The sequence below is a fragment of the Hyperoodon ampullatus genome (genome assembly GCF_949752795.1).
Source record: "Hyperoodon ampullatus genome assembly, chromosome: 1".
Lineage (NCBI taxonomy): Eukaryota > Metazoa > Chordata > Mammalia > Artiodactyla > Ziphiidae > Hyperoodon > Hyperoodon ampullatus.
In genome coordinates this window covers 82418394-82490482 of record NC_136914.1, presented here as the reverse complement: position 1 = coordinate 82490482, position 72089 = coordinate 82418394, and the positions used below count along the sequence as shown (strand labels likewise).

General features: G+C 40.5%; 1 protein-coding gene across 5 annotated transcripts; it reads right to left on the bottom strand.

The window, feature by feature from the left end:
• Nucleotides 1-11719: 11719 nt before the first annotated feature.
• Nucleotides 11720-67724, bottom strand: FAM114A1 (family with sequence similarity 114 member A1; the record flags this gene model as incomplete). 5 transcript variants are annotated; one of them, XM_079701679.1, is made up of 13 exons in its annotated part: nt 11720-12225; nt 13429-13482; nt 17959-18031; nt 20791-20930; nt 21780-21941; nt 24189-24280; nt 29495-29618; nt 35982-36134; nt 40911-41045; nt 43879-43985; nt 44105-44218; nt 57027-57114; nt 67377-67724. In XM_079701679.1, the coding sequence occupies 13 exons, from the start codon at nt 67722-67724 to the stop codon at nt 12124-12126; spliced, it is 1692 nt and encodes a 563-aa protein (XP_079557805.1). The 5 variants fall into 5 exon arrangements, with proteins under 5 accessions (XP_079557805.1, XP_079557806.1, XP_079557807.1 ...); XM_079701680.1 differs by having other exon boundaries at nt 43879-43982; XM_079701681.1 differs by having other exon boundaries at nt 43879-43979.
• Nucleotides 67725-72089: the final 4365 nt, after the last annotated feature.

The window sequence follows — 72089 nt, the reverse complement described above, 5'->3', positions numbered from 1 at the left end:
TATATCTACTATGAAATGTAAAATAGATAGCTACTGGGAAGCACCCACATAGCACAGGGAGATCAGCTCAGTGCTTTGTGACCACCTAGAGGGGTGGGATAGGGAGGGTGGGAGGGAGACGTAAGACGGAGGAGATATGTGTATATGTGTATATGTATATCTGATTCACTTTGTTATAAAGCAGAAACTAACAAAACATTGTAAGGCAATTACACTCCAATAAAGATGTTTAAAAAAAAAGTGCTTAATGATTACATCATAGTGAGATTTCTTTTTCTTACATGATTCTTTATTCAGAGCGAAAAATTCAATAGAAAAAAAGGTACTTTAAAAATTGTCTATTTTATTCCAGCTATCTAAATAACAGACTAATACTAGATGAAAAGTTTATTATTCAGTAGTAGTTGTTGCTTTTTTATCATAATAATTAGATCAATGTGAGCAAAAAGGATCTCTTTCAATGCATGTTTTACTGACAGAAATGTCATCAGAGACAGAATTCACACAGGCTGTATTCCTGAGAAACCGCTGGCTTGCATGGGATGGGTAGGGGTGGAGGAGCAGTAGGGAGGAGAGAGGAAGAGGAGGTGGGAGGCTTCCTGCCTCCCTTGAGAACTGGTTGTATGAGCCCTGGGCATGTAGGCCTCCCCTCCCCGGGGACCCAGGTTGGCCTACCTGTGCCCCCAACAAGCTAGTGTCTGAGCATCAGTAACGAATACTGGTATCTGGTATAGAAATTACCCAATAAGTGTTTGTGGACTTAATGAATGGAGTGCTATGGGAGCCCAGACAAGGGGAACCTAAATCAAGGAGAAAGAAGTGAAGGAAAACTTCCTGGAGGAGGGGACAAAATCTGAGATTGAAAGGAGAAGTTGGCCAGGGTGTGAAGAACACATACGAAGGCACTTGGGCAGTTGTGTACAGAAAAGGGGGGCCTAAATGAAGATCTATGTGTCTAACACACACACACACATACACACACACACACACGTGTGAGCTCCTGTCATGCAGGAGACAGAAGCATGCTCTCTTTTAAATAGTAATAACCATGCTATTCTCTTTCAAGGACATTGCAGTAATTAATGGGAGAGGGATGGGCTTTGTTAAACTTGATAATGTCAGGATTCTGCAGGGGAAAACTGACAATACTGTGATCTATTGTGATATTCTTCACACTCTATAATTTGAGCTTGTAACTGCTTAAACAATTAAAGATTAAGCAGGCAGGCCTTAAATGCTACTGCACAACTGAAAGAATGATTTATTACTCACAAGGTTATTGGAAGAGAGGGAAGTCAGATTGCATTCAGAGGAACACCACTGGAGGTGGCTGTTAATTGAGGCTCCAGATCTAGGCTTCCTTGTTCAACCTGGAGAGAAGCTGCACCTTCAGTCCGCCTTTTGGAGAGTTTCAATGCACAATAATAAACTGAAAGGTTTGGAAATTCACCATAGTTAAAAAAAAAAAAAGGTTTATTAATGGTTAACGCTCTTCTCAGGAAAATTCTTTTTTCCTTCCCAACTATCCCTGAGTACCAGTTTTTGAATCATTGCAGTAAGAGAAGATTGAGACACTGGAAGAAATTTCATCCCTCTTTTGGGGTTATATTATAGCCAGATTTTAAAAAATCCAGTCTAATATAAATTCCTTTAAAGCATAATTTGTGCTAATGATGCTATGCTGATTTTAGGAATGCCCATTTGCTGTTTTTCAAGTGCCTACAACTCAAAGTAATCAACATCCCAAAGCAGCATATTTGGGGATGGCATGTCCTGAACTCCTACAGTTATATACTGCAGTGGCATATGCTGCTACCCTTCAGTATCTATTACACCAGTTCACAGGAATGATGAGAAGAAAGGGAGACAAGACTGAGGCAATGGGATTGAGGAAGATATACAAAGAAGTAACTGATAGCATTTGGAAACTGATTGGGTGTTGAGGGTGAAGAAAAGCAAGAGCCCAGGGTGACAGCTAGGCTTCTGGTAGAAGTAACACTGTGCATCCAACTAAGAGAATGTAGGAGGAGGGGGAAAGGTGAGGAATTCAATTCAGACATGTTCAGATTAAATTTACTAGGACACCCAAATATTGATGTACAGGTGTCTGGTAGGAAGCTGACTCTATGGCTAGAATCCAGGAGTGATATCAGGGCTCCAGGTAGAAATTTGGGTGTCATTAACATATAGGTGGGTGGTTGTAGAAACCATGGATATACTTAGTGGATTTTTTTGCCCAAACAGATTTATATAATTTTGGATAAGAGAACTGCAAAGTCAGTTTCAGTTTGAATTTCAAATTGAACCCTATTTTAATTACTAGAGGGTACAACAGTTGCAATAAATGTTACGTACTGACTGGATGAATATATGGATGAATGGATAATTGAATGAATGAAGGGTAGAGCTTCATGAAAATCAATAGATGTTTTCCTCTTCTACTTTATCTCATGATTTGTTTCAGTTTTAGCTCTGGAAAGAAGAAAAATATGACTATCTCAAAGAAGAAAGAAGGCCACAGTGGATGGGTTGTTTGGATGCAATACATGGAAGACTGTATTCCTGCTCTTAAAAGCCAATGAGCCTTTCATTTTTATGCCAACTAATTTCAGACCATTGATGTATATTACTCCCATTAGGTATTGAAGCCCTAGCAGTGACTGATCGACTGCTGCCTTTGCAGCAAATCCAGATGGAGATGACCAGTCAAGCGACAGACTTGTTACTGTTCAGTAAGCAAACATGTTATTTTGCACACGACTTTCTTTGAGTAAATGTGAGTCTTCACTCTATATTCCTTGCCAGAGATCAACTGGTTTTAAAAGAAAGATATGTAGGATGGATACCAGGCATTGGATTGTGATACCCATATCTTATATAAATGACCATACTATGGTCCCAGGGGGCTGTAGAATAGTCCAAGACTCCTTAATAATCAATCACATTGCCGTCAAGACAATAGACAGGGCAGGTTGGAAACAAGTCTTCCATTACCACTGGTGGATGACTTTTACCTTTCCATGGAAAGGTAGTTCTGACTCTTCATGAATCATCGAGAAAATACTTAAAATGCATGGTTCTGGCCCCAAATGGTCAAAATGTTTTCACACCTCACTACAGGCACCAAATGGTTTGGGCAATGCCAAGAAAATCCATTTTATAGTTCAGGAAGGTCATTAGGACTCAAATTCATTATCTGCTGAGACTTTTCTTTGTTTTCCATTCATTACTCTCCTTTGAGTGAAATGGAGCTATAGGAACAGAGCACAGACCTCAGTTCACTCACCCCGACACATTATTCATGTCTACAATTTCGCCATAAATTTGGAGAGGGAGAGACAGAAATTGCAAATGCAGGGATTTAAATCCCCTTGTGCTACATTTGTCAAGATGAACAGATTGTAAACTTCCTCTTGCAAATATGATATGCATTTGGGCATCAAACTAATAATTGTGAACCACAGACTCATTCATTTGTGTGGTGTTTCCCTCCAGAAGTTTCTGAAATTGCTTTTGTAGTCATTACATAGACGTAGAATTGTTCAGATTTAGTAGGAAGATTAGAGAGACTATCCAGCTAAAGAAGTTGGCCTTTTCCAATGATATAGAAAGGACAAATTTTTCTGTTTACATCATCACAGTCTTTACAAACTATGCATTTGGAATACTTGGTTTGGGGCTTTTTTGAGGAAAGGAAGGAGAGATTTGTATAGTCCTCAAAATTGTCTTAGAACTTTATAGGAACATTGATGACAAAGAAATCCAAATCATTTAGATGCTCTCACTCACACTTCTGGCCCTTCTGTTGAAAAATAACCTGTGTATTTTACACTTTAACTCTCTGGCAGGGCCCTATCCTCTCGTCTCCCTCATCAGAAGCTATGCTCTTTTGCTTCTTTTTTTTTTTTTTTTTTTTTGCGGTCCACGGGCCTCTCACTGTTGTGGCTTTTCCCGTTGCGGAGCACAGGCTCCGGACGCGCAGGCTCAGCGGCCATGGCTCACGGGCCCAGCCGCTCCGCGGCACGTGGGATCCTCCCGGACCGGGGCACGAACCCGCGTCCCCTGCATCGGCAGGCGGACTCTCAACCACTGCGCCACCAGGGAAGCCCTCTTTTGCTTCTTGTTTTGATTTTAAATTTTTCATTATATGTCATCCATTAATATATTTTCATTATAAAAATATTTAAATATTACGAACAACACTGGAGTTTCCTTTGATTACTATGTCAAATTCTGATGTTCTCCCCACCCTATTGCAACCTTTTCCACCCCTAATCACAAGCATTGTTAACAGTTTTGTGTGTATCTTTCCAGATCTTCTTCTAGGAATGTGTGTGTGTGTGTGTGTAGTATATTTTTGTGTGTGCACATGTTATTTGAGATAAAATATACTAGAAGTACCATACTGTAGCTTTCTATTTTCACTCAGTGATACATTTTGGAGCTCCATTAGTACAGAGATCTCTTCCACCTTGTTATGGACTGAATGTCTGTATCCTCCCCAAATTCATGTGTTGAAGCCTAATCCCCAATGTGATGGTATTTGGAGGCAGGGCCTTGAGGAAGTAATTAGGTCATAAGTGTGGAGCCCTCATGAATGAGATTAGTGCGCTTATAAGAAGAGACATAAGAGAGCTTGCTTCCTCTCTCTCTTCACTCTCTGCTGTGTAAGAATGCAATGAGAAGACAGCCATCTGCAAACCAAGAAGTGGGCTCTCACCAGACACTGGATCTGCCAGCACCTAGATCTTAGACTTCCCAGCCTTCAGAACTGGAGAAATAAATGTTTATTGTTTAAGCCACCTAGTCTATGGTATATTTATTACAGCAGCCCAAACAGATCAGGACACATTCTTTCCATTCTTTTTAACTGTTGCATAATATTTCACAGTATTGGTATACCATAGTTACTTATTAAGGTGGTTCTAATTTCTCACTATAGTCTACCCTGGCCTGATGAAGAGTCTTGAAAAATCCCTTACAGAGTGAATTCTTCTAAGTAAAAAATGTAAATTCTTCACTTTAATGGAAAAAATGTTTATGTACTTCTAAGCCCCCAAATCATGCCCATTTACATTACAACACCAAATACCATTAAAATGGACACAAGGACTTCTATAGTTAACATTAACTCGATCAGATATTCTCCATCATTAATTACTCCATAATATGGCTGTTTCCATTCTCTTATTCAGTGTTTACAGATTGCACCTTTAAGACTTTGATGTATTTGTTCATTCAACAAATCATTACTGAGCCCCTACCATGAGCCAAACACTGGTTTGCATGCAAGGAATATGTTAACAGACAAAAAAAATCCCTGTCTTATGGAAATTACATCCCAATGCAAGAGATAAATAATAGACAAGAAATATGTAAAGATGGTAGATAGTGATATACCCTAAGGAGAAAAAAACAAAGCAGGGAACCCTGCTGGGAGGGTTGCAATCTGACCTGGAGGTACCTCACCAAGAAGGTGTGCTTTTGAATAAAGACATAGAAGAAGTGAGGGAGGGATGTGTGAAGCTGTCTGGAAGAAAATTATCCTATGTATCCCTGACTAAGATGCCCTCTAGGACCAAATAATTCTTTTTGACAGAAATGACCAGTCTTTTTGCCCTGCAGTGCATCATTGGTTTCTTGTCCTTTATCACATTTCCTAGCAGCGGATTTTTTCCCAAAGATAGTAGACTAGAGCTTTCTTGGAGAAGTGTTAAGAGGCAATCACAGTTTTCAGTGAGAAATGGACCACTCAGCATGAGATTTATAACATGAGGGAGAATGGGACACACAGGCTACCCACTTACTCTTGGTATCAGAAACATCAGCAGGAAAAATGTGGTTAGCCTTCTGACAGGGAGATTTGTGGAGCAATTTGTCTCTGCCTGAGGCCACAGGGTAGAGAGAGGAGAGCCTAGGTATTAGCTGGAAGAAAAGAACTCAACCTAAGGGAAAATGAGCAACTTTTCCTTTTCATGACCAGGTATCTCCTTGTCTGTGGGCTCTGACTAGCATTTTATACACTGCCTGTATATAAATCCTATCTCTTCCGAGTATCAGTTGGATAACCTCAGGCAGATTATTTAATCCCTCTGTGCTTCGCTTTTCATCTGTAAAATGAGTATGATAATAGTCGCTATCTCATAAGTTGACATTGGGAATTAAATTGAGATCATGGAGATAAAGTGTCTGGGACATAGTAAGTACTTAGTGAATAAGTTCATCATCACCATCACCACCACCATCATCTCTATCACTACCACCACCATAATTTCTTGGGCTTACCAGGGAACAGCACCAAGTTCAGGGACAAGCAGGCATTACTGAGTACATCCTTAAAACACTTGTCTGTATCTGACAGCACCTGGTACTGAAGATTCAGCAGAGAGGCTGCTTATGCCTAAAGTCAGTAATCTTCAAGGCAAGGGAAGCATAAAACAACCCCAAGCTTCAGGCAAATAGTAGAGGGTTAAGGATTTTCAGGAAGGGTGGTGATATGAAAATGGGCTTCCTTGGCACCAGTGAAGGGGGAGGGAAAGGAGGAAATGGAGCCATTTTAGGACAAAGGCACCTGGGAGACAGGCTGCTGTGCTGAAGTTGACCAGGTAGCTGCTTGATGTAAATGTCTGTGAAGCGGTGAAGAGGCCTGCGGTGAGAACCATCCAGGGGCTCAATAACCTTGCATGGCTTCATTCTGTGTCTCTTTGGCCCCAGTGTGTCCTCAGTTGTGTGGAAACAACCAAAGCTGACGACCAAATCTTTCAGCTACAAATCCACCTCACGGCATAAAGAGAACTAAACACGTAAGTGTTCAGGTGTCTCTAAAATAACATGTTACTTTTCTCTTTTGTTGGGAAGCTCTGCACCATAGTTTACAATGCTAGCTGGTCAGGACAAACTGACATGGATTTGAATCCTGGCTCTGTTTTACTAGTTGTGTAAGATTGGATGAGTTACATAATTCCTTGGGTCTAAATGTTCTCATTTAGACAGTGGAAATTGTAATAATATCTACCCAATAGGGTACTTATGGAGATTAAATGGGATAATGCATATAAAACACTCAGCACAGTGCCCAGCAAACAGTAAATACATGTAATGATCATTATAGAAATCTTTTGGCTGGACTGTTTTCTGGTGAGGTAAATGGGGAAAGGAGAGTATAAATGTAGAGAAAGAGAAAGGATAGAAGAGGAGACATGAAAAAGAGAGGCAGGATGTGAATAGCTGATCCTGGAAGAGAGGCACTTAAGGACTGTCAAAAAAGTCCTGAGAGAGAAAAAGGATAAAGATGGCAGGGACTCGAGGCAGAGAATTAGCTTTGCTTTTTTGACAAGGTTTCATCCATCTGGTCTTGGCTTCAATGCTTGCTTTTTCCTCCAAATGCAGCTCTAGAAAGCTAGTGGTGAAACCCAGGGCAAGGAGACAGACCATTTCTGAATTACCCTAAACTTCTGTTCTCAGGGAAGGCATATATGAAATGTACATATTAGTCTTTTGCAGTACGGAATTTCTTTGAGACTAATAGAAGAGACAGGCCTGTCAAGTGAGTCAGCAGTGACCAAAGGCAAACATAATCCTTTTGCTTTTTGGCTGACAGCTCATTCAGAGAAAAATATTCTCTGATTCAGACAAAAGTAAATGTAGCTTCAATTCCAACACAAAATTCTTACCCTCCATAATCAGCTTCTATTCCCAGTCTATGATGACAAGAGACACTAGAAATATCAGAAACACCATTGATTTCTTACTGTTGGGTTGTAATAAGTTAATCATTGCTAAAGGTAAAATGCCCAAACGATAGAATAACTCAGATTATTTTCAGGATCTAAGCGTGTACACACACACAAAGAATTTAGATTTGTTTAATAGCAGATATTGTAGTGGAGCATCTATTTATAGGTAAATATACAGAAAATGAACACAAACCTGAATAAGTTATGAGATATCTAGAAAAATACAACAAATGGTTAACCCCATGATTTTTTTTTTTAATGTGAAGAATGGCTGGTCTGAATCCACTCCTAGATTAGATTTTTGAATTCTAATCAACTACAAAATCAAGGCAGAATTGCAGTTCTGAACTGAATTTTCATTATGATCTCTTCTGATGTGCCTTTACAAACACAATAATTTAAGAAACCAAGTTGGAAGCCTGGATCTGAATATCAGAATGTAGGGCACACTTAAGAGGAAGACCAAAGGATAATTTTTACATTACAAAATTTACCTTGACCTTGAAGAATAACTGCTTTTATAAAATTAAATACGGATTGAAGTCATGTGTTATGATCCATCCCATCTGTTCAGCATACATACATACAGTTTTTTTTTTTTTTTAGGAAAAAAGAGAAATATGCTTATTTCACATTTTTGCTGAATTACTTCGTAAGACGTTATATCCTGGACCTCTGAGATGGCTGTGACTGGAATCTGCCTGCTTTCGTTTCTAGCTTAAGTGCAGCCTGGCTGGCCTGTGCAGAAGGTAATTTCCCAGATATGCAAGCACCTCAGGGCAGCTGACTTCTACAAAGCACTGGAGACACTCTCATTTCTCCGTTGGGACTTCTACCATGTAAATCGCACTTTCCTTTGCCTTCCCAAGGCTGGTGCTTCTTCGCCTCTGAGTTCTGCAGCTGAGGTCCATGGTTCCTTAGTGGGTGCAGCTGAAGCAGCTCATTCCTGGCACTGCCCCAGTGAGCCACACTGTTCATTTAAACATGGGCTTGATGTACAGCCCAGTGTGAGACCCACAGAAAAGAGAGGCTTCTGTCCTCGGTGGGATAGAATATTTAAGCTTAGGCCTTTGCTTTAAGATTTGGGATTATGCCCTTCAGAGCTGTATGTATCAATACCCCAAAGCAATTTTTTCTTGGATGCATTTTGCTTTGAATTTGAAATATGCTTTTGATGCTTTTTATTTAATAAGGCACAGGCACAGGACTACATTCATTATTTAGACTAGAACATCTTTTGCACTTGATGTAAGGAAAAAATAAAAAACTGGCATGCATGTTCAGGGTAATTGCATAGAGTGAAATGAACCCAATTTATGTAAAGGATTATTGAAGGAATACAAAACTTCCAAAGTAAGCCTGCTAAATCATTCATTCAGTAACGGACTGACATGTGCCCAGATCTGGATCCTGTGCTTTGCTAGCTTTTAAAGCAAAGCAAAGAAGCAGTTATTTAAAAGTGATGGTGGGGGGCTTCCCTGGTGGTGCAGTGGTTGAGAGTCCGCCTGCTGATGCAGGAGACATGGGTTCGTGCCCCGGTTCGGGAAGATCCCACATGTCGCGGAGCAGCTGGGCCTGTGAGCCATGGCCGCTGAGCCTGCGCATCCGGAGCCTGTGCTCCGCAACGGGAGAGGCCACAACAGTGAGAGGCCCGCGTACCGCAAAAAAAAAAAAAAAAAAAGTGATGGTTGGGGCTTCCCTGGTGGCGTAGTGGTTAAGACTCCACCTGCCAAGGCAGGGGACACAGGTTCGAGCCCTGGCCCGGGAGGATCCCACATGCCGCGGAGAAGCTAGACCTGTGCACCACAACTACTGAGCCTGTGCTCTAGAGCTCGTGGGCCACAGCTGCTGAGCCCGTGTGCCACAACTACTGAAGCCCTTGCGCCTGGAGCCCGTGCTCCGCAGCAAAAGAGGCCGTTGCAATGAGAAGCCTGTGCACCACAACGAAGAGTGGCCCCCTCTCACCGCAACCAGAGAAAGCCCGCGCACAGCAACGAAGACCCAACGCAGCCAAAAATAAAAAAAATAATAAAATAAAAGTGACGGTGAAAAACAGTATTGAAAGAGAGCAATCCTGGAGAGTGGATATATTTTAAGTGATGATTCTCTCTTAAATAATGTAATTCACAGACCATGGAGCTACTAGGCCCCAGGAATCATCCCGCGGCCTATGTTTCCATTTGGCAACCCTCGACATTCTATCATTAAAAGATATATAAATGCAACGTAAATAATGTCAACCACTTTTAAACAAATAATTATCTCTCTTGTTCTTTCGCAGATTTCTATTTCATTTTATGATTAAAAATTTTGCTATGCACTAAATGGGTGCAGTTAGGCTTAAAGTCTAATTTTGGGAATCTAGCCCCTTTGAAACTATTGGTTTCTTTTACATTTCCAGTTAACGTCTATAAATCCATCTGATGCTAAAACATCTGATGTGAAGAAATTGTAAATCTAAACCCTTTCTTCTGCTCTATACACAAAAAGTCTAAAATTTATGATGAGGCAAATGGAACACTTTCATGAGTTAATTGTTCTCTAGACTGAATAGCAGAAACATTTCAGGCAATCAAAAAGCAAGTAGGGGAACTTCCCTGGTGGCTCAGTGGTTAAGAATCTGCCTGCCAATGCAGGGGACACGGATTCGATCCCTGGTCTGGGAAGATCCCACATGCCGCAGATCAACTAAGCCTGTGTGCCACAACTACCGAAGCCCGCATACTCTAGGGCCCGCAAGCCACAACTACCGAGCCCGTGTGCCACAACTACTGAAGCCTGCATGCCTAGAGCCCACACTCCGCAACAAGAGAAGCCACCACAATGAGAAGCCCGCGAACCACAATGAAGAGTAGCCCCCGCTCGCCACAACTAGAGAAAGCCCGCGCACAGGAACAAAGACCCAAAGCAGCCAAAAAAAAAAAAAAAAAAAAACCAAGTAGGAAAACCCAGCTTTAATTGATTCCTCAGAGAATTTTTTTTCCAGATTATAAATTCTTATATTTTCCATTTCGTTGTTTCAGGAGATACACAAATGAAATGCAGAATATTGGAAAATAAAATGCTGAGAAGTAGGATGATATGAAAATATCCCTACTTTGCCTGTATGGAACTCTATCAGGGGAATAAAACCAAAAGTGAATGAGGGATTTTTTCACCCTGGCAAAAGTATAGGCTTCATTTGGCCTGGAGAGAGCCACTGTGCAAGACGCCTTGTGACAGTACCTGGAGGGACGTCAGTGGGGCTCCCAGATAGGAACATTGTACAGGACCCCTCCCCAGAGTGACCATCTGGGGCTCGGGGGGAGAAATGCCCATTGACAAGGCCTCTCCTGGCCGCAGGGTCTTCTGTGCAGCCTCCTGGATTGTGACCATTTAGTCATCCACACATCAGCATTTTCTGTCTTTAGAAGCAATCATTACATTTGCCATTGGCGAGTGTGATCTGTGTATTCATGGAACAGCTTGACTCAACTGTAGTAGATTTAAAAATGCAGTCCTGGGGGTCTACTCTGTTGTAATTCCCTTAATTTTCTATCTGAATACTTACAAGCTTTATGATTGTGCTATTATGTACTTATGGTCACAAGGATTCAATTTTAAACAAAATATTCTTTAGTATCCCTTTTCATATGTATTTTCATCCCATATGTAAAGTTTGGGATAAAAAAGTACAATCAGTTGAAGGGTAGAACATTTAAAAAAACACTAATTTACCTTGTTCTTCAAATTTTTTAAGGTTTAGAAAAGTTATTAGTATTTTAAAGCATTTTAAGAATTATTATAAATCCTCTCTCAGAATATCTGTCTCTACTGGGGTGAGATCATGTTCCTCTACTGTGAGCACACAGTAGGAGCTCAATAAATGCTTGTTCTGAGAATTCATGACTATAAACAGATACTTACGTTCCTCTTTCACCATAATAGGTAATATCTATGAGTAGTGTTATCTCTGAAGGTGGCATTAATATAACAAAACTAAGTTTAGGATAAGAATTAATTTTAAGTCATACTATAAAAATGGGAAATTTAAAAGTGGAAATTTAAAGTCTAGGGTCTGCCCATGAATTTCCAAATACAACATGCTTGACCAGGAAAATAGAAATGAATATTTTGAGTGAACTCCAGATAAAGGAAATTATTAATACAAAGCCATGTAAATTTAAATTAACATAAAGGAAACATAATTACTTGTAAAAACAACCGTATACATTAAGAGAAATGATATTGTCTTTGAACTTGCATTCTCAATCTGTCTGTGCAAAATTGCTTGTAGTGTCTCCAAACAGGCATCTGTGGTCAGATGCGTCGAAAACATTCCATGAAATGGTATATATCAGAGCAACAGGGCCTGCTGTTTCCTTTAACTAGATGGAGTCTGGCCAGGTCATGGCTGTGCTTTGGAACGACTGGTCTGGATGTGTGAAACCTGCAGGACAGGCAGCAGCAGCTGGAAGGCATCCTGTATGTATGTGGTGCTATTGCAGCCCTATGAAGGGAGAAAATTGTGGTTGGAGGGTTATTGTCAGAGTTCCAGCTTGACAATTCCTCCCATTTGATAATGTTCCTTCTCCTCATATCCCACACTATTTTAGAATATTTTTCTTTTAATGTTGGTGCTTAAAAAAGATGTAAACACATTTCTTTGGAAGTTTCTATTCTGCCTCTGACTGCCTGGGTTTCCTCTTAGCTGTGTCCTCCAGAACATGCCTCTATGGTTCCTTGTCTCTTCTTGTCAACTTCATCCCCCTCTGTGACTGTGTCTTAAACAGTAACATTTGTTGTCACCACATTGTTATTCTTGTACCTTGGTAGTTTCCCTTAACGATAAGACCCAATTCCTAAACGCATTGCTATAAATACATAGGTAGCCCTCCCTGACTTTTGTAATTTCCAAATTTTGCATTTGACAGGTACTTCAGACAGCAAGAAACTACTGTATATGCATTGCCCATGTTCAAACTCAACTTGTCAACACCTTGTGGCTTCAGTGGGGTGCCCTGGGGCTACAGATGTGCCAGTTCCTTAGAGTTGGTCCCTAATAGGTTTTCCCCCACTAATCACAGGTGGAACACAGTGCCTCTGAGTCAAGAATGAGGCCTCCTGGGCTTCTTTTCTTCGATTTTACATCATTACTTCTGGCAAAGCCACAGCTGTACAGGGCAGCTGCATGTCCATGTTACAATGTCCTGATCGGTGGGCAGGCCACGGAGTGAGTGGTCACAGAGGATCTTGCCTCTGGTCACTGAACGGGCAGATGCTAAACATTCTACTTGTCATTTTTGCCAGTCTGGAGCTTAGACCCAGCTAAACTCAAGGTTATGTAAATGGAGGGAAGTGCCCATTTTTATGAAAATCACCACTGAGCAAGAACCCCTCATTGCAGCCAATTATCACAGTGTTGAATCTGGTGTCAAACTTGGCAGCAGAAATGTGCTTCTGTCGGGGGAAACAGCGACAGAAATAACATGCGAGCTTAGCATTTCTCTTTATAATCAGAATTCTTGAAAATGAGGTACTGCTGCTTCACCCGAGGGTTTACAGCTGGTTTAACTACACAAATGTACTCAAAAAAGACTGTAGACGATAAAATTTAGAATTGCAATAACACTTGCTTCCTGGGAGAAAAAAAAAATGTAGCTCTAACATTTGCTTTGATTCAGAAGCACTTTCTCTCCAGGAGGCCACTTACCTCTAACAATACACTATTGATCATGGGGTTAAGGACCTCAGCCTTCTTGTTGCTCTGTGGAATCAAAAGGATGAAATTGACAGATTAGGTGCTCGTACTCCAAGGCTTGTCCCAGAAAATGTAGACGCTGGCTTTGTTGAGGAATCACTTAGAGAAGAAGGGGAGAAGTGGAATGCTTACTACAGACAAGGCTTCATATTTGGTGCTTCCCCTACACGATCATTTAATTTCGACAGAAATCTTAGGAGGTAGGTAGGTACCATGATAACCCCGATTTAAAGATGAGAAAATAGGGGACGTCCCTGGCGGTCCAGTGGTTAAGACTTCGCCTGCCAGTGCAGGGGGTGCATATTCAATCCCTGGTTGGGGAGCTAAGATCCCACATGCCTTGCTGCCAAGGAACCAAAACATAAAACAGAAGCAATATTGTAACAAATTCAATAAAGACTTTAAAAATGGTCCACATCAAAAAAAATCTTAATAAAAAAATTAAAAAAAATAAAGATGAGAAAATAGGAATCAGGAAGTTTGAGTAACTTGCTTAAGGTCACGTAGCTAGAAATTTACACTCAGACCTTTTAAACTATTTAAAGCTCGTAGCAGGTCTGGGATTAGGGGGAGGTGAGTGAGGTTGAGTTGTACAGGGTCGGATTCAGTCTTTATTTAAAATTTTGATATTTTGTTCATCATGATTTTTTGGTGTTAATTTTGATTTTTAAAATACTGCATTAAAATATCTATCTAGATGACTGGGGTTGTTTCTTTGTCTCTTTTTGTTGGGGGGAGTCCCCTTAAATTTGGTAGACATGTTAAGTACCTTTACTTGCCTACCCTAGTTCCAGCCCTGGTCTGTAGTCTTTTTTCTTTTTTTTTTTTTTTTTTTTTTTTTTTTTTTTTTTTTTTGCGGTACGCGGGCTTCTCACTGCTGTGGCCTCTCCCGTTGCGGAGCACAGGCTCCGGATGCGCAGGCTCAGCGGCCATGGCTCACGGGCCCAGCCGCTCCGCGGCATGTGGGATCCTCCCAGACCGGGGCACGAACCCGCGTCCCCTGCATCGGCAGGCGGACTCGCAACCACTGCGCCACCAGGGAAGCCCTTCTTTTTTCTTTTAAATGCAAACACGGGTACTTGGTTATAGGGTGTGTTTTCAAGGTTGGCAGTAAAGTTAAAACACTCTTAAATATAACTTGCAAACAGGTCAGCATATCCCAGTTTGCAAAACATGGAAAGCAGAACCTGATATTAAGTAGGTGTTCAAAAAGTGGGAGTTAGTGTTCATGTTGCCGTTATTATTATGTCCAGTCTTCTCTATCTAAAATGTTCAATCCACTCTTAGACAATAAATAATTACAGGGACTAGAAAGAAGAGGGCAGTCTTAATAGGCTGCTTTCCCTCACTGTACTTGAAAGACTTTATGGCAAACAAAAGTATATAAATGAACTATTTCTTCCCAGAGCAGCCCACTTTCACTGACATTACTCTACCAAGGGCTAAGTAATGTCCTACTGGGGAAACCAGAATGGAGTCTTGGGAAAAAACTCTTTAAAAACCCAGTCATTTTAGTAAGTAACCAGAAAATCCATTATGGTTTGCTTTCATGTTTATTTGATTATCAATAAACCTCTAAAATATAATCAAAATGAGGGCAATAAAATGGCATTGGTTTTCAGAATCAATGAGATGTGCAAGCAATTTAAATAGAGTCTGGAGAGCAATATACACTCATTAACTTCAAGTTATGAATAATGGCTCTTTTAGAGAATACAAACAATGACGATGTGAATGATTCATCACAGCACAAGATGAGAGGTACTATTGTAGTGAGATGGTATTTCAGTAAACTCCATTTAGATTTGGATTTTTCTTTCTCCAAACAATAATCTGTGTGTTCCTGATTTTGTTCATACAAACATTTGGACATAAGCGTGTGTGTGTGTGTATTTTTTTCTTTTTTCTTTTTTTTTTTTTTTGTGGTATGCGGGCCTCTCACTGTTGTGGCCTCTCCCGTTGCGGAGCACAGGCTCCGGACGTGCAGGCTCAGTGGCCATGGCTCACGGGCCCAGCCGCTTCGCGGCACGTGGGATCTTCCCGGACCGGGGCACGAACCCATGTCCCCTGCATCGGCAGGCAGATTCTCAACCATTGCGCCACCAGGGAAGCCCTGTGTGTGTGTATTTTATGTGTGTGTATTCATTCAAGTACACACTTATCTGCTAGAGCTTTGTTCCTCAAAATGTAGGATATGAATTAGGAGCACTGTTACCACTTGGGAGTTTGTTAGAAATGCAGAATCTCAGTCCTCATCCTAGATCCACTGAATCAAAATCTGCATTTAATAAACTCTCTAGGTTATTTGCTTGCACATTAAGGTTTGAGAAGCACTGTGCTGGAATACAATACATTAAAGGGAATGGAAAGCAATACCATGAATATTACCCACTAACATAAATTAATTAATGTTTAACATGAATCATATAAAACATATAACACACATAGACACAGACATATACATCCTCATCACTAGGCAACCGTAGAGAACCAAACAGTTAGCTATCTGTCTGCTTTGTCTGATGGGCAGCCAACTGGGAGTTGAGTCAACTGGGTGAATCGTTCACCCTTCTGAGACTCAGTTTCTCAGGTAGTAAACTGGAAAGAGTGAGAAGAGGGTACAGTAGAGCCTTGGGAAGCTGAGTCGCCAAGGTCATTCCATCCTGATTAAGAGCTCACACCTCTCTGTAAATCTAGCAGTTACACCAAAGTCCATGGGCATCAGTTAACTTAGATGATGCCAATCACATAAATGTATTTTATCAAGCCTATCCTATCAATGAGCTTCTACCCTCCCCCTTCACTCTGCCTGTTTACAGTGAAGCTCTATTGCTGAAGGCCTGAAATTAGACAAATATAAAAACTGGTCTTTTACAAAACAGGAGAAGCAAACCATATTCTTTGACAGCAGAATGAATAGTTGGTATGTAGCTCATCCTTTATCAACTAAGCCACTTACAGAAGTCTGAGAGGCACACAACTCGGACAGCCCAGTCCACAATCATTTTTGTGTTTTTTGAGAACTGCTCTTTGCCTGGGGTGGGGGTGGGAAGAGGTGTACCCCAGCAGCAAAGTAGGTCTACATGGTATGGCCCTGTCCTCATCACTACTGGAGACACCAAGATGCATATCTGAGCCTTTCAAACCTTCTCACCCAGGATCCTGGAATTTGAATGGAGAGAACTAGGAACTGCTGTAGTTGAGTCACATTAATAACAACACTTTAGAGAGAAGGTACATGAGCTCCGGTGATGGGTCCCCCACGGCTGCTCATATACCTCCACTACCTTTAATAAGCTGCCCTTTCTGTCTAAATTATTTAGTGCTTGTTTCTGTTACTTTGTGTTACAAAGAGAAATGTTGAAGTCCTAACCTCCAGTATATCAGATTGTGACCTTATATGGAGATAGGGTGTTGCAGTTTCAATTAGATAAGATGAGGTTGTACTGGTCATACCTTAATCCAATATGACCGCTGTCCTTATAAGAAGAGGGAAATGTGGACACAGACACACACAGAGGGAGGATGATGTGAAGATAGAGAAAGAAATTGGGGTTACACTGCTGCAAGCTAAAGAATGCCTGGGAAGCTGGAAGAGGCAGAGAAGAGTCCTTCCCTAGAGGCTTCAGAAGAAGCATGGCTCTGCCAATACCCTACTTTCAGACTTCTAGCCTCCAGAATGGTGAGACAATACATTTCTGTTGTTGAAGTCACCCAGTGTGGTACTTGTCAAGGTAGCCCTAGGAAACTAATACATTTGTAACCCAAACACCCTAGCTAAAACAGGAAGTGAAACTTGCTATTTCTCATGTAAAGAATCATCTGCCTTTGCATCCAGGGCCTTAAAAGGAAAAGTAGAAAGGTTGAAAAGGAATAATTGCCACTGCCTTCTCCAATCCCATTAGGTTGAGTTACAGAACATGACTGATTTCTAAAGAAAATAACCAGAAGCCATAGCTCCAAATGAATGCTGAACCTTTCAAAATTGTTGCCTCGAGAATAGAAACACTTCTACAGATTGGTAAAATTTTTTTCTTTTGGTCAAAGTTGAAGTGTAACAATAAAGCACAGACATTTTTGTCTTGTGTGGCTTATAAAATAGGCTTTCAGGGCAACAGTGAATGTGAATATTAAAAATGAATTATTTTACTAGAGACTGTGGAATTATATATCACAGATGTTAAATAATAGAAGGAACCTTAGTGAACAAATAAAGGGAATGAGGCCCAGAGAGGTTTGAAAATCCACCCAATACCTTCTATGTCTGATATGGTCGTATCAGGGCTAGAACTCAGTCAGATGAGAGCCTTAAGCTGCCTATAGCTAGAGAAGATATTCAGGCCTCATTTTAGCAAATGTCCTGGCAGAGCTTCTGCTTTGTGGAGCTATCAAAGAAGGTACTATGTCCTCCACTTCATATCACAGCCCCTTGTAGGCCTTCCCCTCAAAAAGGTGAAAAAAGAATCAGTATCATAATCTTACCCCAACAGTGGTTAAAGAATTTGTAAACTTCTCTGATAAGGAGGCCACTTCCTTGCACATTGCAGTAGTTAATCTGAAAGAAGAAAAAAAGAGATTTGGGTATTTTTAATAAAGAAAAAGAATTGTATTGTTAATACAATTATTGATATTAATACAGTATTCCCTTTAAAAGAAGGGCACTCAAGTTTGAAGATGTTCTGTAGAAATGTTTTCCTCAGTATTCTTCCATGATTCACAATCACAGTTTAATCTAATTCTCACCCTACCTCTTTTTCGAAGCAAAAGCATATGCAGGAAAATACCAGGCTTGAGCTCCACAAGGGGTATAAAACTCTTGCCAAGGGACTTTTCTCCAGCATTGTTCATTTGAAAATAATAATGAACATTCACTGGGGTACTATGTTAAATACTTTTATATGCATAATCACATTTAATCTGCATAATGACCTTATTAGGGTCCATTATTATTCCCATTTTATAGATGAAGAAATTCAAACTCAGATGTCTCTTCATATCTTGATTATGGTTTTTTTTGTTGGTTGCGGTACGCGGACCTCTCACTGTTGTGGCCTCTCCTGTTGCGGAGCACAGGCTCCAGACGCGCAGGCTCAGCGGCCATGGCTCATGGGCCTAGCCACTCCACGGCATGTGGGATCTTCCCGGACCGGGGCACGAACCCACGTCCCCTGCATCGGCAGGCGGACTCTCAACCACTGTGCCACCAGGGAAGCCCCTGATTATGTTTTTATGAGATGCCTCAAAATAAAGATCCTGTAGAATATGTTTTTTACGACTTACATCAAATACATCAAAACTTTACCCCAGGGCTTCCCTGGTGGCGCAGTGGTTGAGAGTCTACCTGCCAGTGCAGAGGACGCGGGTTCGTGCCCCGGTCCGGGAAGATCCCACATGCCGCGGAGCGGCTGGGCCCGTGAGCCATGGCCGCTGAGCCTGCGCGTCTGGAGCCTGTGCTCCGCAACGGGAGAGGCCACAACAGTGAGAGGCCCAAGTACAGAAAAAAAAAAAAAAACTTTACCCCAATGTTTATTCCAGCCATTCCAGGCCTAGGACTTTACCCCAAGAAAATAATGCAAGATAGATACAAATATTTAACAAAGAAATGTGTGTCATAACATTATAGATGATGACAAAAACTGAAAACAATCTACCTAACAATGGTGCATTTTGCCTGATTTTTTTTAGCAATAAGTATGTATGACTTTTATGAAGTGATTAAAATGCTATTAGCAAAACAATAACTCCAAGTTAAGAATCTTACATGTTAAAAAGATCTAGTGATGTCAGTAGAGGCAAGTTTTGTTCTGATAAATAGGGGTTCTGTCTAAGGTATGTATTCAAGTTTGTTGAGCTATATCCATCTATCCCTCCTTCCACTCATCTATCCATCCAACTACTCATCCATCCACCCAACCATCCAAAACTTATCTGCAGAAAAGGTCAGGAGTAAGGCCAAGGGATAGCAAAGAGTAGTTCTGCCTATGTTCTTGGGCAGGTGGGTGGAAAGGCACTTATTGTGCAGATATATATGAGGCCTTATTACATTTTGCTTGGAGCAGCTTGGTAAGGTTGGGACAATCAGGGGCTGAGAATCAGACAGGAGCTAAGGGTAAGGTTCTGCTTTCCATACTCAGAAACTTCTGACTTCAGCCCTCCTCTTTCAAATCAGCATGCAAATATAAAACAGTACTCAGATGTTTTCCTCTATACTTGAAACTTCCTATTTTGCCCTTTCCTCTTCCTTCTTTACGTCGAGACAAGTACATATTCTTTGTAGGCATTTTAAGGGCAGGATTGTGCAGTGCTTATAATATCTTCGATTTTCACGTTTAGATATGAAAATCTACACTAGATCACAAATCTGTACGAGTGAGGAAAAATGCCATCAGAGACACTAATAATGAATTTTTGGAAGGTTCTTCCACCAAAAATTTGCTCCCCAACCTACAATGACAAATGTAGTAATAAGTGTAGACTAGTTAGCTAGCAAGTGAGTGAATGTGTTGAGATGTGTGTGTGTGTGTGTCTGTGTCTGTGTACCCATATATTTTTAGTAGGCTCTTATTTTGGCTCCTGTGTCTATATAATAATGAGAGGGCATTTGGACCTGTGCTGATTTTCTATACCGCAGCTTACAGTCATATGCGTAAAAGTTAATGACTTATTCTTCAGCTCCATAATCAACTATTTTAATGAACGCTCCATACCAGCTATTTTCATGTGTATAACATTATATATATATATACACATTTTTATTTCACTAAACTAATAATAGTAGCTTATTGAAGAATAAACATATGATAGCAAATACGCACGCAAAAGCAATCCACAGTGAACTGGCTTACGTTAGTGACCATCATTGCCAGAATTCAGAATATGCAGAGCTGGTGTAAGTCCCTCGGAACAGTGGGGGTGTGTTTGCATGTTTCTGTGAAACTAGTTGAGAAGGTCCATTAAGGTGTCTTTTATCTGTGTGGCATGTTGAAAATGTAATTATATTCAAAGGTCTGTACTTTCAAGATTCTGATCTATTAAAACAAACACTTAGCTCTGAATGATTTAGGGTGTCTTCCCTTAAATCTCTTCATAAATAACTCCTGGAATGCCTAGCTAATTATTACTGTTCTCGCTAACTTGGTTCATTTCTTAAGAGAGTCCTTATTTCTTAAGATGACCACAGAACAATGGAATTAGTTGACATGAAATCTGAACCTTTAGTAGGTGAGGGTGTATGCGTGTGTGTGCGTGTGTGTGTGCATTTGAATGGCACGTATACATAAAATTGGAAAAATAAGAATTAAAAGTAACATTTACTTTATCAGAACTTTTGCTTGGTCCTGAGCTGGTTTCTCCTCTTCTTGTCCATGAAGAATTAATTCTGCTACTTTATGAAGCTGCTCAATACAGCGAGCTGTTACTTCTGCCAGGCTTTCGATGGACTGCATGTATGCTTCCTGAAAGCAAAAAGTACAAGTCAGAAAATTATTCATTGGGCAGATGCTTTCTAAAAAACTCCTGTGACATTAAAACAATTATATAATTCCTGGAAAAAAATTCCCCAAAACAAATATGACCAGAAAAAATTTACCCAAAGATTAATGGGTGTACCTAAGACTTTTCTAAGTGGAAATGCTACCATAAAACAGAAGTGTCACCAGGTCCCAGGGACATAACAAGCCTTCTTCACAGCTGGGTCCCCAGATCTCAGAGCAGTGCTGGGCACACAACAGACAGGTACTCATGAAAGCGTGTGGAAGGGTGGCTGAATTGAACAGGCCTCAGTGGACATTTTTCTTTAGAGCAATCTAATTTGAAACTTTCTCTAAAATTAAAATTCAACGTAAAATGAAGTTATTACAAACTCATTTTTGAACATAGGCAGATTATAAATTATGAATATATAAATTTATTAAACTACAGAATAAAAACTGTGGCAATGAAATGCTTTTTTGGAAAAAGCTTCAATTACCTCATTAGTTATGGGGCATAAGGACATGTTATGGTTACGAATTTGATATGATGGAATTTTACCCTAAAGATAAATCAACTATGTTCTTAAATATCTTTTTTCCTTTAAATTATAACTGTAACGCTATGGAGGAAAGCTACAATATCTATGCTAAATCACGAAATGTCCTGGTATAGAGAAATTTTAGTATTTATTACATTAATACTCATATTTCTATAGTGTGGAATAGGGCATAAATGAAAATGAAATGGCCTTGCCTCACTTAAAATTAGGCTGTTGATAAAATGAACATAATATTACTGCTCTTTAGGCGGACGATCTGTAATGCATTTACCTCGACTGTCTTAGTTTTCCTTTCTTCCCTCTTATCTTCTTCGGGGTTTTCAGGTTTCTCTTCCTTTTCTTCCTTCTCTGTTTTGTCCTCTGACTCTTCGGCCACGTCTACTGGCACCACAGTTTGATCCTCTTCCACCCAGTCATGAGCTTTTTTCATGGCCTGCAAAGGCCCCCAACCAAAGCAATATGTTTATTGTACAAATATGGAGACACAAAAGCCAATCCCATGACTTGGATCAAACCCTAAACCGCCAAGGGTGGTTCTCTGTACGTTTAAAGAGTGATGGGGCAATTCCTCAACTTCCTTAAAAACACCTTGTTGTTGCTTTCTGGTAAAAAATACAGTAAGAAAAAGGGACAGAATAGAAAGAATGTATGGAGAGATAACTGCAGGGCCAGAGGAATTTTTGGAAAGCATTCTAAAATGATACTCAGGGCTTCCCTGGTGGCGCAGTGGTTAAGAATCCGCCTGCCAATGCAGGGAACACGGGTTCGAGCCCTGGTCCGGGAAGATCCCACATGCCGCAGAGCAACTAAGCCCGTGCGCCACAACTACTGAGCCTGCACTCTAGAGCCCGCGAGCCACAACTACTGAGCCCGTGTGCCACAGCTACTGAAGCCTGCGTGCCTAGAGCCTGTGCTCCGCAACAAGAGAAGCCACCGCAATGAGAAGCCCTCACGCCGCAACAAAGAGTAGCCCCCACTCACCGCAACTAGAGAAACCCTGTGCAGAGCAACAGAAGACCCAATGCAGCCAAGAAATAAATAAATAAAATCTTAAAAAAAAATGATACTCAGATAGAAATAAAAATGACCATCACTTTGGAAAAGCCATAGTATATTTTTCACTTTTTGTGACCAATGTAAAATTTCATATACATATCTATGAAATTTAGCCAGGGTCATTGCTAAAGCAAATGTCCTCATCTGCTCTGTCTCATGAAGCCCTTAATGTTTCATGGACCTAATAATGTATCACGCGGAAGATGAAGGATGGCTCTGCTCCTCTCCAGCCATGCCAGAAGCTCTCATGGTGGGGTCGGGGGGGTGGGAACAAGAGAAGAACTGTGATGAGTTTCACTTCACATGAGTGCAGTTTGAGCAACTTGTGGCCTTAAAAGTTTTAGAACAAGCAGAAACCACCTTCCCTATCTGTTACTCCCTGAATTTTGAAAGGGCAGACTCACCAGCTTTCATATTATAGTTTAAGCTGTTTGCTTAAGTTGCATCTGAGCTTATGCAAGACTTACTTCTCATTTGAAAGCTTGCATGTCAAAGTTTAATGTGTCATGGTGTTGATGGCAAGTTAATGGGGAGAAGATTAGGGGAGACAAAACCTAACAAACCATGCTTGGTGTGTCCTCTTTTAGGGACAAAGGTTTACCTATGTAAATAAGCCAGTGAGATCTCAGAGGCACCACACACACTCTCTGAGCTGCGGCAGGTGCTGTGTGGAGATGAATGAGGCAATTTCCCTGCTGTGTTCAAGTCACTGACCTGCCAGAATCAGTGACCTCTATCAGAGATAAAGAAATTGCTCATCTCTCCACTTCACTGCCTCAGTCTGCCCTTTTCTCACCCACCTTGATGAGTGAGGACCTGTGTCAACCACTGATCGCTAAAGAGAAGAAAGAGAGCCGGTGGTGGTGGGATGAACTTGGAGACTGGGATTGACATGTATACACTGATGTGTATAAAATGGAGGACTGATAAGAACCTGCTGTATTAAAAAGTAAATAAAATAAAATTCAAAAATTCCAAAAAAAAGAAAAGAGAAGAGAGAGAGAGAGAATGGGAAAAATGACAGTTTTAAGTAATTAATGATCAGTGACCTCATTAAGAAATGCCATAGCAAGACCTTGTAGGAACTTGCAAAACATCCAGTGTTACTCTCAGAGGAACCCAGACAGTGAAAGCTCAGATGGTCTTAGACACGACAAAGCACCAGCTTTCCAGTGGGAGGGGTTGTGTGAGTGGCCTGGCTCTGGCACATGTGCTTTCTCTGCCTAATGCTGGCATGTCACTTTTGAGGGGAGGGGAGATGGAATTTGAAAAAGCCCCTTGGTGATTCTGCACCTTCTTTCCTCCTGTAGGCTGAGGATAACCACTGATCTGATCTAAGACCCTATTTTAAGGAGAAATGACTTGTTCAAGGTCACAAGGTAATTACCAGTGAAACTGCAACTAAAACGCAGGTCTCAGGACACAGTCTAGCAGGTTCTCTGCAGTCACATTTCATGGTGTTGCCTCCTCGAATCTTAATTACTGACCTGGGACTCCCCTCCCTCTATGTGCCACTGGGACTTGGGGTTTTTCTATTTCAGGTGGATTTCTGGAGTTTACAACCGAGACCTTTTAAAAATAAAACAAACCAACAAGCAAAAACCGAGATTCATACGGTGCTGACCTTATTGAGTTTGTCAGGCGTGGCCGCAACATGCAATTCAAAGAGAAGCTCTGTAAGCATGCTAGCAAATTCTTCTCCCTTTTCTTCTATCCCTGGAAATAGAAAATGACAGAAGTAAGAAGCATGATTTATTTTTCATCCTTCAGAATGTGGCAGCTTCCCCAACTTTACAGCCCATAGTCAGAGTATAAGTGGGGGCAGCAGCAGCCCACCCTCCAGCCGCCGGGCAAAGACGAGCTGTGCCCGTGTATGAGCACAGAGGCGAGGCAGCAGGCTGCAGTTGGGCGAGGAGCTGGTGGAGCCTTGCTGCTCGCAGCTCTACCTGGGGCACCCCTGGGCTGGCCCGAAGGGCACATGAGGGCAGGGAGGGACCTACTGGTCTTTTTCACAGCTATAGGTGGTCAGTAGCTGTTTGCTGAATGACTGAATGAACAAATGAATGACCCTTCTCAGGCTTGAGAGCCCTGGGACAACACTGTGTTTATGACTTACAATACTGTTATGCTTAGCATTGCAACCCTTAATGATACTCAGGGTACCCTTTTAGGTCCACAGAGCTACAGTACTGAGCAAGCAGAATTAGTCTCCATGGATCATCTACTTATATCTTAATACTTATAACAACATTATATCTCTGGAGAAACTTCCCACGGTTTCCTAGGACACCTGCCTGGTCCTACAATATTACATAATGATATGTCTTCCCTTCAGATTGGAAGCTACCTAAGGATACAGACAATATTTGTTTTGCTCATTCCTGAATCCAGAGCATCTAACACAGTGCCTGGAACATAACAGGTGCTAAAATGAATATTTATTGAATAAATAATTTACTAATATATTATACCATAGATACTAATATATTGATTATCTATAATATAACATGTTATATATATATATATCATGAAATAAAAATAACAATATTATTGGTGGGCAATAAAGAGGAGAGATCTTTAAAAGTTACAATATTATATCTCTCGTTTGTATGTAAAAGTTGAGGCCATTTTCAAAGTTTCTTATAAGTGCTAAAGAATTGATATCACAATGGATTGTATCACCAGTTTGGGGCAGTAGTGGAAGGATAAAAGCATCATTCATCTGGCCTTATTACATGATCTCAGAAACCCTCTGAGAAGAAAATACCATGGCCTATGTTAGTGGGTGAAGGCAGTAGCTTCAGAGAGGACTAAGCTATGTGAGAAATACTGTATCTAACACTTGTCTGCTTGTGCTTATTTCTGTTTTAGAGACAAAATGGTTAATCAGCAGCTTGTGAAGATAGCCAGGATAACTTGTAGGTCTTTGTTCAAAGAATTTGGCCTAATCAGTTTATCATCACCTAGAATTTATATATTCTCATTGGGGAGCAGGTCAATAAACAAACTAGAGAAGTAAAACATATATGTCAGGTGAGAAGTTTTATGGAGAAGTATAAATCAAGGGAGAGGAATAGGGACAGCTGGGGGTTAGGAATTTCAAATGGAGAGGAGCTGAGAAAATGGCCTTTGAGTAATAACCCAGAGGAGGAGAGGGATGAGCCACACAGATCAGGGGAAGAGCCTTCCAGGCAGAGGCACTGCCAGGGTCAAGTCCAGGAGGGAGTGTGCCTGGCTTGCTCAGGGACAGCAAGGAGGACAGGGTGACCGCCACAGGGGGAGGGAGGCATGTGCCTTGCGGTAGAGGGAGAGATGGCTGTCTTTGTTCACAGTGAAGCTGATACAAGCAAATCATAAAACCCATAAAGCAAGTGCTCAGACGGAGCAGTCTTCTGCAACACTTGATCCAATTCTCAGGGGTATTAAGAAACCTTCCTTGGGGAGGTGATGCCTGAACAGAGCCTTCAAAAATGAGAAGGCTTTAGTCACATGTACAAAGGGAGAGCTGGAGGGCTACTGAGTCAGGGAGAGAATGAGAGAGAGAGAGAGAGAGAGAGGGAGAGGGCATCAAAAGCTGGGATTCTGTCTCTGTTGGGCAGAGATCTTGGTCTCATCCTCTCTAGGTAGGCAAAGTAAGAGGGGCAATTCCCACGGGGTCTCCTTTCCAAACTGCCTGGTCCTTCTCATCTCCGTGAGGCAGTGCTGCAGGGCAGAAAGAGACCTGGACTGAGGCTGAGGACGTGGAGGTTCTTCCCCAGCTCCTGCACTAGTGGCTCTGTGACCTGGGGCCAGTCACAGGGCTTCTTAGCCTCCATTTCCTCCTCTGTAAATACAGGATAATAAAACCCAGCCATCTACTCTTTTTTTTTTTTTTTTGCGGTACGCGGGCCTCTCACTGTTGTGAACTCTCCCGTTGCGGAGCACAGGCTCCGGACGCACAGGCTCAGCGGCCGTGGCTCACGGGCCCAGCCGCTCCGCGGCATGTGGGATCTTCCTGGACCGGGGCACGAACCCGTGTCCCCTGCATCGGCAGGCGGACTCTCAACCACTGCGCCACCAGGGAAGCCCCATCTACTCTTTAGTGTTATTGTAAGGAGCAAATAATACAACAAATGTGTAAGTATTTTGTAAACACTAGAGTTTTATATAAACTATACTGTTAAGTGTTACAAAGATATAAACATAGGGAGATTAAAAATATTTGAGTGACTGAATTAGGATACACGTACTCTCTGTAGCTCCAGCTTTTAAATGTTCATTCGTTCTATAAGACAGAGATATACACCAATAACTTGTAACAAATGTTTTAGGAAAATCATCACAGAGAAAAATGGACGTAAATAAAAAACAGATGTTAAAGAATGTTGCAACAAAGAATACCTATTACTACAATTCTTGGTCTGTATGTGTGGCTGAGAAGATCTTCACCAAGTCAACAAAAAGAGAAAATATCTTTTAAAAATCTTTTCACAGCAGTGGTAAACCAAATTAGAGACCCACGGCAGTGCGATAAAATTACACTCTGCTGGTAGGACAAACATGCAAATCATTAGCTAATGTTATTAAATGCAGAGGAGCCCAATATTAAATTTATCTAAAAATGACAGTTTATTACATTTTCTAAGACTACCAAATAAATTATTCAGGTGTTGGGGGCTTTTAGGAATGCAAGTGCTTATAAGAAAAAATATGATGAGAATGCTGTGGTTTCTCCCAGAATTTTGCTCCTGGATTGTCTGCTCTCCCTCACTAATGAGATTGCTCTCGACAGCTTTTAATTAATCCCTCACCTTTCTGGAGTCATAACACTCCATCATATTGGATTGATTTAACGACAACCCTGCTATTCTTCTCTCCCATTCTTCTTTAGGTGTCTAAATGACATTTATTTATTAAATTAAGTTAATTAAAAGTAATTGTGTTTTGATAATCTGGAGCTGCCCTTTAGGAAAATGGACATATTATGGGAGGTAACAGGGTTCCATCACTTAAAGAGAGATTAATCTACCATTTCTTAAGCATGCTGTTCAGGACTTCAATTTTTTTTTTTTGGTCATATTCAAAAATCTCCATTTACTGAAGCTCTATATTAAGACTGGAACATAACACATGTAGTAACATTTTCTATTTAACAGTATCGAATCAAGTTTTCTCTCCAAGAATTGCACTAGTTGGGGATGCCATACTGCATTAACTTACACTGGAAACAATATTTCTTTGATGTTAGGGAGAATTTGGGATCCTGTTTTTATCCATTCTGAATGACACCCCCAATAAGGCAAAGGTCTACCTTAGGCATCATAAACTGAAGAAAAATAGCCTGCATCTTTTTGGTGATTGTTACTCTGGAAAAGAGGCATCTACATTAGTTCATCTTGGGTTCAGAATACTAGCTGCATCACCTTTGACAGCTAGTATCTTAGTTTCTTCATTATTAAAGCAAAGACAAGATTGTCATCCTTTGTGGCCTTGTAGAAACACACAAATGCTCAAAAACATTGTTCTCCTACTGTCTCTTTGATAATGACCTTTTCCTATGCTTCAGTATAATTGATTCTTCTATTTTGATGCAGTGAGCATAAATCTCATTAAACTGAAGGCACATAAGGTCAGCATGCGGGGCTAAAGCGGGAGATAGTATTTAAAAGACAGTTTGCAAATGCTTAGAACAATTTTGCCCTGAGCATCTAGGCTGAAGCATTTGAGCTCTTGTGTTTGAGCTTTGATTAAAGGTATGTAACACGTCTGGGCACAAAATGTTACCAGAGAGTGATGTACATGATATGCATGTACATTATCACAGGTACAATTGTAAATAAAAGTTATAACTTATTCCATCTTTACTATTTTCCTGGAATCGTGTTAGCACTTTTAATAATAATAACAGCTAACACTTCGAGCAGTTCTGTGTGCCAGGCTCTGTAATATGTTTTTGCATATATTATCTAATTTGATCCTTACAATAGCCCTCAGGAATAGGTATCACTGTCTCCATTTTACAGGTAAGATACTGAATTTCAGAAAGGTTACATAACTTGTTCAAGGACAAATAGCAAGTAAGTAGTGAAAATGTTGCAAATAAGACCCTTCAGATGATCCCAGGAGAAGCCAGCCTTGTGTGTCCAAGGTTGCTTAAGTTTTCAGTATAACCTACGTGAAACAACTGTCTAGTGCTTGGTGGTGACATCAATCACTCTCCAGGTACACAGCAAATGCTTTACTATATTCTGCTCTCAAATGGACAACTTAATCATTATGCACGTCCAACTTTGGGAACCTCTTTTCCTCTCTCAAGGAAGCCTTGCTTCTCACAAAATAGGTTCTAGTCTCCTTGGGGTCATGTCATTGCCTGGCTAGAAGACCGTGTACCTGGCTCACTTTAGTGATTGACTAAATCAATCAAACCTGACAAATCACGCCTTGATGCACCGTGTGTCTTTGTATTTTTTGGGTGAAGTGTAGGCCACTTACAAATACACCCTAACTCCTACACACAGAAATTAAAAGGAAGAAGAAAAATATGAAAAGAAATCCATTGAAAGACCTGCCCACCATCAACAACAACTTCCACATGCAGGTAAAGAATCAGACACTGGAGCATAAACTCTAGTCATCAGGGCCCTGTTGAGTACACTGTGCTCTTTGTTCACTTAACCAGATGCATTTGCTGTGTGCCTGTGACATGCCAGGGACGCCAGAGAAATAAAGGTGCCTCACTCAGGAGTTCCCGCCCAAAGGACAAGAGGACTATAGGTCAAGGTGACCAGCTCCTGTAACGAGAGCAGATGCACAGAGAGTTTGGAAGTGAGTAGGAGAAGCACCTGAATTAAGTAATTCTCCCCTGTTCAAAGGGCTATGCTTATTAACAGCAGTTTCGTAAGGACGGTACCAATCGTTTGTCTTGCTATTTAACTGGTTATTTTCCTTTACCTTGCACTTCTTGATTCTCTTCATTCTCTAATTCTTTGGCTGCAAAGATGTCTTTAATGGAAATTAGGTCATTTTTTAAGACTTCCAGCTTCTCTCCATCAAGTGATGCTAAAAATGACTGAACCTGAAAAAAAGAAATAGGTCAGCATAACTGTCACCTTTTCTTCTCATTAATGATGTTTACGTACAGCTGTGCCCAGTTCTCCCAGGTGATTCATGGTGTGGGAGGTAACACTGGGTTGAATGTTGGATTTAACTGCCTAGTAACTGTGCAACTTTGGGTAAGTTACATAAGCTCCTTGGGCCTCAGTTTTCTCATGTTTTTAACTGAAAATATTTGACAGATAACATTGTGTAAATTTAAGGTGTATAACATGTTAATTTGAAGGACATGTTAATTTGTGTATATTGTAATGATTGCCACTGTAGCGATATTTAGCACCTCTATCACATTACATAATTATACTTTCTTTTTAGTGGTTGAGACAATTAAAATTGTAGTCTCTTAGCAAGTTTGATGATTATAGTACAATACTGTTGTCCATATGCCTCGTACTACACATTAGATCTCTATGGCTTATTTACTACTTTTGCAAGTTTGTACCCCTAAGTAACATCTATCTTATCCTCCCCCCAATCCCCGGCTAACCACCATTTTACTGATTTTTATGAGTCTGACTTTTTTGAGATTCCACATATAAGTGATATCATGCTTATCTCACTTAGCATAAGGTGCTCAAGGTCCAACCATGTTGTCGCAAATGGCAGGATGTCCTCCTTTCTCATGGCTGAATAATATTCTACTGTGTATATATCTCACACCTTTTTTAATCCATTCATGTTGATGGGCATTTAGGATGTTTCCATATCTTGGCTATTGTGACTAACACAATAAACATGGGAGTGCATATATATCTCTTCAAAATCCAGTTTTTGGCTTCCTCAAAAAATTAAAAATAGATCTACCATGTGATCCAGCAATTCCACTTCTGGGTATACACCCAAAAGAAGTTTTTTGTTTTAAACTGAGAGCCCCACTTCATTGTGATCCTTTGTGGAATAAATGAAACAACATTGCACAAGTGCGGACAGCAGATGCTAAGTAAATGTTGGTGGCAGCTCTTCTGTCATAGTGGCTGAAAACATACCTTGGTGTCAACCCTCGATTCAAATATCAGCTCTTCACTTATTAATTATGTGACTTTGGGTAATTTACTTAACCTTTCTGTGACTCAGTTCTCTTATCTCTAAAATGAGAACTTATAGCATCTACCTTATAAGACTGTTTTGAAGGTTAAATGAAATGATGTACTCAGGAGTATTTATCGTGATGGTCAATAAATTATATATATAATGTAAACAAACATATATGTAAGACAGAAAACAAACTTATAGTTACCAAAGGGGAGAGGGAGGGAGGAGTACGGGATTAACAGATACAAACTACTACATATAAAATAGATGAGCAACAGAGATTTACTATACAGCACAGGGAATTATACTTAATATCTTATAATAACTTATAATGGAATATAATCTGAAAAAAATAACTGAGTCACTTTGCTGTACACCTGAAACTAACAAATTAACAAACTTTAACAATATTGTAAAGCAACTATACTTCAATTAAAAAGTGTATGTAAACAAATATATAAATAAATAGTTTTATGTATATTACAGACATACATACTAATACACTTGCTAGATGTTTTATGGTACTGGGGTTACAAAAGCATGCAAGATACATTTTTCTTCTCAGAGATCTTACAGTCTCAAGGAGGGAGGCCCATGTGAACAGAGAACAGCCACACCAGGTGTGAGTGTAGTGACAGTAGGGGGTTCCCAGCAAGGGGGCTGCAAGGCCCCTTGGGGAGGCGAGAGGGTGGGCAGGGATACTGCACAGAGGATGATGCTTAAACTGGTGCTCCCTGTTCACTGTCTTCAGAACCCCTCTTTTGAAACTGTCCTTCATAAGCACTTAAAAATTATTTGTACCGATGGTCAGTCAACCTCTGTGAATCTGAAGACCATTTGAATTTCCAAAATGGTCACAGTGCATGGAGAACCATATAAAAAGTGAAGTCTGACTATAAAATAGTAAGGTTTAAAATTTTTCATTCTGCAGGTCAAACACTTGCTCTGGAGGGAGAGCCAGCAGAGAAGCTGCCACACTCTTTGGATTGTGTTTTCATATTGATTATGGTAGTAGGCTTGCAGTCCAGATGAGTGAGAGAGTTAAAGAGGGCATCGTCAAGGCCAGACACCATGTCCCTAAAAGTTGCTAATGCACATCATCAGGACGTAATGCAACTGGCACCAAGGCTCTGAGAGGAAGTTCAAGGGGAAGTCATCAACACAAAACCCATTAGGCGCCAAGTTCAGCAGGTGGAAGTAATGCTCCCTGCATGCTGGCCGCCACCACTCCCTTCTGCCCTGACCTCTTCAGAGTCTTCATTTCAGCTCATACACTTATGTTTAGGGCTCACGGTCCTAGATATGCCCACATCATATCTTTATGCTTCAGATATATTTTCTAAACAACACTTTTCTCAGAGTAAAGAAAAATGGGTAATTGAATAAATGTTAAAGTACAACGCTTAGTGAGAAAGTATACACACATGTGGGGCCTCTTGGTTTCTCTGTGTCTTCTGAGGGTAGCCATCCACCAGGAGTGAATGCATTGGGGTTTTATGCTTTTGGCATCTCCCAGGAAGGGCTCTTTTTAGTGAAGTACTCTTGGTCAGCATCTTTCTATTACAGCATCTCTTTTGCTTCCTGCTAGTTCATTCCATTATGCTAGCACAATGTGCATTAAATCTTTACTTCAATCCGATAATAAATAATAAATAATCATGCACTCCTCAATATTCATGGAATGCTGATTATATGCTTGGCACTGTGCTTAAGTGTTGTCAGGGACGCAAGGGTAAACAGTCTGCCTTGTAAACCTTTTCCCTGAAAGGGGGTGTGGGGTGTCATTTTGAGGATTCTTGTTTACTGTTTTGGTTAAGTATTGAGTATAATGGCAATAAAAATATTAGTTTTTCCTTAAGATTTATAGTACAGCACGTTGCCATGTCTGTTGCCATCCTAGAATCAATCTAGTAGGTAGTAATGATTCCTTATAATTCTGTACACCCTGTCTAAGTTTCAGCCAATGGAATGTTAGCAGACGAGATGTGTACCATTTCTGGGTTAGAGTTTTTAACAAATGGGAACGTCCCCTCTATATTCTCTCCTTATGCTGGTGGGATGAAGAAGACAACAAGGCCCTAGAGGAGAGTGAAATCCAATACATTAGACTTGGTCATAGGGGAGTCCAGAGGGCCAAAGGGATGTGCCCACCGAGAACCCACACTCCCACTTCTAGATCACTCTCCAGGTAACTGAAGTTTCCCTTTCATGATCTGTATGGACCTCTTCCCCAGGCTGTATTCCCTATGGTGGGACCATCCACTGGAGTGTGCACTCCTAGGCCCAAGGGATGGACAAAGGTGGCCGTTTGCAGGGGATGTGGATGGTGCTTGAACTGGGGCATCCTCACTCGTGCCAACGAGGGTCCTTGAAGCAACAGACAGCTGGAGATAAAGGGAAGAGAGCAGGCAGGAGGGTGATATGAAAATTTGAGGAGTCTGAGAATTCTAAATGGGAACCTGGCCTTCCAGGCCATTATGAAAGTACATTTGTCAAGGAAGGATGACAGAATGTATTTTCTTTAACAGTTTGTTTCCAAAAGCTCTTCAACTTTTAAATATTTGGTATGTGCAGGGTTGCCAAATAAAATATAGGAGGTCTGACTGAATTTGAATTCCAGATAAACAATGAATATTTTCTTGGTATAAGTGTGTAATTCAAATATTGCATAGGACATATTTATACTAAGAAAGTATTCATTGTTTATCTAAAGTTAAAATTTTATTAGTCATCCTGTATTTTTATTTGCTAAATTTGACAACCCCAGTAGGGTCTCCATTTGTATTCTTGCCAGGAGCCTGTGAATATTAGGATGGGACTAGTGGAGCCATAAGATGGACAGAGCCCGGTTTCTGGATCCCTAAATGCTGGAAAGCTGCCTGCTGACCAGACATTCATATCTTGGACTGTCACAGGAGTGAGAAGAACTCTTACTGTTTTTGACCCATATATTTTCAGGACTATTTATTATAACACCCAGTAACTATTATTACTAAGCCAAGAAAAAGTTCTGCATTTCTCACTATGAAAACTACAAAAATCTCCAGGCTGGGGAAAGAAAGCAGAGCTTGTGGGAGCAGTATGCCAACAGAGGGAAATGCCCCCCTCCAGGGACCAAACTGCCTTCCTGGCAACATCAGTCCTTTGGGGCTCTTTTCTAGAGGCCTGGGGCTGTTTTACAGCTAGACCTGCATTGGAACCAGCCAGAGTGGAATGTCTCTCTACCACCGTGATAGATTCAAGGGGCCATGCTCCCCTGTAATGTTTTCAACACACACAATAATACACAACACACACAATAATAACATGTATATATAAGAATGCATATAAAAATAAAATGTCATCAACATTATATATGCATATACATGTGTATGTATAAAATGGCAGCTAACATTTATTGACTGTTTATTATGTATTAGGCATAGCTAGCTTCACATGGATTATCTCATTTAATTCTTTTAATAATTTTACAAAGTTGATTATCATTCCCATTTCATAGGTAAGGAGATTGAGGTCAGACAGGTCCAAAACCATACAGCTACTGAGTGGCATTTGATCACATAATGTCTGACCCCAAACCCTGCTTTTGTAGGGAAAAGTTTGTGCTTTAGTGGAAAACTACATTTTCCAGATCACACTTTACCAGATTATTGGATTCTGATTCCATGGGAGTAATTTTATAACTCCTTAAAATGTAGATAGCTGATAGCAGTGCAAAACAATAATGAATTTTTCCCAGTGGAGGGACAACCTCTCCTTCTATGGAAAAACCAGGTTTGTGTGCTTTGTACATTCATTTCAAAATTGCTTTATTTCATATGAATTTGTGCTTCTTCGGCTTTTCCTTCAAACCGGTTATAACATCTGTCTGGTTCTTTCATTTAATTAATGAGGTAAGTAAATTCTTTGATTTGTGTTCATTTGGTATCTGCATGAGTCATGATTTTGCTTTAAAAAAAATTACCCGTTAACAGTTTAACCACAAGACTGTCAGTGATGGCTGATGGATAACGAAAAAGGAAATAAACACAGAGTAACTTGTAATTCTGTAATCTTGTGTGTGTGTGTGTCCATCCTGTTTGGTTCTTGGTTACCTGTTATATGGCAGAGGTCATCTTTCCCTGACTAGGTGGGCTTCAAGAATGTCTCAACCCCCCAAAGTCCAAATGTAAGGAGACAAGGCCAACAGAGAGTCAAAAATGACTGTTCGCTTCTAAGGCTTACTTCCAAGTTCAGCCTCCTGTCTGAGGACCTGCCTCTCCCCCAAGTAAATGTCACTGGGATGGCCCATGGCCCCTCCCAGGAGGTCCAGAGGGTACTGCCTTGTGGCCTTTACTGCAAAAACACCCCAGACTACAGTCAGCCTGACTCACAAAAAGAGCAGTATATACAATTAAATGAGTTAATAGTTTTAAAGTACTTAGATTAGTGATTATATAAATGCCATATAAGTGTTTGTTAAATAAAAACACACACATTTGGGGACACACACACACACACACACACACACACACACACACATAGATCCTTTTACAAAAAAGAAATCACCAACCCTGCTGACTTCCACTATTCATGTTTGTTTTCTTGGGATCAGAGAGTGTGAATGTGCAGGGCTGTTAGGTAATTTCCCAGAGCTCTGTTCAGGAGCATCACTAAATAGAACTTTAACGCCCAGTAAGATAATCCTGCCCTTTGTGGCCCAGGCATTCTAACAAATGGGTGAATAAATAACTATATCATCCATGAAACTAAATATATTAGAACCCTGCAGTCTGGGAGAAATACCAGCTGCTTTGTCTCCACTGGGTAGGAATGAAGATGTGGCCTGGCAGGGCACCTCTGATCTGGGTACTACATCATCAAAGGGAGGCACAGGCCAGGTGCTGACAGCCAGGGTTTGCACGGCCTTTTGGGCCGTGAGTTGGGGGTGGTAATGACTCCTATCATGCTGGCCCTCCTGGGGCTGGTGAGGGGGAACAGCTAGGCACAGGATAGAGAGAAAATAATATGGAACCTGAGGGGGGTCATCAGGCTGGACAGTATCTGTGACCTCAGCACAGTAATGAGGCTCTAGAAAGGAGGCTTTCTTTCATGTTTAAGAAGACGTATTCACTCCAGATGCCTCTAATGTAGTAGACAGTCCTCAGACCCCAAATGTGGGAGATGAGTACAGGGATCCTGTTTGTGTGTGTGTGTGTGTGTGTGTTTTTAATACTTTTTTTTAAACATTAAAAAAAAAAAAAAGAAGACGTATTCATGAGCATGCTACTTCAAATGACCAGGACAGACATACCTTGCTTTCGCTTTCATTGGACAGAATTTCCAGGGCTTCCAGGTGTGACAAACCCTGATACTCATCAAACAGCATCCCGTAGTGTGCGGTCCTCTCGGCCGTGAGCTGCTGTGCCAGCCTCTGCTTCTCCTTCTCCTTGGCTTCCCGCAACATCTGCACAAATACACAGTGTTTGTACATTAGGTGTACGCTTAAAAGCCGCATTTCCTGCGGAAGATGTTGGGGGAGATGAGCACTGACTTGGTACTTGTGAAGAGTAGGTTTTAGTCACTGTGGAATTTCTAAAAAAATGGCTTTTTGCATTGATCTTACTCACAATTTTTTATATAATATTCCACTTTGAACTTTTCATGTTCATATGTATACAGCAAAACAAAGCAAAAATTCTACACCCAGGAAGAGGATTGAAAAGAAGCAAAACAAAAGCTGACCAGTGGTTTCTACTGAAGTGTTTTCCATGTGTGTGATTAATCTTATTTTTTAAAATGTCCAGATTTTCTACAGTGAGCAAATTCTATGTACACTGGGAAAGTTGAATCTATTGTGACAGGATTAATTGCAACTTGTGAACCTAGGCAGACTTCAAAGCAAAAATAAGCTGGTCTGATTTTATTTGAGTTATTGAAAAATTTTGTGTGTGTGGTTATTAAACATCTTTGATGAAAATAATTAATAAAATATAAACTCATAGTGTATTCCTCACCAGATACTTAATATAAGTATTAATATGAATAAGAATGTTAGCTTATCAATTCTTTGATAGATTGGTTTCTAGAAATACTGTGAACCGAGTTCCTCTCCAGGTTGATCATTTTTCTCCAGTTATTTTTCTGTTGATTAAATAATAAGACAGTAAAATAAACACAAGTCCACCAGTTACTCTTAATTTCCTGCCTTTGCTTTCTTCGATTCTAAGCATCTTTTATGTGATTCCTCATCAAGGTGACTGTGGCATTTAGTTTATAGGGTTCTTTACTATCTGTGAAGAGCACCATAAATGCACTGGCCACCACAAGGTCACAAGGGGAAGATCATGAAAGAATAGATTTTGGGTTTTATTATGTGTCAATAAACAATCAGCTTCATTCTCCTTTTCGGTTCTTGAGGTTGTTAACCCCAAACCCACTAGGCTGCAGACAGAATTCTCCCTCCTGCCTGTCTTTAAGACTAAATAAGTATAAGATCTGAAAGTTTTCAAAACAGCCCCATCAAATCATCCCTGGGAATTGTTAACATTTACAATAAAACCCAGCTACTCCCACGGACCTCACTGGCTTGGTTGTGGTGAAATAAAGTAACAAAGTGACACTGAAATTGCTTTCTTTCCTACACCAACTTCCATCTCTAAATTCTAATTCAGGTTAGAGGGAAAAAGGGATGCAATAAAAGGAAAAGGGAAATTGTCACTTTAGAATGATGTGGATTCACCCAAGAAATGGAGAGTGAAATTAAAGTGGCCTAAAGAAGAACTAACTGGCTTTCGGGGTGCTGCTGCTACATTCCTTCTGGAGAAGAAAAGGAGATTGGTTTAAATAGCAGTGAGCGATTCTGGCATGGAAGACCTTGGGACAGAAGGGCAGCTTTGGAAACTTACACCAGTGGGATCTGAGAATCACCCTGTCCCCATGTTATTCAAAGAGTAAAACAGAATGCAGGAGAAACTTAGGGAGGGCATGCATGAATATTTCTGATGTCTAGAGTTATTTAGTGTGGATTAGGAAAAACATAACAGATGTCCCTCTCTCAGTTGATGGCAGCTTCATCCTTGTAGCTGCTCAGGCAAAAACCATGGAATCATCCGTGCCTCTTCCTTTTATCTCATACTCCATATTCAGTCCACCAGGAACTCTGGATCGACCTTCAAACTACACCCAGAACCAGCCTTCATCACCACCTTCATGGCTTCACACTGCTCTGAGCCACCATTATCCTTTGTTTAGATACCTGCAAATGCCTCCTGAGGAGGCTGTGAGAGGGGAGCATAAATGACCAAGAGCCCCGAGGGTGTGCTTTGAAACCCACTCTTCATTTGCACTGAGGTCATGCATCTTACCACCTCCCTCTGCCAATCACTGGTGCAGCAGGGATGTTAGGGCAGACCTTCTCCTGGGAGATGGAAACTCCTTTGTCAGTGGACTTTGGCTGAAGGACTCTCCCATGGCTTTGCCAAACCTTCCTTAGACTGCACAGCAGTCTAGGATGATTGCACCCAGTCTCCTTTCTTGTTCCCCTCCACTGGGATCAGATTTGCATTGTGGTCTGATGGCTCTTCCCCAACTCCCACAATTTTCTCTCACATTGTCATTTCTACCAATAAAATCCTTGCACGTTTAAACTTACCTTGGCATCTGCTTCTGGGAAGATGTAGGCTGATACACACTCTAACTGGTCTCCCTGCCCTTCACCCTCCCCCCAACCTAGTCTATTTTCAACACCATAACTAGAGTGATACTTTTAAAATCAGATCTTATCACTCCAAAACGTTGCAGTGGTCTCCCCATTTCACTAATAGTAAAGTCAAAGGTTCTTACAAACGCCCTCCACGATCTTCCATCACCTGCTCCCCATGACCACTCTGGCCTCATCTTCAGCAACTCTCATCCTGGCTCACTCCTCTCCCACCACACAGCATCCTTGCTCTTCCTTGTTCATACCAGACACTCCTGCCTCAGGGCCTTTGCACAAGCTGCTCTTTCTGCTTGAAATGTGCCTCACCCAGATTCTGCATAGTCAAGCCCCTCATCTCCTTCAGGTATTTGCTCAAACGTCATTCATGTATCTTCATGAAGTTCTCCCTCACAGTCTGACTTAATACTTAACCTGCCCCTCACTCCCATATTCCTGATTACCCACTTTCTGCTCTACTTTTTCTATTTTTTTGACAGCACTCATCATCTTCTAAAATATGAGATAATGTTTATTGTTTGTTTGTCCCTCCTCACTAGAACAAATCTCCATAATGACAGGGATATTTACTCATTTTGAGCACTGATGTATCTCAAGTGCTTAGAAAAGTGCCTAGCACGTGGTGGACATTCAAAATGCACTGTGGAGTGAATGACCGAATGAAAAATTACTGTTCGGAAGGAAGTTGAAGTGGGTAATGGCCCCCCACATATTTTTCTCCCCTTTCTATGAGGCTGGAAGTAAAGGATTTTAAGATGGTAGAGCCACAAGACGTGGGCTGCCCACGAACGCTAACACTATAGGAATAAAAGATAAAACTTCTTCATTTTAAGCCACATTGACACTTGGGTTATTATTATTATTTTTGGTTTTGTTTTGTATTTGTATAACATCTAGTGTTAATGTCCTGATTAATACAAAATCTATTTTCTTCTTTAAGGATCAGGAGGGTGATGGTCTAGCTGATCCTGCCAAGTCCGTACCTGGGCTGTAATATCACAGTGGTTATATGTGGGTTACTCTGGAAGAGCCAAGAAGAAATAACCTAAAAATCAAACTTTTCAGGAGCTGCCACTAACCTGTTGCCAGTGATAGCTCCTTTGTGGCTTCCCAGCACTGAGCCATGGGAAGATGTGTTTGTCCTGCCTGTGAAATTGATAAGATCCTGCATCTGCTGCTCCTGATTTTGATAAGACATAGAGAGACCTGGTGTATAAGACTCTTAAGGGGGAAGGGGAAAAGGGGCATGATTGACACTATGGGGTCTGAGCTGGTCATGTGTCAACAGAAGGAGCAAGTTCGGTATTAGAGTTTTGTATTTGGAAAATAAGATAAACATTATTTTTAATTTTACTGACTACTGTAAGTAAGCAAAACATAGATTAAATTCTTCATACCATATTTCTCAAGGAGGAACACTTTAGAGCTGGAAGTATGAGAGGAGAAGTCTAACCTTGCACACAGTAAGAGAAATATAAATTAAAATTCCAATGAGATACCATTTCTACCTATCATCTTGACACATAAAAAAAACAATGACAATAATTAACATTCTCAGGTGCTAACTGTGAGTCAGGTTCTATTCTAACTCATTTCATCCTCACAACAAAGCTATCAGTAGGTATTGATGTTCCCAGTGTACAGATGAGTAATCTGAGGCACAGAAGGGTTAAGTCATCTGCTCAAGGTCATGTAGCTAGAACGTGGTAGAGCTGGAATATAATGGTAATACAGACTGAATGTTTGGGTTTCCCCAAAATTCTTATGTTGAAACATAATCCCTAGTGTGATGATATTTGGAGGTGGGGCCTTTGGGAGGTGATTAGGTCATGAGAGTGGAACCCTTACGAACAGGATTCACGTCCTTATAAAAGAGACCCAGAGAGCTCCTTTGCCTTCTTCCACCATGAGAAGAAACTGTGTGAAAACGTCTGTCTATGAATCAGAAAGCAGGCCCTTACCAGACACTGAATCTGCTGCTATTCTGATCTTGAACTTCCCAGACTCCAGAACTTTGAGAAATAACTGTTTGTTGTTTATAAGCCCCCCAGTCTGCAGTATTCTGTTACAGCAGCCCGAATGGTCTAAGACAAATGGCATCAATAGAATCATCCTCAAGAAATTAAGTATAATTTATACTTAATAAAGCAAGGTACAAAGGAGCATGGTTAGTATGCTAACATTTGGTTGAAAAAGTTTGTATGTATATATGTGCACAGGTATATATATGTATATGTTTAGCTATATCTATCTATATAGTCATATCTATATCCATATCTATATCTATATCTAAATCTGTCCATATAATGTCTCTGATAGAATCTGTAAGAAGTCGTTAACAATGGTTGTCTCCCATGATGTGTGGCTGGGGAAAGGGGTGCATTAGAAACTCAATTTTCACTCCCTGATATTTTGTGTCATTTGAATTTGACATGTGCTTTAAAATATCTATTAAAAAAGGTAAATAAAAATCTATTCACTTTATTGACCTAAAGAACAAATCACAAAAGTACATAATCCCACCTGAGATAAGGAAACGGTTCTCTCCATGAGTGTCTTGGTCCTCTTAAAACCTGGGTCACTTTCTGCAAGGACATTCATAGTTTTCTTGCCAATGAATTCCAGAGCATCAAGACCACCTGTTAAGACGCTTTTACCCTGTCAATGAGATAATTGCACGAGATTAGGTTTTCATGTTTTGCTGTTCCGAGGCAGTCAGCACCTCCTAGACTGCACTATCCTCAAATATTAAAAGCAATATAAAGTCACCGTTTTTTCTCATCAGGAGATTTATCATCCATTTAATCCTATTTTCTTTTCCGTGGAAGAGCGTATGTCATATAATTTGTAGGACATGAAATGTTATTAAATAAGGATGCTTAAGAAAACCAAAGCACATTAGGGATTAATTTTATTGGCTGTGTGTATGAATAGATATGTTCCTAAGACAAAAAATTAATAGGTGACCCAATTGCTGTTTTTGTTTGAAAAAATTTTAACCCAAGTAACAGAATTATTTGGAGCAATCTATAAAAATGTCAAATACTCTTGCCAGTTTAGGGAATTCTTTAATATAGGGCCCTAGAGTGTAGGACCCTCAGGCTGTTTCAGTGGCTCTTGCATACTTTCAGAAAGTAGCAATAACCGCCTATAATTAGTATTTTCATGAATTAAGACAGGTTGATTCCATGTGCTTCTGGCTTTAGAAATTGTTCAATTATGTAGTTAACCACTGCAAATTCCTTTGCCAGTCACTTTTTCTCTTTTTTAAAAAAAAAAGAGTAAAACAACCAAGATTTACTCACATAAACTGTACATACAAACAAAACTGCTTACATTTCTTTGCAACATCTTCTTTGCCTATACCCCAACTATACAACTACAATTACAATATGCATATATCTGTGTTTTTTCTCACCTTACATGAGTTTGCATAGGTTATATTTTATTATTACATTATTCTTTATAGGCGTTATCCATTTTCATAATTATCACTTCAACAGCAATATTTGATTTCACTGATTAATATGCTTTATTAGTCATCTCCATCTTGGACATTTAGACTGTTTTCCAATTTGGGAGCCAATCAATAATCACACTACAAAACAGATTTTTTTTTTTTTTTTTTGGCGGTACGCGGGCCTCTCACTGTTGTGGCCTCTCCCGTTGCGGAGCACAGGCTCCGGACACACAGGCTCAGTGGCCATGGCTCACGGGCCCAGCCGCTCCGCGGCATGTGGGATCTTCCCGGACTGGGGCACGAACCCATATCCCCTGCATCGGCAGGCGGACTCTCAACCACTGCGCCACCAGGGAAGCCCCAAAACAGATTTTTAAATGCACATATTTTGGGAGGACTAGGGGATATGAGCAATTCACACTTTTGCATAATTTGATTTACTTTCTCCTAACATCCTGTGAGGGATTACTTCAGTAGAGAATAAGATGGGAGAAGGAAGGATGAAGGGACTTTCAGTAAGAGCAGACTTGGTTGGGGGGTGTCTGGAGCTTGGGAAAAGGGAGAACCGGAAGGTTGGAGAGCACACAGAAAGGAATGTGAGGATGCTGAGGACAAACTCAGAGGGCCCTGCCTCGTAGCTCAGGGAGACCATGGATTTACTTCTTTTTTTTTTTTTGGCCATGCCTTTGTAGCATGCATCATGTGGGATCTTAGTTCCCTGACCAGGGATCGAACCCCCTTCCCTTGTGTTGGGAGCGTGAAGTCTTAGCCACTAGACCACCAGGGAAGTCCCCATGAATTCACTTCTTACGCCAGAGGTAATGAAAGTGCTCTGTCTTATCCCCAGACCTACAACCCTCCCCGCACACCTGCTGTGGGCATACTGGACTTGTACTGCTATCCGACTCCTAAAACATACTTGCTGAACCCCTTCTCCCTGCTTAGTCTAGAGGACCTCGAGTAGCAAGGAAAGGAAGAGTCATTTCCTATTTCTGGCATACCCTGACCTGAAGTCTGGCTAAGACAGCCCCATATGTGTGTCCACAGCCCCCTCTTCTTCCCATACAGCACTGCATTTGACACCTGTTAAGTTGCCTCCACCTTCCAGGATGTTATGCCCTCTTGTCTTTCAGCTTATGCCCAGCATCTAGCATAGCTCTTGGGATATTATGCAAGCTAATTACCTTTTCTTTTAAATGAATGAATGAATGAATAAATTGGACGTGAGCCATATTTCTTAAAAAACTAGTTATTTGGTTTCACATAGCAGAAAGTAAACCTTTTCTTTCTGATCCTGAAGACCAGCTAACTGCCTTATCTCAGTTGGGGTGCATCCCCCTTTTTTCATTATTCATCAGTGTTTTGTTGTCAATAACAAGCTTCTTAAGCTTCTTTAAAAGGAAGGGGCCTGGGAAGGAGGGATGTGTATTAGGGCTATTCAAGGAAAGAGGAGAGTGGGAACTGGGAGGTAGCGATGGAGGAAGAATGTTGGTCTTAGTTATCTGGAAACACTTTAGAAACATGTTGGGGAATGTTCCTGATTCTTTACTGGTATATATATATATGTGTGTGTGTGTGTGTATATATATATATGTGTGTATATATATATATATATATATATACACATATACATATATACATACATATACCTGAATCACTTTATAACTTTTCAAATTGAAGGTTAAGAAACATAGAGCATCTCAGAAAAACAGCTCTAGGAAAGAGCGCTCTCTCCCCGCAAACAGAGACTGTCCTTGCAGCCACTGGAAAGGACACTGTTATGTCAGACTGAAAAATGCTCCTTCTAAGCAGCTCCCTTCTTTTAAACATAAAATATATTTCATTTTGTTCTTATCATTTTGGTTCCAAGGTTATGCCTACTCTGTGGGAGAAAGCATAACAAAATCATAATCCAAAGTTATGAGCAAGACCATCTTTTCTCTGATGTATCTAGGTCACTGGTAAATAGAAATATCAAAAAAAGGCACTGGCAGACCTCAGGGAAAACAGAGGAAGCAGCTAATGACTCACTGTGTTCTGAACCGCATTGGTGATGGCTGACAGCATGCCCCGAGACCCCGATGAAGGAGAAGTGGGTGGGCTTTCTGCAGGCCTCTGATCTGCGGCTGCAACTGCTACTAAAGAGAAAAACACCCTTTTAGAGTTCGTTTTGCTGATATGAACTTGGAAATCTATTTGTGCACATGGTGTAGTGCAGCCCAAGTCCAAGAAATCCCCAAATAAACGCACCACTCACTTTGAGGGACTTCATTTGCAGTATCAGGTTGGGCCCCTTCGGAAGAGCCAGAATTCACACTATGAATCCGGAGGGTGGCCCCTGCTTTTTCCTTGACCGCTGTCAATCCATGACCTGTCAGGAAATAAAATATGGCTCATAGATACAATAGAAGCCCACGGTCTGCAGGTTCCATAGCTCACCTCCCAGAGCTCTTGTAAGCTGTAGGTGTATATCCCGACTGTGAGAGAACGCGGTGATTAACAGCACAGACTTTGCGAGCCCTCAGATGTGGGTTCCAGTCTGAGCTCAGTTTCACCATCACCCAGCTGGGTGACTTTTGAGAAGTTACCACCTCTCTGTGACTCAATTTCTCCACCGTGTTGTCAGGAGGAGCAAATAACTGCATGTACAGGGCTCCCAGATGCTTTATTAGTCCCTCTTACTTCTCACACTATCTAACTAGCAACCTGGGGTTTCCAACCCAAGATATTATCTGTGAAGGGTATCCCTGTTTTACCCTCTTTCCTCTTTTCTAAGCTTCTCAAGGCAGGTATGTGTCATTCATTTTTTGATTCCTTGCAGGCCTATCCTATTGTAGGTACTCAATTACTACTTGTTGAATAGAAATCAGCTGAGGCTTAACAAAGTGTCAGTCATTCCTTTAGTACGGTCTGTATGTGTGAGAGCAGGGTCTGGAGATGACATGTCAAGATCCAAAGGCAAGCCAGTGGGAAAACCAGAAAGGGCACTCAACAGCTCTGATAGTTATCTTAAGCAGTAACAGTCCAAACACAAGATGTAAGAATAGTCGGCCAGGATGAGGGGCACTAATTTTACTCTATCTGAGCCGGGACAATCCCTATAATTCCCTGGAGCCCAGCACAGTGTGTATTCAATATCAATAACTATTTAGTGAATACAGAGCTGACCTTCTCATCCACTACCCCCGCCCCGCCCCTGACACATACACACAAACAAACTTTGGCTTGACAGAGAAATAGCTTTGTCTACATTTTATTTTGGAGCCATTTTTTTCTCCTTAGAAAACTAATAGTCTAGTGATGTCCTAAGTGGCTGTTTGAATTCTTGGAGAAGCAGCCTGGGCTGCCATCATCACAGCACTCACCTCCCCCTTAGTGCTCGGGGAGAAAATGAAAGATTCACTCAGGACCCTAGGCAACCTCAGGTTGTTGAAACCCAAGGCAGGAGCAATATTAATATCTGGGGGAAAAAGGGCCAAGTCACAGCAGGATTTGAGAGCCAAAGAGAACCATCTAGTTGTAGAGGGCACCATTCAAATGACTGACCATCCATCTCCTGAATAAGAGAAAGACATGGATGAACTCCAAACCCAAAGGGTCATATTTCATCAATCGTAAGCTTGCTTATCAGAGGGATCTTAACTTAATCACGGCACAGAAATTTGCCAAACTGATAGAGGACTAATTATATCCAGTGGGAATCACCTGTTATTACACACTATCTAGAAAACACTGAAACTTAGGAAACATTATTTACAATGTTTACAACATTAATTACATACAGAAACATATGACTATATTCATGTGTAGATCATTAGACACAGTCCAAATTAATTATTGAGTTACTTTTAAAAAAGATGCACTATAACTGCTAAAAGTAAGACTTGATTCTCTCTAGCTTCTAATTAATTCAAAGCATTTCAGTGGAAACTCACTGGAGTTTCAGTAACACATGTAAATTATGGGATATAATTACCTAACTTTATTATATACTGAGCTCATATTCCTCGACATCCTTTAAAAGCACAAATATTTTCAAAAAGGAAATAATGTACATCCAAATCTCCATCCATGATTCTCATTTAGATTTTTGAGAGCTAAAATCAAGGGATAAATGAGTTTCAGAAGGCTGGTAGGCATCTGCTGTATCTTCTTTGTGTAAACTGTACAAGAGAGATGATTCCATATCCTTCCCTGAGACTATTCAGGGTTTAATGAACTTCACTGTCATTACCTCCTCTTTCACCTTCTGCATCCCTTTGCAGGCTAGAGCCATGTCTGAATCTTTTCCCGGGGAAGCAAAGCTTCTCACCATCTCAGCTTCTCACAAACGACTATGGATATGTATGCATTACCTGCCTCTAGAAAAATCGCTTTGTTTCTGGAAGGAAATACCATTTTATGTGTATAATAAGTAGAATGTGTCTTTTTAACAGACATGACAATAGGCTGCTACTCCACCTACAAACACACACACACACACACATATACACACACACAAACATACACACACTATTGAGGTATAATGGATGTACAAGGATTTGCACATATTTAAGATTCCTCCAATTATATTTTCTAATTAACAGTTCTTTTTTTCTGAGTTCTTTTGTTAGTGAAAGTACATCTTTAACTACATTCTACTAGAAATATAAAGCTATGGTTTTTCATAGCTAAGGTTTAGACTCTATGCCACACCCTACTTTGAAGAATAACTTCTAAAATTTTACTTAGTGTGACATCTAGTGCCCAGACAAGGAAGTAATAATATGGAGCCACTGCTGCCTTTTGACTGAGAGTGATTCATTTTCAGAGATACTGATTTTGTTCTACCAACAACAGAGAAAAACAACCAATATGAATAGTACTACAGGTATAGTTCATGGATTCATTTCTTCACATGTCATCATGAACCCTAAGTATCCCCAAGAAATGAACCCATCCAAATTCTATCGTTCTAAAGACGGAATATCCTCTACTCTTTGACTTACTGAAGTAAAAAGGTGAGTACTGCAAAGAAAGTAAGATAATACATGCCGTGATACTGTATCATTTAAAAACAAATGTTAAATGATTGGCTGGTGTTTAATTTATCATCCATACTCTAGTGGAAAACACCCTAAACTTAGGAGTCAGGAGTCTTGTGGAGGAATTTTGGTTCCATCAGTTATTAGCCATGTGGTCTTGGTGACCTTTCTGAGTCTCTGTTGCTGTGTCTTCTCTGACAGGAGGTTTATAACATCTACCTCCCAGGGTTTTATAAGGTCACTGAGAAGAAATATGTGAAACCCTTGGTACTGGTCAACATTATTGAGCACTTACTATGTCCCAGGCACTGGACTAAATATTTTCAGTGTAGTAAATTATCTTATTTAATCTTTTCATTATGAAGTAAGAGATACTATTATGCCCATTTCACAATTGAGAAAATTGAGACCTGGTGATGTGAAATTACTTGCTGAAGGTCCCCAAACCAATAAGTGGCAGAGGCAGGATTTGAACCCCATATTTCTGACTCTAAAACTCACTTGCTCAATCACTATGTTAAGAAAGTCTTACATGCCATTTGTAGTTGATTAAACGTCATTTTAGTCCCATTTCTACAACTCCTGGGAAATCAGATACTTAATCAGGAGCTTCCTCATCTTTAAAATATTGGTTTATGTTAAAATTAGCTTGAGTTACCTTACCTTGACCAAACAGCCAGGTGAAGGTCACCCCTGCAGTGAAACCTTCCTCTAACCCTGGCCCTCCCAGCTGTGCCTTGGGTTGGTACAGCTTAATGTTTTTAGGATCATCCCTGTGCTGTGCAGGCACGGATCCCAAGACACTGTATGGTGCTGTCTTCTACCTCCAGCTTAATTTTTTCTCAAAAATTTTTTACCAACCTCACTTCTTGTTGAGAAGATCAAAACCCCATTGAAGGGAGGTCTCCCCTCTTTCTGGAGGATGAAAATAATTTGTTGTTGGTGGGAGGGTCTCTCTGACCAAGTGGTAACTTAGGGGAGCAACAGTAGTTCTACACAGCACCCTGGATGACTGGGTAGCCTTATGGGTACTTTCTGCTGGTCCCTTATCATAAAGGACCCCCCAGGAGGGCAGCAGCTAACTTGTTCAGAGGGTTCTCCCCTTTTAGATTGCTTTAATTTTTAATATAACATTTCCTTCTTTTTCATTTCATTTCTTTCTTTTTCTTTTTAAAAGGTGGATATATAGAAAAGAAACTTGAAAAAAAATCCCATAATCCCATTTCTCTGATATATCTGGTTGATTTCTAAAAATAAACATTTATTAGGTTAATCTATATCAAGGTACTGTGAGAGTTCATTATAACATTTTTGCAACTCTTCTGTAGGTCTGAATATTTTTCAAAATAAAACTTTTAATTAGTGATAAAAAATGTAAAATTAAATAAATAAGTAAAAATAAACATTTATAATGTTAGCAAAATCAGAGTATAGAAACATAGACAACAGAAGGTGGGCCAGCCTCTTTCTCCCTAAACAGCGCCTATTGACCTAACAGCCAATACAGTTTATGAGCTTACAGGGGCCTATGGAATGATTTAAGACCTGAAAAGAAGTATTGGTTCTAAAAGACAAAAAAGAAAATTTGCAAATTAGAAATTAAATAATATTTACTTAAATGTATTCAAAAATGTAATACTTGGTCAACTGGTCAACTATAGTTCAAGTAAATTCAACTCTTCCACAGTTATATATAAATTATATATTTAATGAGGGATGTGGGTGCATTTTATTATATTTGTTGTGATATGACAGGGACTTCCAAAAGGAGGGGGCTCTTAAAAGACTTAAAGAGGCCCTGCCTTCCTTCCAGCCCCACCCCCTACCCCCCATTTCCTTCTAAGGATAACAAGTCTGATTTGTTTCTTATTGATTCCTTTCACAGAAAAGTTCTGAAAAGCACATCCCCACATATAAGTGTCTTGGACCCGGCTTCACCATATACAGTGGAGGTCTCAGCATGTGTAGATGGTGGTGGAGGCTGTGTGTGCTGCCTGGGATTCCAGTGCTCCTTCACCCCTGCTGACAGCTAGCTCTCAGCTAAACGCCTCCCTTTGAAATGCCCTTCACCAAAGGGAATTGGCTCCTTCAAGACTGTACTGTAATGACTGGTCAGTGGGGAAGTTGGTGATACAAAAGCCTGGTCCTGTGCCTTATGCCCTGGGACAGCTCTGAAGAGTCATCCCAACCCCCAAGCTCCCTATGGGATGGGCTGTGGCCTCTGACCCAACTGCATTGCAGCCCAGTTCCGCTTTCCTAGTCCTTCGCTCTCTTGCAAGACTTGTTCCTGAGGGTCCTTCCTAATAAAACTCCAGGACACTCATCCCTGCCTCAGTTTCTCCCTGGGCATCCGATCTAGGACACTGATCTACCTCATTCTTTTTAATGGTTGCATAGAATCAGAATTCCACTGAATGGCTCTGTCATGTTTAACATTCTCTGTGGATGGATACTTGGGTTGTTTCCAGTTTCTCATACATGCCTGGTGAACTCCCTCAGCTCTTTCAGGTCTCTGCTCAAATACCATTTCATTAAGATCTACCCCACACCACCCTTTTTAAAAGCTTAACCTGTACTCCTGACACTACCTTATATTTTTCATAGACTTAACACTTTATAACCCTCTCTATAATTTTCCTACTCATTATGTGTATTTTTATTTTTTAATTTTTAAAAATTTTAATTTTTTTGGAGTACAGTTGATTTACAATGTTGTGTTAGTTTCAGGTGTACAGCAAAGTGATTCACTTATAAATATGTATATAATCATTCTTTTTTTAGATTCTTTTCTCATATAGGTTATCCCAGAATATTGAATAGAGTTCCCTGTGCTATACAGTAGGTCCTTGTTGGTTATCTATCTTATATATAGTAGCGTGTGTACGTTCATCCCAAGCTCCTGATTTATCCCTCCCCCCAATATTTCCTCTTTGGTAACCATAAGTTTGTTTTTGATATCTGTAAGTCCGTTTCTGTTTTGCAAACAAGTTCATTTGTTTCAGCCTTTTTAAAAATTAGATTCCACATATGAGTGCTATCATAAGATATTTGTCTTGTCTGACTTACTTCACTTAGTATGATAATCTCTAGGTCCAACCATGTTGCTGCAAATGACATTATTCCATTATCTTTTATGGCTGAGTAATATTCCATTATATAAATATATACCACATCTTCTTTATCCATTCCTCTGTCAATAGACATTTAGGTTCCTTCCATGTCTTGGTTATTGTAAATAGTGCTGCAATGAACATTGGGGTGCATGTATCCTTTCGAATTTTGTTTTTTTTTCTGGGTATATGCCCAGGAGTGGGATTGCTGGATGTGTATTGTTTATTGTCTGCATCCTTCCACGAGTCTGTAAGCTCTACTCCAAGGTCTTCATCTTGTTTACTCACTGCTTTACCTCAAGTGCCTAGAATAGGGCCTGGTAAGATATGTATTTGCTGAGTGAATTGCATATTGAACATCTTTGGACATATACATTAATGAACTTTTGCAAAGAATAAACAGTGGAACTGCTGGACAGAGGACACATGCATTTAAAATTTTATAGATAGTGTTAATTGCTCTTCTGAAGGTTGTGCCAATTTCTACTCTTCTTTGGGTGAATTTTTGAGAAATAGAACAATTTAAAAATATTGGCTGTAAAACCGATAGCTAGTGGGAAGCAGCCGCATAGCACAGGGAGATCAGCTCGGTGCTTTGTGACCACCTACAGGGGTGGGATAGGGAGGGTGGGAGTGAGGGAGACATAAGAAGGAGGAGATATGGGGATATATGTATATGTATAGCTGATTCACTTTGTTATACAGCAGAAACTAACACACCATTGTAAAGCAATTATACTCCAATAAAGATGTTAAAAAAATAAATAAATAAAAATTAAAATATTGGCTGTATTTCAGACTCTACTATCAATGAATTCGAGATATTATAGTTGTGAGAAGTAGTTATTTAGAAAAACACATAGATGGTGTTGCTGTGCTCAACTAAAGCCAACTTCAGGGCAGCAGAAACTGCAGCCAATCAACCTTCCTTTTGGAAAAGTCTTCTCTCTCCATAATGATGGTTGATGCCCACTCTGTAATTAGATACTCACTTCTCTTTAGGCTCAAAATTGAGAAGAAGAGTTTCTGAACTCATAGTGTTTGCCTTGCCATCACATAGGAATTCATTAACTTATTCATAGATTGTAAAGGATTGTGAACAAACTCCAAGCATTAATTCTATTATCTTTTGTATCAATGATCCTTGAGAATTTTCACATCATCAGCAATGCCACCTTCAAAAATGAATCCATGGGATATTGATACTGAAATACCTAGTTAAGAGTTCTTACTGTAGTATCATTCTGACAAGTTTGCCGTTCTCTGTGATAAAAAGACATGGTTATTATTTCTGACAGTGCTGGTAGAAGACTTTCATTAAAATGTGCTGAAGGAAAAAATCGTGTAACTCAGGAGAGGATGAGGAAGGAGAACAATGGTAAATGTGAAAAGGTAAATATGCAGATCAGATCTCTCTCCCCCTCCTCAGGTACTCTTATACAAGGTGCTGAGACTCATAAAACTGTCAAAACTAGAATTTTAAATAAACATGTAGGTCATTTGTAGTATCTGGAAATAAGCTGATCTATTCTACTATAGAATTTTTACCTTGGTATATTTGTATATATCTCAGCATTGTTGACTTTCATTTTGATTACTGGTCCATCACTTAGCTTAGCAATATATTCTATGATTAAGTCAGGTCTCTAAGGTGCTTGTGGGAAATCACATCTGGTTCTCACAACAGTACTTTGAATTATCATCAAAATTGCTTTTTCTTTTTTTTTACATTTTCCTTTCCCACTCTGGTTTCTTCCTGGATCTTAAATAACAACCATTTTCATTGTATCTTATGAACTTGTCCAAAGGCATGAATGGAGGCTGATCAAGTCTTCTTAGAATGTGATAATAGTGTGGCTGTCAACGAAACTAATGCAGGAGATATGGCCTCTCCAAAAACAATTGTTGGCTGAGAAATGTTTGATTTTATATATGCATTGGAAAGGTTGCTTTTTCTCACTTTCCCTTAACCTTGGGGGTCAAAGAAGTGAGGCAAAAGATAAAATATAAAAATACAGTGTAGTGGGCTTCCCTGGTGGCGCAGTGGTTGTGAGTCCGCCTGCCGATGCAGGGGACACGGGTTTGTGCCCCGGTCTGGGAAGATCCCACATGCCGCGGAGTGGATAGGCCTGTGAGCCATGGCCGCTGAGCCTGAGCGTCCGGAGCCTGTGCTCCGCAACGGGAGAGGCCGCAACGGTGGGAGGCCCGCGTACCGCAAAAAAAAAAAAAAAAAAAAAAAATACAGTGTAGCAAAAAGTCAATCAATTTTCTATATTTTTCTACTTAGCACAGTGGTTACAAATATCTTTCTCCTGCTATATACAGCTACAAACTATGGAATCATCATATTCTGGAAGATGGAGGGAATCTTAGAATTTCTCAAGTTCTTCTACCCATACTTTTCCAAGTAAGGAGCTGAGTCTGGAGAGGTTCAGTGCATAGTGTAGCTAGGTAGTGACAATTCTTTGAGATCACAAGTTAGTAGCAGTTGGGACTGGGTCTCAGGTCTTATGACTTCTGATACAGTGCTCTTTCCAGGACAGAACCACCTTCTAAATCTTTCCATTCTCCAATTACTCTCCTGCCAACTCTAAACAGTTCTAATGATTGTGACTGCAGTTTTTCAACAACTGTAAGAAGTACCAGTTTCTGTTTCTAGTGCTCAATTGACAGCTCTGAGTTTTGTTATAGATGCTGTCTTGCATAGAATTCCATCTGCAACTGGAATTACCCCGGGGGTAACATGAGGTTTCTGAGTGGGAATTAATTGCAATAGAATATGTGGTTATTTTCTTTCTTTACTTTCCACAGGCAATTTATAAACCTTCAAGAGCTTGTCTGCTGCTGTGAGTGCTCTGTCTTCCAATAAGTTTTTTTGCCCTGTGATAATAAACTGTTAATGCTGCAAAGCCCTGGATGGATATTATTTGCCTGTACATAATGGAAGGTCTGCCTTGCTTGCCTCTCTCAATCCAAAGATAGTAGCTCAAGATAGACCACAGCCCAGGACGGTGCCCATAACTTTTTCAAGCTTCTGTAAACAGGTGGTTGAACCCTATTCTAACCCTCTGTTTCAGGCTGTAAGCCTGGCTGTGACACTTCTCCATTTGTGGGACACTTGTGATCCCTGTTATCTTTTGGGAGTCAAATTCCCAATCACCACCACTGCCTGTTCCAGCCTTGGATCCTAAGCCTCCCCTTATGCTTCAAGTTTTAATTCTCTATCAGGTCCACCAAAATACTTATCTCGTTTTCAAGTATATACTGGTATTAGTTTAGCTACTATTATTTTGTAAAGTTAAAGCCCATCCTGACCAAAAATCTCCAAAATATACCTGGAGAACAACTTAGGGATGGCATTCAGCTATCTTGTTATTGCATTTATTGGGGTTGTGATGACCAGTGGTGATGAACAAATTTAGTCTCTACATCTCTAAAGATAGCTCCAATTTTTCCAAAGGGATTCTTAGAATGAGTATCAATATTTCAAATTTTCTTTGCTCTCCCTCATGTGCCCTTTGGTCATTGTGGGTGCAAATAAGAGAAAAATGCGAAGATTAAAATGCTTTTCAAACTTCCAACATATATCAGGGAGACAGTGCTTTGGGAAGGATCCCTGGTATTCTCCTTACTTACTGCAAGTAATAATAAATCCTTCCTTCTCCTGAAAAAAAAATTCCAACATGTAGCCAGAGCCCTTAAAAAATACTAAGTTTCTGGCTTCCCTGGTGGCGCAGTGGTTGAGAGTCCGCCTGCCGATGCAGGGGACATGGGTTCGTGCCGTGGTCTGGGAAGATCCCACGTGACGCGGAGTGGCTGGGCCCGTGAGCCATGGTCGCTGAGCCTGTGCTTCCGGAGCCTGTGTTCCGCAACAGGAGAGGCCAAAACAGTGAGAGGCCCACGTACCGCAAAAAAAAAACCACACAAAAAAACAAACTAAGTTTCTGGCATCGTTGGTATAACTGATGAGGTTTTCAAACAGAAAAGGGAAGTTTGTTAGGGAGAATTGAAAGATCACCCCAAGATTCTCAACCCTGGCATATGCAACATGTAATCCCCCCACTTTGAGTGTGGACAGGATTGTGAATATGATGGGATTCATTCCCATGATTAGGTTACATTATACAGTAAAGGTGAAGGGACTTTTCAGAAGTAATTAAGGTCCTTAATCAGTTGAATTTGAGTTAATCAAAAGAGAGATCCTGGATGAGCCTGAACTAATCAGGTGGGCTTTAAAAGGGACTTGGGCCCTTCCTAAAGGGAGAGATTGGAAGCATGGGAGAAATTATCCTTTGAAAAAGGACCGGAGGGCAGCCTCTAGGAGTTGAGTGACCCTGGCCAATAACCAGCAAGAAAAGAGGGGTGTCAGCCCTACAACCACAAGGAACTAATTCTGCCAACAACGTGAATAACCTTGAAACTGACCCTGAATGTCAGATGACAATGCAGCTAGCTGACACCTTGATTTCAGCCTGGCAAGTCACTAAGCAGAGAACCCAGCTATCTTGGACCTGAATTCCTGATCCATAGAAACTGTGAGATAATCACTGTATGTTGTTTTAAGCCTCCACATGTGTGGTAATTTGTTACACAGCAACAGAAGTGAATACAAGAGGGTCTACTTGAACTTCATTCTGATATTTGATGGGACAATGTGTGACTGTCAGATCATCTCAGAGGAACCTTGTCTCCACCAACCATAAGAGGGAAATGGCAGTAGTGATGGCACAATGATTCTACTGGTCCACAGGCAGTTATCTCCCCAGGTTCTTCTGGATCAGTTACTGCACAGAGCCAGGTGAGAAGAACCACAACTTTTAGGTGAACATTAACAAGACACAACATTTATTCGGGGTGCCTTAGGGAAACCTCAAGAGTAACCCCAAACCCAAGCACAGGCTAAAGATTAAGACACTGACTTGAGGTCACATTAAAAGATGAGTGCCTACCAGTATGGGTTGGGACCTGCCATCGGAGTCACAGCCTGATTTTTAAGCAGTAAAGCCAGCATCATCTACTGGTTATACCTGAATCAGGTAACAAAACCTAGAGGTCTTGGAGCACAGTCCACCGGATGAAGGCTGCACTAGGCTGTATATGTGCAAAGGTCAGATTACAACAGGACACTGAAAAAGATAATGGACAGTAAATTCAACAGGCAAGCCGCCAGCTGATGGATGGGAAACTTTATAAAGGTCCAGCAAAGCCCAAAGTCAAATGGTGAGGTGTAGTCGCTGACTGATAAGAAACAATAGCAAAGAGTCAGACCTACCAGGAGCAAAGCAGTCACAGGTGAGTGCACCTGTAAGTGTACCAAAAACACCTGCACATGACACCCACAGGGCAGCTGATAGCTGTCTTTACCATGGAAGGAGCTTATATTTAAATTTTTAATGAGAAAGTAAATCCTTTGTCTATAATAGAACCTTCTGAAGCAACAAGTTCATTATAAGCCAGGGCAGTTCTGGACACCATTATAACTGGAAGCACCCAAAACACTACTGTTTTATGACGTAAACCATGAGGAGAGCTGTATAATTTGGTAACCATATAATTTACTGTTCCATGACTTATCACAACTTCAAAAACTTTTAGACTGCACATTTTTAATTTTGGTTCAGAAAGCTGGCAATCCTGAGTGTTGCCAGTGGCAAGATCCATTTGAGAGCCACTAAAAGCTCAACATTTTCCCTAGGAAGTAGGATGCCTTCAGGTTCCTGTACTCACTCTTATGAAAAGACTCTGTCCTGTTCAAAAAACAAAACAGGCTCTTCTACTTTAATCTGATTAAATTTTCCATCTGCATCTGTAATATCCATGGCATACCTGGCCTTTCAATTAGCAATAGAAAAAAATTTGCTTTCCAGGCTCTCATGCAGAGGGCAATGTTTATTTGACCACCATTTACTTCTTGCCAGAGCTCTCCTGATACTTGACAGACATAGAATTAGGAGAATGCAATCTATCCATTCTTCCAGGGAGTCTAAATTCTATCAGATTAGGTATCTGGCCCTTCAACTGTTTGTGCCCATGGTCCATTGCAGTGGGGTCAAAGACCTCAGCCCTGCTGGTTTTAGGAGTAACAGTGAATTGGACCAATTCATGGCCCATCACAAGATCCTCATGCCACAGAGATACCTTGAGAACACCTGAGTTAGATGATCTGCAAGCTGTGTTACCTGTGACTTCCCCTGTCCTACTCTTCACTCTCTACCCTCAAGATGAAATGCTACAGCTACATTATCATAGACATGTTTATGTTGTACCTTCAGTTTTCATGAAGAGTGGATACAAGAAATGGTCACATGAAGAATATTTTGACAAACCTTCACTGATGAAGACATTGTCCATTATATTTTCTCTTCGTATATGAGCCAATACGAGACATTTCTTCAAAAGTTTAATACAAGGAAAATAAATTTATCTAAATAAACTGTCTTGTTTTATCACTCAATGAGATAGATAATCTACTGGTAGCCAAGAGTCTCAGAGTTAAGGTCAATGTTCAATTATATTAGCCTTGATATATATCTCCTCCCAACCTGCATATTTCTTTTTGTATTTGTATTTTAATAACCTGTGATGAATGCCTTTTATTGAGATACCTCAAATCCTTTTAGGGAGTAGGCTATTTATATATTTTAAAATGTTCAAGTGGGATGATAATCACAAAGCATTAAGGATATATTATAAAAGCCTAAATCTTATATTCGAAGATGCAGTATAATATAATGGTTAAAAGCCATACTGTGTGGTTCAAAGCCCAATTCAGCCACTCCTGACTTTGGATAATGTTTAACCTCTCTGTGATTCAGCTTCCTTACCTCTAAAATGGAGAAAATAAGACTACCCCCTCATAGGGTTATTTTGAAGAATAAATATATTAATATACAGGAAGCACTTAGAACAGCAAACACGAAAAACAGTTTGCTCTTATTATGTCATGAGCTAATGTTAAACTCTATCAGTACGTGGTATGATCAAAATGTCATATCCTATTTGGCTCCTGAACTTTATCCATTCAAACGCAATGTGTAATGCTTACCTACTGTGGCAGATGCTGATGAGAGCAGAGATTTGCCCCAGGAGCCCCAGCCTGCCCAGCCCCCTCCATGTGGAGAGGAATCCACGGCCTGCAAAAAACCAGATTACCCACAAGGTCAGCAATTTCATTAATCCCTGAATGGAAAAACACCCATTCGTTTGAAACAAAGAGAAGGTTAAAAAAAAATCACCAACAACCATATCTCATTGGCTTATAGTTTATAAGGGCCATAAACCAGTCTACATTGCAATGTGTACTTTGGAACCAAATTGGTTTGTAGTGGTGTTGGCTTCTGAGGGCTTAGCTTGAAGTGAGAAGGGAATGTGATGTCAACTGAGACCCAAATCTCCCATTATCTGGAAGACAGGGATAGGGCTGTGGAGGGGAGGGGGAGATTTAATATTTTAGGGTACAGAGTGATTTCTCAAAACTCCAAAACAACCTTGACTCATGCAATTTTTACAGAACTAAAATAATGTGCTCTTCAAGGTAAAGTTAACTTTCAAATCTCTGGGGTGGTAGGAGGGAGCTTTGGCATGGATGGTAGTAGGCAAAGTGTCTAGAAAAGCATCAATAAGCTTGGAGATGGCAAATAGCAACAGGAAGCCTTTTGAGGTAGACAACTTTCAAGGTGTCCACTCCACTCACAATGACCCCTGTAACTATATCTCTCACTGTCCCTGGGCTCACTTGATTCAAATTCTTTTTCCTAGGTATTTCGATTGGGACTGAGATATTCTGGTTTAGCTTGAATAGAAGATAAAAATTCAGACAATGTGGGGTGACCATATTCTACCCACCATACAGACTAAGAATTAAGAGAAAGCACAGTGAGCAGAATCTTCTCTGAGATACGCTCAGAGAAGCTGTTTGGATTCCAGAGAGCTTCTCAGCCTCTGCTTCCTGTCCCTCTTCAAGGCCCTGCTGCATTCCTACTTTTGGGTTTTATGAGATTCTAGCACAGTGTTTCTCTCTCTTTTAATGTTTTGTTCACTGTTATGTCCACAGAGCATAGAATTCATGGTGTATAATGAGTGCTTAATAAATTTAGTTGTTAAATAAATGACTGAAATTCATCCATTTTCTTAGGTGTGCTTAGTTTCTGTTACTTGCAACCAATGCATCCTGACTCGGTGGAACCACAGCTTTCCCTTAATATCCAGGAATGCATTATAGAAAATGAGGCAAGAACACATTAGGAGATGGAGAATAACAGCTCTTTCACTCCAAGAAAAGAAAGGAAGAAGTTAAGAAGGAAATGAAAAATTCCTACAGAGTTTGTAGATTCTATAACTTTTGACTCAAGGCTGGTCCATCATCATCCCCAACTTCCTTCTGCATGCAGTCTTCCACTCTTATCTTCCACTCTTGCAGATAAGGGTGGCCATGTGAAAGTTTTGACAAATGAGATATAAATGGGAAAGGTTTTGCTTTCATGATAAATTACACAGTTTTGTCTGGTGCCAACTCTCCCCTCTCCTTTTTTCCTGCCCTGAATGTGGACCTGATGCTTGAAACTGAAGCAGCCATTTTTGCTGCCATGAGGGAAAGGCCAGGGAATCACAGAGTCACTGGTCCTGGTACTGCTAAGCTACTAAACAAATGTGAGTTGTTGCATATCTCCATTCTTTCTGTTAAGTGAGAAAAAATTAATTGTTATTTTGTAAGCTAATATATGTTGGGTTTTAGTTACTTGCAGCCAAATGCATTCCTAAGTGATTCACCTCGTAAATATCAAACATCATCCATCAGCATAGACTACTGGTCAAGAGTAAAGGTTATGGACTTAAATTGCTTGGGTTTGACTCCAGGCTCTGACACTTGGACATGTTAGTTACTCAAGTCTTTTAGCTATCACTGACTCATTACAAAAATGCAACCATAAGTATAAGAACCAATAACCTCACAGGGTTATTGTGAAAATTAAAAGAAATAATTCACATAAATCTGTAAGCATAGTGCCTAGCACATAATAAATACTCCAGAAATGTTAACTAGTAATAATAATAATAAGAAGTAACTACATTTTTAACACTAAGAAGCAAAAAGCTTTGAAAGTTGGCTGACATTATTTTTCTGTTTGGAAACAATGAGAAGCTTGTTAACATGAATGGAAATACTCAAGATTCATGACAGTCTGCTTTCATTTTTGGTGTCTACATTGATTTACTTCACTTCAGCAATGAAGCCAGTGGCAATTTTATACCATCATGAAGACAGATGTAAGTTGGTGATTAATACAGTTCTTTCATTGGACAAATTTCTACCTATGTGATTAGGGAGAGTTAATACACTTAGGGGTGACAGTTTCTGACTCAAATTTACAATACTTAATATGCCCTGACAGCTGGTAATTGACTAGCAAATGGAAATTAATGTTAAATGAGTCTAGAACTTTTTGCATTGTGACTACTTCAATTGCCTTATTAATAAAGCTCCTTTGACATTGAGCTGTGACTTCCTGATCACCTAAAAAGAATATTTGTTATCAATGGCAAATACTCAAATAACTAAATGTGCATATTTAATATAAAACCACAAAAACTGAATGTTTGACATAAACTATAAATATATCTCATCTTGAGTATTGTCTCCACTTTAAATAGCTTTAATGTCACATGCTTATGAGACTATAAATTAGGCAGCATGGATCTACTCAGATCTCCCATTTTCATATATGGATATTTTAAAGCTTTTTTCTCACCCTCACCCATGTAACCCCCACCTCCTTTACCAGAGAACTTCACATTCTAATTTACAGAGAAAACAGAAGCCATCAGATGAGAACTCTCTCAACTTCCTGTCCCTTCCTCATAAACTCACAGAAGAGTGACCGCATATTGTAACAGCAAATCAGACTTGGTTTGATCAAGAGGGATCTCCAAAACTCGACTGGAGATCATTTAAACATCTATAACTGTTGTGTGGTCCTAAGAACATGAAAGAGTGCAAGATTCTATCAAGTTCGAAGTTCTTTAAATTTAAAAGACATTTATTTATTTTTAGGCTATCAAGTTCAAAGGTATCATTAGATAGAAAAATATGTACAAATCTTAGAATTCCATCAAATTCAAAGGCCTTTAGCATTTAGATAGAAAATATATGTACCTCTCTTAAAGGATAAAGACCAAACTGGTTGTCCTATTTCCTTGAGTAGATCAAGAATCAGATACTGTGTATAACTTTGGTCTTGGGATGTGGACAGTAGGAGTTATGAGACCAAAGCCTTTTTAAGTTTTGTAACTTGTGACACAGCTGTTCTAAAAAGGGCTCAGTGTGACATTTGGGAGGATGTAAATTACTCTGGATGCCTGCAGCTCTGTCGAAATATTTGCTTGAAAATGGCCTCAGTTATTCCCAGGTAATCTTGTTCTTTGGTGAGTATGCATCAGTCAACTCTAGGAAGATTTAACATCAAATATGGAAAGGTTTAAAGCATGAAATATGCTATTAATCATTTTGTGCATATTTGGTCTTTTCTATACTACTGATGTTTTAAGGAATATGACTGATTAGAGTGATAATTTTTTGAAAATCATTTTAAAATGAATAATTGAATTATTAGACTTCTGATTTTTAAGTTGAAATCTTCCTAAGTTTATGCATAATGTTATGCCACCTAAGGGGTTGTTTAGTCTACTCTATAAATTTAAGATTTACAGGGGGCTTCCCTGGTGGCGCAGTGGTTGAGAGTCCGCCTGCCGATGCAGGGGACACGGGTTCGTGCCCCGGTCTGGGAGGATCCCACATGCCGCGGAGCGGCTGAGCCCGTGAGCCATAGCCGCTGAGCCTGTGCGTCCGGAGCCTGTGCTCCGCAATGGGAGAGGCCACAACAGTGAGAGGCCCGCGTACCGCAAAAAAAAAAAAAAAAAAAAAAAACTTAAGATTTACAACAATTTTTAAGTACTCAGCAAGATTTTGTTTAAGTAGATAAATGAGGTACTTAAAAAGTATATTAAGTTTATAGATGTAGTTTAAAAATATTTGACAGTGTTTAAGTTGGCAAAAAGGACGAAGCATTAATCAAAAGCCCCTTGAAAGTGACTGTTCAATTATGTTAGGCTTCTAAAGAGAGTAAGATTTGTGAGATGAATGTAAATACTAGGGAGAATTGACATTGTGAATCTGTAACCTTAATATATTGAACACTAATTGTTTAAACCAAATTAAAAGTCTGAGTAGCTTTTTTTTATGGACAAAACACACACTGGCCTACACCAAAAACCTATCTCAATACAAATCTAACTTTACTGCACCCCCAGTCACAATTACTTCCTCCCCTTCTATCATAACGGAAATGATATCTTCCTCTTAGTTATAATTATCACCTCCATCTGAACTCCTCTGGGCTTGGGAAGGTTGGTTCTCCCTTTTTGCCTGGTTTTTCAACCTTTCTCTCTGACTGCTTCCCACATTTAATGATGTGCACGATTCCTCCATCTTAAAACCAGCAAATGAAAATCACGATGACAAAATGTTTCTTTCGAACTTCTCTGGCTTCTGCTCCATGTCCTTCTTTCTTCTTCAACTCTAAAAAAAGGTGCCTGCCTTCTGTATCCACCCCCTCCACTCCTCTACCCACCATGGTGACTCTCCCATGGTCACTGTTTCATGAAACCATTCTCACCAAGATCACAATGGCTTCCTCATTGTCAAAGCCATGGACTCATTTTAGTCATTTTATTTCTTGACCTCTCAGTAGCATCAGAAGCTTAAGCACTTTTCAGTTATTAAAAGACTCTATTCTCATGGCTTTCATGACCTATCTTTTGACTCTTGCTTTTTTTGTCCATCCCTTATTATGATGATTTCAGTTTACTTTAGAAAGTTTCCACATGCATATTGTGATATTATGGAAGCTCCTTAGATTAAGTTACAACCCATCTGCTTCCAGCATTCCAATAAAATACACAGTCCAGGTGGTCAGCTGGCATCCTAATGAGGAAAGCCATACCCCAAAGGCAGCTATAATGAACACTTCTATTATTTGCATCTGTATTAACATATGATGCTTTGCTAATTAGCATACTGAATTACAGAAATGGGCTTTAACTGGTAAACATGGTGGACTGTTGACTAGCATTTTAAATATCTGAAAGGGGTTCTAGATGGTGAAATTAAAGGTATTAAACACTTGTAGATGGTTAAATATATTTTAGAGCCTCTTCCTACCTTTACATGAATAGGGTGTAAGAAAGGGTTTTTCCCTGTACTAAATGATCTTCTATCCACCTCTGAACTCTGGAGAATTCTGGTTTCTTGATGCCAGGTATAAGGGAAGAAACCCCTGCCCCTAGAATTCTAGACGTTTGCGTTGAACGCACCTTTCACGCAGGGTAGTGGTCAAAGCACCTAAAAGTCCAAAACAATGGCACATTCTCAAGCCTACATGAGTTCTCACAAGCTATCTTTAACTTTCTTGTTAACTAATGTTTAATTTTAAAATGTCAGTGTAGTATAATGTGATTTGAGATTTGATTTCATTTATAGAATGAACTTTGCTGGCAACCACAACTTATCAAAGAGCTGTCCATGACCAAAGTGGCTTAGAGACAGGAGACTTCAGGGCCAGGTCCTTGGCCTCTGTTCTTTCTTTATTTATATATAACACCTGGGAAATCTCACCCACTCCCATTACTTAAATAACATCCAGTTGCTGATGGCCTCCAAATCTCTCTCTATCCCCTGGGCTCCAGACCACTATAACCAAGTGCCCACAAAATATCTTCACTTGGATGTCTCATCTCATGTTCAATATGGAACTCACCATCTTCTCAATTTTACACGATTCCATATTAGTGGCTCCCAAACACGGGTCCACAGACTGACTGCAAGAGTATTATCTGGGGGAACTTATTAAAAATACAGAGTCTTGGTTTCTACTGTGATCTTTTGAATAAGAATCTCTCAGCAGGCTTCCCTGGTGGCCCAGTAGTTAAGAATCCACCTGCCAATGCAGGGGACACGGGTTCCAGCCCTGGTCCGGGAAGATCCCACATGCCGGGGAGCAACTAAGCCCGTGCACCAACTAAGCCCGTGCACCACAGCTACTAAGCCTGAGCTCTAGAGCCCGCGCTCTGCAACAAGAGAAGCCACCGCAATGAGAAGCCCGCACACCGCAATGAAAAGTAGCCCCCGCTCACCGCAACTAGAGAAAGCCTGTGCACAGCAACGAAGACACAACGCAGCCAAAAATAAATAAGTAAATAAAATTTTAAACAAGAATCTCTCAGGGTTTCTACCCTGAGAATCTGAATTTCTAACAAGCTTCCCAGGTAATTCTAATATACCACCAGATTTAGGAAGCACTGCCCAATATAGCCATAAGGCAACACCATCCACCTGGTTGCCCAAGTCAAAAATCAGGTGCCATGATGGAGAAAGGCTTAAAAGGAGAAATACTCCAACAGAATTGGAGCAAACTCTACTCACTCATTTAAGAGGCAAAAATCTATCATCAGCATGTCTTGGCCTATGTTCTCTCATTTTTGTCTCTGTTGATAGCAATTTTATTGCTCTTAAACACCCTGCTTTTCCTTTTCCAGGGACATAACTGCTGAGTGGTAGTCTATGTTTTCCTTTGAGAGTACTTTTAGTTGTAGCATTGCGTTCTTTACCTTCTTCATAACTGGCCTTATGCACTGGTGTAGGACAGTAGGGATGAATTTTTTTTTACTCTGGGAAATATTTCTTGGTGCTAAAAATTTAGAGAAATTTTATCTAGATTAGATCTTTTAGGGGCAGATAGACTGGTATATAATAAGGTCCCACAAGATCTCTGGGAATAAATGTCACTCCAGGCTAGCACTCAAGACAAACATCTCTGAATGGAGGCTGAGGACTTCACTGACTCCTTAAGATTGATTTGAGTGCTCCATCTAAGGCTACCTTGTGCCTGTCCTATCTAGTACTATAAGACATGCTATAGTTGCTTTTATGCAACACTGCCTTACCCAGCTAGATGGTAGGCGTCCTGAAGATAGTTGTACTACTCAGATTCTGGGGCATAACTCATGTATCCTGAGGCTGGTTGAGGCCTTAAAGGATCTAGTACAACCTCCAAAGTTCAAGTGAGGCTGGGGACGATCCCTTATGGATGTTGTAGAGTGGATTCCTGAAGGAAGCCTTAACTCAATGGCTTCTGAGTCTGTACATCAGAATGGATGAGAAAGGGGCCCTAAAGACAGAAATAGCTTCTCTGAGTGCATCAATTGTGAATGGTGTGATCCTTCAAAGTAGAGGTGCCAGCTGAGCAGCTGGCAGAACCACTGGCCCCAGGCCCCCTCCTTGTCACACCACCCTACCTGCCAAGTTATGGCCCCCATGCTGGCTCAGGCAAAGGTGAAGCTAATAATGTGGATTTTAAGGGAACTCAGACCACTTATAGAAAAATATATACATTTAAACCCATTATCACAAAATCTAGTGTCCTAGATTATATAAGTTTACTTCTTCAAAGACTATTCTGCCAAGTTTTTTTTTAAGCAGGCATTTTCCCTTAGAAACTTTTTTTAAAGGTGATGAGATTCTTTTAGGCTCAGATACACCTGGAATCAGATAGGTTTTGGAGCTTGACTACTCCTATAGGACTTGACATTCCTCAGGGGAACTGTGTTCAAGATCCAAACAGCCAACTTGTAAATGAACTTTTCATTGAAGATATTTTGTAGAATTCATTATCTGCTGGATCAACAGAAAAATGGTTGTTTTCATCACTGCAAAAGGACTTCTTATAAGTGTCCAACAAACAGCAAATAAAACAGCAAACGAACAATGCTTGAAGACAAAGCACAAAACTGAATTCTTCTATATTAACCTAAGATACAAGGATAGGCTGCCACGAGAGATAGCAGAACCCCCTTTTCTGGTGATTATTTAAAAGAGACTATATTTGTACCTATTTATAAGGGTTTAAATGGAACCTGGGTGAAAGAGATATATCCCTTCCCTTCAAGGCCCTTCCAGCCACCCATATCAGCTTTCTGCCTTCTTAGAACCAATATACTCACAAGAATTCCTCCTACACCCCATTTCTATCTGAGCTCCTGATGCAATGCCACACACATACATGCAGAGCCATGGCCCCAACTCTGTGGCCAATATTTGTATTTCCAACCAGATACTTTTGTGATGCTTCATTAGGAGGAAATGCTCACCCTTTCAAAGTCCTTGAAAGCTATCAGTGGTGCTAGGAGAGGAGGGGAGTATCTGTCTGCCAGCTGGCTCTGTCCCTGTAGCACTAAGGAGGTTTATAAAGTGCTTGCAAGAGTAGGATTCATTCGATTTGCTCAAAATTTAGGAAGATGGATGTGTAGGAGCATACTGACTTTTTTTTGTGCTATCTTTATTAGCAATTTTGTTATAACTTTTAATTGTTTTTATTTTTTAATTTTTTTAATATTATTATTTTTGCAGTACGCGGGCCTCTCACTGTTGTGGCCTCTCCCGTTGCGGAGCACAGGCTCCGGACGCGCAGGCTCAGCGGCCATGGCTCACGTGCCTAGCCACTCCGCGGCATGTGGGATCTTCCCGGACCAGGGCACAAACCCGTGTCCCCTGCATCGGCGGGCAGACTCTCAACCACTGCACCACCAGGGAAGCCCTGTTATAACTTTTAGAAGTCTGAAATTGGAATGTATAATCTAGCCTTCATGAACTCACATATTTTGAATCAGTGAAGCTTTTGTAGTTTCTTTTAGTCGTCTTCGGTCAGAATGGTGTGGCTAAGACATAGTTTCTTAATGTACAAAGATATGTATCAATAGTAGCACTTACAATAACAATTGGGAACCAATGGTCCCCCAATAGAAAGACAGCATGGAGGGAACTCAGGTTCCAGAGTCAGGCATATAGGTAAATACAAGAATAGGGTATATCCTATTGGTTCTGTTTCTCTGGAGAATTCAGGCTAATATACATCCTTGCATCATTATTTCTTAAAGCTCTCTCAGTGGTTGAAATGTTCAGCTAGGGTTGAGACCCTCTGGTCTAGGAATTCCTTCAGGGGGGTCCATGGGTGGCTTTAAAGGGTCTGTGATATCATGGAACTTGTAAACAAAATTTTACATGTATGTTTACATATCTGATCCAAACTCCCATCTGGTCCTCAAATGCCTTCCATGACGTTCCTGCAGAATGATTGTTTGCTTTTGTTTAAACATCTCCAGTGATGGGAACCCCGCCTCTTCCCTGAGGAAGCTCATCTTATCTTAGAACAATTCTAAGAGTCGCTTTGAGGAAACTGTGGCTAAGAAGCTTGATTCTGAATAAAAGAATCACAGAACATTAGTTGGAAGGATACCTCGTGGTCTTCGTGTGCAAAGTCCTCATTTTACAGAGGAAAAACTGAAGCACAGAGAAATTAGGTGTCTTGCTCAAACTAACAAAGTTAACGATAGATGGAGGATGAAAACCCAGGCCCCCCGACCCCCTGCTTCGTTCCCATCCCTCACTGCTTGCAGCAGAGTCACCTCAAGGCGGTGATCTGTGGCACTCCAGGAGAGCAGGGCTGGGCCTGGCAGAGGGAAGACTCTCATTTCCCCTATACCATAGCATCCTTCTAGAAGGCAGGATTGGAGGACAGTGCCTCCCCACCCTTTCCAGTCCCCACATTGATTGAGGGGAAGGTGTCAGGAAAACCCAGCTTGATGGTCATATTGATGTGGAACCAGGTACCACCTGGGAGACACTGGCCTGTCTTATCTCCCAGAGAGACAGATGCAGGCACTGAAGGGAAGCATGAATGTGTTTTGCCTCTGGTCCCCTGGATGGCGGTATGTGATGATAAATGAGTGATCTGAATGTTTAAGATCTTCCCAGTAGATTTGTAAATATGTATTAAAATTTGAGTGATGTTAAAGAAACATTGACTTGTTTAGGGTGGAATCAGGTTCATTAATAATTTGGACTCATTACGTTCAATATTAAAACATCTTCCATTTACGACTGAGTAGCTTAATCTTACTGGGTTGCTTAATATCTCTGAGCCTGGTTGCCTCGTCTATAACTTGAGGTCAATGATGTCCAGCTTAGAACCTCAAAGAACTGTTGTATAGAGTGAATTACATAACCTATAGAGTAGCTAGCAGAGTGCCTCGCACACAGGATGTGCCCAATAATTGGTAATTGTTATTATTAATAATAAAACAATTATCAAAATGCAAATATTATAATGACCAATTACTCTCATATATGCCTTTTCTCACCACACAACACATCTCTGACGACAGAGGTAATGTCACAATGTATACTGAACTCCTAATCCCTACCCACAGAGCCTGGCACAAATCTATGGCCGTGGTAGTATCAGTAAGAACTTAGGTTGAACTGAGTCAAGTGAACCACTCTTACCAGATTACTCTGTTCTTTCAGGGGTATTTCGGATCCAGGTTCTCCCTCGAGGCTGACGGAGTCAATGCATTCAGCAAGGGCATCCTCAGTCACGTCTCCATTGGGGGGGTGCTCCACGGGACCGCGGTCTTTGGGCTGCTCAGTGAGTCCAGTGTCAGCAGTCTCTGCACCCTGAACAGCCGCATTTTCATGCACATCTCCTCTGGGGTCAGCTGGCGTTAGCTCATTTGAAATCGTAGCTGAATCACAGTGAGCTTCTGCATCTTTGGGTAAGGTATCACTATTGGGCATGTTGGTGATCTCTGCTTTGTCTCCAGTGGCTAAGGTGTCATCGCCATCATCAGACATTTTAATATCTGTCAACATGATTACAAACAAACACCTTATGCTTTAATTCAAATTGTTAAACTTTAATTCAAAGCCCTGAATAATTAAGTTAAATCTGGTGGGAGTAACCTTTCTTCTACCAAGAAGAAAGTTTATGTAACCTTGGGGTAGGCTGAATAATGGCCCCCCCAAATATCTATGTCATAATCCTTGGAAGCTGTGAATGTTACCTTATATGGCCAAAAGGACTTTGAAGATATGATTAAATTAAGAATCTTGGATTATCTGGGTGAACCCTAAATGAAATCACAAGTGTCCTTATCAGAGAGAGGCAGAGGGAGATTTGACTACAAAGAGGAAAAGGTGATGTGATGATAGAAGCAGAGATTGGAGTGATGCATTCTGAAGACGAAGGAAGGGGCCACAAGCCAAGGTACACTGGTGGCCACTAGAAGCTGAAAAAGTCAAAGGAAACCATTCTCCCCTCAGAGACTCCAGAACTATAAGAGAATACATGTGTATTATTATAAACCACTACGTTGGTTGTACTTTGTTACAACAGCTACAAAAAACTAATACAAGCCAACCGTGCTCTCTTTAAACTTTCATGGATCTCTTACTTGGCATGAAGAAATAAATATTCATATGGGAACTAAGAGTATTATCTGTATCTGTGAAAGTGTTTATTTAATATGACTTTATTAATTATATTTGTAGCCATAATGAGAATAAGCATGGAAAATACCTGAGAGCTTATAAAAAATATTTGACATTTGGCTTTGCAATGTGGTCTGAAATTCAAATTGAGAGAGATATACATACACATAAGTGTGTCCTGTTGGGTACCAGCCCGTGAAGGCCTGGGCTATATTTGGACAATAGTTTAGATGGAAAAACACAAGGAAGAAACAGAAAAAAAGAAGCCAATATTAAGCCAAATAAGGAATGTAGCCATTACAAAATAACCTACAAAGCAGAAAACTCTTTATGAAGCTTGCAAGTTATTGCTATCATATCGAACAGTGCAGTTCAATAGAACTTTCAGTGATAATGAAAATGTTCTGTATCTGCACTGGCCAATATGGTAGCTAACAGTCACCTGTGGCTATTGAGCACTTAAAATGTGGCTAGTGCAACTGAGGAACTAATTTTTAATTTTAATTTTAGGGAATTCCCTGGCGGTCCAGTGGTTAGGACTTGGTGCTTTCAGGGCTGTGGGCCTGGGTTCGATCCCTGGTTGGGGAACTAAGATCCCACAAGCTATGCGGTGCAGCCAAAAAAAAAAAAAAATTAATTTTAAATAATGTAAACTTAAATTTACACAGGTATGTGTGGCTAGTGGCTATCTTACTGGATAACACATATCTAGGAGGCTTATTCAAGATGATAATTTTCTTAGTCTAAAATAAAGACACAGTGCTCTCACTACACAGGAAGCCAAGTCTCAGGAAAATCAGTGGGTATTTTTGTTGACCTCAGTGTTTACCAGTTGGTCAAATCTCTGGTCACTGTTAAAACCACAGTATATGGGAAGCCATTTTACATATTGGTCACATGATGGCACAGACTTAGAACTCACATGCCCACACCAACCCTCTTGTCCCCTCAAATAGACATTCCCTAAAGTTGTCTAGCTATTTTCTTTTCTCTTGCTACATTCTCTCCCTTGGTGAATCACGTTCCTTTCTCACAGTTTTACACACTTCTATGTTGTGACTCTCAAATATCTACCTCCATTCTATAGAGACAGAAAGTAAATTAGTGGCTTCTAGAGACTGAAGGGAGAGGAAATGAGTAATGGCTGCTAATGGGTATAGATTTCTTTTGTGGGTGATGAAAATGTCCTAAAACTAGATAGTAGTAATGGCTGTACAATTCTATGAACATGTTAAAAACCACTGAACTGCACATTTAAAAAGAGTGAATTTTTAGTATGTGAACTTTGTTATGAATTATATCTCAATACACTGCCATAGAAAAAATTCTACCATTGGATAAGCAGTTCTAATCGTCAGCTGAACATCTCTTTCTGTCCCAAAGGAAACCTGTTGTCTTGCCATTAATTCTAGATCTTCACTTTGACCTTTGTGTTTCTTTTTTTTTTTTTTTTTTTTTTTTTTTTTGCGGTACGCGGGCCTCTCACTGTTGTGGCCTCTCCCGTTGCGGAGCACAGGCTCTGGATGCGCAGGCTCAGCGGCCATGGCTCACGGGCCCAGCCGCTCCGCAGCATATGGGATCCTCCCAGACCGGGGCACGAACCCGTATCCCCTGCATCAGCAGGCGGACTCTCAACCACTGCGCCACCAGGGAGGCCCTGTGTTTCTTTTAATGGCACCTAGATTTCTCTAATAACCCAGGCTTAAAATCTCAGAGCTGTCACTGACCAAACCTTTACTCTCTCAAGAATATATAATATCAATAGCTATCATTTACTGAGTGCCTATTAAATCCAAGCTCTTTAAATGTGCTATCTCCTGTGAGTTAGATACGATGAGCTTCATTTTACAGATGAGGCAACTGATGCTCAGAGGTCACACTTTAAGGAACAGTGGCAGATTTGAGATCTGAACCCACGTCTGACTTTTGAGATTGAGCCACGTCGGAGCCCTATCTGCAATGCCACTTGCCTCTTCTCTTACATTCAACCAGTGCTCAAATCCTAGAGGCTCTTTATTCAGAATCCAAATCCTTTCTTTTACTTCTATTTTCCCTGCCATCACCTTCAATCAGGTCCTCAATTTGATTCATGTTGATGATTTCAATATTGGGTTCACCTCTCCACTGTTCTCCCTTTCACTTCCCCATCCTTCCCCACCCTTTACCTCACTGCTTTAATTACATCACTTCCTGCTCAGGCAGCCTCAGGGGCTTCCCACTTCCTATTGAGATGAAGCTACCTCCTTCAGCTGCCATCCAAGGACCTCTGTGCTCTGATCCCACGAGGTTTACCTCCCACGATGCCCTTCCAAAACCTTAAGTGAGACAACATAAGTATGTGAAAAATGCCTGACATTCACAAAAGAACCTCAGGTGGCTGTTGGTTCAGTATGTTGTTTTAACATATTTAAGGCCCATTTAAAATAACCGCCTCCTCTATTTTTTTTTTTTTTTTTTTTTTTTTGCTGTACACGGGCCTCTCACTGTTGTGGCCTCTCCCGTTGCGGGGCACAGGCTCCGGACGCGCAGGCTCAGCGGCCATGGCTCACGGGCCCAGCCGCTCCGCGGCCTGTGGGATCCTCCCGGTCCGGGGCACGAACCCACGTCCCCTGCATCGGCAGGCGGACTCTCAACCACTGCGCCACCAGGGAAGCCCACCTCCTCTATTTTTGTTCTTCCCAACTGGATATAATTTTTCTTCCTCTGAACTTCCCACAGTGCCTTGCATCTGTCTCACTTTGGAGGGTTACAATCGTCTTTGATCAGAGTCGTTTGAGTGTTTTCCTACTATACTGTAAATTCTATGAAGACAAGGATCTTCCTTGTTTTGTCTTCATATTTTACATAGCACTTAACATCGTTTCCTGAACATAGTGGGGAGCTCAACAAATACGTGTGTTGAGTTATATTAATATTTTTGTGGAGATTTAAAATTAAAGTGTAATTTGGAATGAAAGCAAGCAGAAAATGTCTTTACCCCATTCACTACTCAGGAGTTATCTTACAGCAAGTGGTTCCAAATGACCCATATTGTCTTTCCTTTGTTCCTTCACCTCCCAGATAACTGAGTTAGAATGTCTCTTTTTAAACAAAAATACTTGAATTCTCTGATAACACACCTGTAAACAAGTCTACAGATGGGAAAGGCAAATAATGCATACTTCCTTTTAGGTGGGATATTAAATTTCAGATATTCAAGGTTGGATATGGTCTGTCAATGAGTATGGTCAATGCCTAGATGAAATAGTAAAGAGTGAAAAAGGCCACTGTACAGAAAAGGAGTAGTTACTGTGGTTCATGGGAGGGGGATGAGATTGAGGGAAAAGCTATCATCACATGGAAACTTACAAAATCTTTATGAAAACCTTGAGTCAGGACTGGCCTAGGAGAGGGGCTGCCAAACTACAGCCTGCTGGCTAAATTTGCCTTCCCTCTGTTTAGGTAAATAAAATTTTATTGGAACACAGACATGCTCATTTGTTTATGTACTGTCTATGGCTTCCCTAGTATGCCAGTGGAGTTGAATAGCTGCAACAGAGACCATATGGCCCACAAAATTGCAAAGCCTAAAGTATTTATTAGCTGGCCCTTTATAGAAAATGTTTGCTAACCCATGGTCTAGGACATTGCTTGACGGCCATGGCCTAGAGTTCTCTGTCCTAATTTGCCCTATCCCCGCCTGGGTCCTAGGGGCACAACCATAAGGAGAATGGGTCCATATTGGACAGC